The 72089-nt window shown below is 39.7% G+C and overlaps 1 pseudogene; it reads left to right on the top strand.

Annotated features, from left to right (window-relative positions):
* Window positions 1-38317: 38317 nt before the first annotated feature.
* LOC130886870 (protein SET-like) lies at window positions 38318-39195 on the top strand (annotated as a pseudogene).
* Window positions 39196-72089: the final 32894 nt, after the last annotated feature.

Consider the following 72089-nt stretch of genomic DNA (forward strand, 5'->3'; position numbering starts at 1 on the left):
TGTAGGTATTTTTGTATGATAAGATTGGCCAATCATACTTGAGTAGTTTTTGAAGAATCATACTTCAAACCTTGGGTCCATTCATAATGTACTCTCTCTCTAACTGATGTTTCTAGTTTCCAATTTCTTTTGTTAACCAATTATCTTTAAGAGGTGGGACCAAGTTAGGGTGTGGCCTTCTGGGACCTGGGGAAAAAAGGGGAGCATGGCTCAGATGCTCCTTCTCTCTGTGGTTCTCTTGCCTCACAGCTGATCTTGAACTTCTCATTCTGGTTTTTGAGTTTTCCCCTTATAATAAATAAAAATATAATTGTTTATCTTTTTGCTAGCCTGGTTAGTTCCTGAGTCGAGTTAGCCTCTTACAATTCTAGTTTTCAATTTCTTTTGTTGTGATTTCAAAAATGCTGAATAATGTTTAGTGCTCTGAAAGTTTGTTTTTCAAAGGCCGTTCTCACTCAGCCCAGAATGTTGGCACATGCCTGGGAACCCAGAACTTGGGAGAGTGGGTGAGGAATATTGGACAGTTAAGGCCAGCCTCAGCTACAGAATGAGACTCCCTTTGAGAAAAAATAGAGAAAAAAATAATTCTACATCTATTGAATGCAAGTGTTTCTAGAGAGGACCCGGGAGGGAGAGAACAGATGAGAATTAGTGAAGCTGACTTTCTCGCTAGAAGTGAAAAGAGGATGGCAGGACAGGAGGGGAAGGAGGAGCAGAGGAAGAGCCGAAAATCTAGAGGAGAAGGCTGAGGCCTGCAACACAAAGGCAGGAGTGGAGGCTCATACCTACAAAACATAAAGATTAGCCAGGTTCCAAGAGCCAGGCAAGTCACTGCCTCTCTTGCAGATACTTAAGTCGGTTGCTTTGATTGCTCCCTGCCCCATGTTGAGTGAGATATATAACACAGAAAAGGTGGAATTCAACTCATGCTTCTCAATATTAGATGCAGATGTGGTCTTTTCAGGTCTTGTGAAGGCAGCCATATTGCTGTGAGTTCATGGATGCAGGCTCTGTCACGTCCGGGGGATATCAGCTTGCAGCAGGTGTTCTGGTTCTCTTCTAATCTTTCTGCTCCTTCTGTCAAGATGTTTCCTGAACTTAGGTGTAGGGCTGTGTTGTGGGTGACCCATAGGGGTTTGGCACCTACTGTCAGTCATTCTCTGGATTTGACCAGTAGTGGTTCTCTCTGTTAGCCTCTGACCACTGCAACAAGAAGCTTCTTTGATGGGAAGTAAGGGCTGTACCTACCTCGGGAATAATAAGGATGAGCATTTAGAAGGCAGTGTTTGTTTGGATGAATGTTTTGATTATATATGATTTTTGTACCTCCTTATTAATTAAAAAATGAGGGAGAATTCTGTCAATGCAAACCTTCAAATCTCCTTTCACTTAAGAATAAGATTTGTTTCTTCACAGCCCTGTGTATTTTCCCTTAGTGTTTCAAAGTTTCCCTCTAGAACCAGATTTCTCTTGCAAATTTCCCTATCATATCCATGTATTCTACCTTTTTATAGACACTATAAATTAATCAGTTCTTACAGTTTGCTAACTGTTCGCCATTTTTATGCAGAAACTCAAGGATCTATTTATGTCATAACCCAGCACATTACTGAATGGTGCTGCAATTTCTTTTAACTCACTCAATGTTCTGAGGATTTGTGGATGTGAAGCTGTATTGAAAACACCGAGTAACCTTCTCTAGCTTCATGCTTATCTCTTATTTCTTTCTCACCACTGGCTTAATTGATGAGCGTGTCCCAAGTTGTATTTAATATGAATGATGCTAATGTGTATCCTCCTCTTTAAAAAGTGGCTGAAACCGTGGCTAGTGTTCCTAAGGAGTGCGATGGTAAATTAGAGCGAGCATGTGTGGGCCAGTGATGGTCCACATGCCCTTGCTTCTCTCCCACTGTGTTGTTTCAGCATCTTCTCGCTCCTTACACAACGATTGCACCAACTCCAGTCACTCTTACTTCTTTTTGAACTTCTTTGGCTAAATCCAGATGATTATGACCCTTCAGACTACTTAGCATGACTTTCAGGTTTTTTTTATTTTATTTATTTTTATTTTTTTATTTTTTTGTTTTTGGTTTTCTGTTCCTCCTGGCCCTTTTGAGAATTTAACCTTCATAGATTTTTCTCATTCCTGATTCATAAACACACCAGCCAGAACCCAGCATCTTAAATTGTCGCATTCTCTGAATACTTTTCTCAAGATTCTAATGACTGATCCATTTTTATTATCAATTGTCTCTATACTTGGAAAGTGCCCCCAACACCCTTTCATAAGATTAGACTCAGCCACCATGCCTTCCACACCAGCCTAAATGCTGCCTACAGTGTTTCCGGCCTTCCCACTTGAGGGTAACAGTGCCTTCTTGGTTGACTAATAGTGTGCTCACTGGTGTCTTAATGTAGCCCATGTTCTTATTAATAAAACTTAGTAAGGAACAGACTCTTTGTGGGCAGAGATTTGTTTTTTTTTTTTTCTCTGAGTGCTTGGGTTGATCTGGCATGTATTTGGATCTTCTGGAATGTTGGCTAAATGAAGAGGTGGCCTTCTCTTCAGAGTGACATTTATTGAGAATTTTAGGCTGACCGATTAGCGGAATTGAGACAAACTGTAATCTTTGGAGTCATAACATGTCTACTTAGGCCTGGGATCTATAAAAGAGCCAAATGCACCTGCCTGCTTGTCCAAAGTTGTAGTGATATTTTGTTTGTGTTTTAACAAATAAAGCTTGCCTGAAGATCAGAGTGCAGAGATAAGCCACTAGAGGCCAGGTGGTGGTGATGGCTCACACCTTTAATCTCAGTATTTGGGAGTTCCACACCTTTACCTCCAGCACTAGGGAGGTAAACCCAGGAAGGGATATGACTGGGTGGAGAGAGAAATAAAAGGAGGGAGGAGTCAAGAGCTCACAGTAGTCTGAGGTTTGGTGGAAACAGTTGCTGTCTGGAGGTGCAGTCTGAGGACAGGATCATCCCCTTCTGTCTGAGCATTGGTAGAGGTAAAAGAACTTTCTAGAGGCTGGTGCTCAGCTTCTCTGATCTTTAGCATTAATCCCTACACCTGACCCTGGGATTTGATTATTAATATCAATTAGTATTTGTGGTATGCAAAGTGGAGAGACTTGAACCCTTACCAGACCATAGCAAGCTCTTAGACTCCAAACGTACCGGGCCATCCTTGTTTTCCGGCAATCTTGTCTGAGTTTGACCTGAAGGTATCATATCCCCAATCACACCCCCATGTCTCACACCCAGTATATCCAAATTCTCATTTAATTCCTCTTCATTTAAATGTGTTTATTTCCTCAGAGGCTCTGCGACTACTTCTCTATTTCCTTTGTCCCAGATGTGAATCCTCTCTCCTGCTTGAAGAACCACCTGCCTAATGAGTAACTGGATTCTTGGTGGAGCCTAGTCAGACTGTATGGGGCTGGGAATGCACCTGAGTAATACATTTAAGTGATTGTGTTTTACCTTAAACTTTCTTTTTCTATCATAATTACCTAGGGCTGGAAAACCAAAGTAGAGATAATGAACATAGGGCTTCGAAGGGAGTAATTTGTTTATGATATAACATGGACATTTTTTTATGCCAGAGGCTAGATGATGATGTATCATTTGCTCCTGGCTTGGTTCCAGAAGGTTCTGTGATGATGGTGATTAGCTCAGGAACACCAACTACCGTTTGTCCTATTGAGAACTCTTTGGAAGGTGTTCTGGGGATGGAGCTTGGAAATTCACTGAAACCTGTTTTTCTGTGATGAGTCCCATGGGGGATTTAGACTTTGACAACAGTTAATAGTACATGGGAACTGTTAATGAGCATAGTGACCAGAGGCTCAGCATTGACAATCAAAAGCCCAGGATGAAGGACAAGAAGATCCTTTGAGCAGCAAGCACCCTAGGAAAAGAAGGGAGGCAAAACTCACTACTCTCTGAGAGAAGAGTTAAATGATTGTTCAGTTGGTTTTGTTGGGTCTTATTTCATAGGAATAAATGGTTTCTCTCTTTTTCTTTGTTTTTTTAATTTGGCCAGTCAACACATAGGATAATCATTTAGGAGCAAAAGTATCTTCACAATGGTTGAAAAGTTGTCCAATCATGATACCATTTGTATTGACTGCTTTTTTTTTCTTAGAAATATGATTAACCCTCTGCATAGACAAACTGATGCTCAGAGGGAATGAATGATGTGGAGAAGCCACTCAGCAGGCAACAAAACCCAGCACTGGCCCAAGAAACCAAACTGCCTGTGGTTGTATTTCTTGCTATTCTGACCTTACGCTTGGGATCTTGGTTTAGGATTAAGAGCTGAGAGCCTAGGGGAGCAAACATGAGCTCTGTGGATGGACTTGCAAAGGAAGAGGGAATGCAGTCATGAAGAAGTGACAGGTAATTCAAACCCAGGCTTTTAGTTGAGTAGGAGTGGGAACTGGAAGTCCCATGAACAGGAGGTTAATCTAGATTACTGCATTAATAACTCTGGGACTTTCATTACCTCATCCAGTGTCCTGCACCAAAGAAGACAAGATGACCCGTGGATATAAATTATTGTGATAATGGAGAAAAAATGAGAAGTGTAGATCAAACAACTAGCACGAAATGGGGCACTGGATTAGTCTCCAAGGGCAGGCTGCTTACTCTCATGCTATAGAAACAATGCAAGGCTGTTCCTAAATCCAGGGGGACTGAGAATTCTCTGCAGACGAGAGAAGCAGGAGACCTGGCTGTGGGTTTCCATCTATAGGGCTGGCTTAATCACCACAGACAGACCGATCCGCCAGGAAAGGAGATGGAAATGTGGGAGAAGGAATTGAAGAGATTTATACATATTTTGTTATAAAATCTATTTCTTTGGCTTTTGAAGTTAATCTTGTGAAAGTTTGAGAAGTCCCACACTCCCATCTTTATGAGAACTTTTCAATATTATTCACTTCAGGGGCTCTCATTTCCTCTGATGTCAAGATTCTGTGGTTTTACAAGTGGAGATTGGCATTAGATGTATGGGGACTTATCTAGGTCATGTTTCACAATTAATGTATTCTACCCTCAGGATATTAGTAGCTTCTTTTCGCTTATAATCAGATTTTTTTTATTATTCTTAATGACCTTTTAACCTATTTTCACACAAAGTAAAATTTCTCCTCTGAGAATGACAATCCTTCATTAGTCTCAGCCATTAAAGCTTTTAATACAGAGAAATATTTTTTGTGGGGGTTTAGAGACACTATCTTATAAAAGTCCCTTGTATTTGGAGAAATATGTTACTTGGCCCATTTTCAAGTAATGAGAACTCTAAATAGAGTCGCACTTTTTTTCCCCTCCTAATTTGCTGCTTAAAAAATTAGAAAGCTTGCTTAGATATGAAAAATGTAAATGGAAATAAAAATAGGAATGAAAATGAGTCCCAGATTTAGCAAAGATGACATCCCTTTTAAATGTTGCCAACCCAAGCCACCCTTTACCAGCGCTTCTGTGTTATATGTTTTTAATGGAAAGCAGCTGGCTTGGAGGGCCTTGTTTACAATGGATCTATGTCATAGCTCTTCATTGTCACTATAAATAATGTCATCGTACTCTCCCAACCAGAAGCCTAAATGCTAATACCACCCATCTCTACCAGATGAGGTTATATTCTTTTTAGCCCAGTATATTCATTATCACCCTGTGCTGTCCCCATCTTTTAGGGTAATGATGACCCTCTATCACAACATCGATCACAGCTGGTGCTGTTCCCAGCTGAGCCTGTTGACCTGCGAGCACGCCACTTCCTGGCTACTCTGGTCTCAGTTATATCGTGTCAAATCTCTCTTCCTTTTAGTGTCTTTCTTCCAAGCCATTTTCACGGTCTTCAATTTGGAGCTGTGACTGTGGGAGGAAGGCCAGCTCAAGGAATCCTCACGTTAGCACCAAACTCAGTCAACCAGCGGGCTTGGCAGTTTGACTAGGTGAGGATCACGGATAGAAATTTAGTGTGGTTCCTGACTGTGGGAGTGAATTGAAGGTCAAGGAGAAACTGTGAGATGGGATTGGAAATTGTGTTTTCTTGGAAAATCTGGGCTGAACAGAACTAAAGAAATCACCTTGCGTACCTTGCGTTCATTCTCCTTGGAGTCTGGATACTTAGAGACTCCAAAGCCCCTCTGTGCTGGTGTGTTTTTCCGGGCAAGGCAGTTTTCCATTGTTTAAGACCCACATGATGAATCACATATACAAAAGAGGAGGGGGGGGTAGATAAGGGGAGGGAGAGGAGAGGAGGAAGGGAAGGAGGGAGAAAGGAGGAGGGAGGAGAGGGGAGGGAGAGAAAAGGAGGAAGGGGAAGGGAGGAAGAAAGACTGAACTAGAGAAGAGAAACCCAGGGCCAGCAGTGGGGAAGATCTGCAGACTAATGGAAAGAAGGAAGAAAGCTGAGATTAAATTGATAGTTAGGTGTAGCTCTGTGTACGTGTGAAGACAGACTCTGCAGTTCTTAGACTAAGTTTTGAAGTCAGGGAGTAGGAGTGGTTCCTTAAACATGTTGGGAGGACTGGTGTTTTCCCCAGCTCCTAGACAAGCCTCTTCCTATTATCCTTGTCAGTAGAATGAGTAAGGAGCTGGTATTGGGGTTCAGGGGGGTACCTGCTGAGAGCTCTTCTGTGCCCTTGAACAAAGAATGAAGAAAGCAACAGCTGGGAAAGCAGCAGAGTAGCTTGTTGACATAATACATCCCCTGGTGGGGAGGGCAGTGGGGTGTACATTCCCCGGTGGGGAGGGCAGTGGGGTGTACATTCCCCGGTGGGGAGGGTAGTGGGGTGTACATTCCCCGGTGGGGAGGGTAGTGGGGTGTACATTCCCCAGTGGGGAGGTAGTGGGATGTACTAAGGAGTGTAGCACAATTAATAAAAACTTGGAGACAGATATTGGGGTTCAAGACCAAAAAATCAAAACAGTCAACCACTGGCTCTTCCTTCTACCTCAGTCCAAAACGAAAAATCCTACCTCCAGGAATCCTCTGAGATTGTGTGTTAAGAGCTGTCTCTTCCCATCTTATATTCCTCTCTAGGGCTGGGATTAAAGGCGTACACCACTACCGCCAAGTTTCTATGGCAAACTAGCATGGCTACTGGAATTAAAAGTGTGTGTTACCACTGCCTGGTGTGTAATACTGATCAGTGTGGCTGTTTTACTCTCTGACCTTCAGACAAGCTTTATTTATTAAAATGCAAATGAAATATCACTACATTTTCCCTTTTTGTCTAAAATAAAAAAGGCAGCTTTAACTAATATAAGAAAAATTATAAGAACAATGACTATATACAATCTAAACAGGCAATAAATACATCAACAATGTCTAGTCCATTTGCATCTGACAAATTCAGAGGAAATACTCCAAAGGAGAGAGTTCGGCAGCCGCCCACCCTGTCTGGTGTCGAGTAGGGCTTTGTGGACTGTTTCCCTACTGTGTGTAATGACACAAGGTGAGTTTCTCTTCCTCTCCCACATGTAGTTCTGCATACGCCTTCTGGGTCACATGTCTTTTAACACTTTAGGTGTCCACCCAGGGGTACATGCTCTAGGATTACAGTGTCGCAGGTTGCACTGGTGACCTTCAACTCTGCTAAGTTGGTTTACTCGTAAGCTAATTCTTAAGGTCTTACTAGCTGCATGCTCTGTCTCCTTTTCACATCTCACCTTTGCCAGGTGGTTAGTTATCAGTGCACCCATGTCTGTCCCTGTGATTCAAGGTCTACCTGCAGCATTCTAACACAGACGCCAACTCACCACCATTGATGGAAGAAGATCACTGGCTCCACGGAGGACCTAACTTCCGAGGTTACACAACTGTAACATGTAGATTTTAGCTTTCCAGGACACAGGAGCTGGGAGTAGACCATGCTTGTGAGACACCGTAGTCAGTTTCATAAGTAGTTACTCAGAGAGCTTGGTAATAGAAATAAGATTATCCAAATTTAAATTGTGAACTCCCAAACCCCACTCTTAAATACCTAATTCATGCCACAAAATGATAAAAATATTCAGCAGAAGAAGTTTCCAGGCCCAGCACAAGAAGAGATAGTTGTGAAAAAGCATGCTGGGAAAGTGAACATGAAGATCCCTCTCCCTCAAACTTTGACAGTCTACCAAAGAGCTTCCAAAGCAAATCTAAAGGCAAAAAGTACTCCAAGAAATACACCATATCCTCCACAAATCAGACAGAGCTTCAGAGTCTGGTTGACTGGATAGATTGAACCGTAGCTGAGCAAAGGGCATAAAAGACCCCTCTCCCAGACATGACAAACCAAGGAGACCCCCATATCATCAAGTGAAAATAGACACTGTTAAGACAGGGAAAAAAAACCACAGAGGGGAAAGAACTGGACTGACATTGGACTTCCCCAAGGAAGCATTAGCGGAAGACAGGGAGTTTTCAACCTGTACTGCCGTGTTTAGCCAAATTGATTCACTTATGAGAACAAAATGTTTCTCACACATGTAAAAAGATAAAGTCTATTTCTGAAACGTCTGTGAAAAAGATCAAAACATCATGCATTCCAGGAAAGTAAAAGGTACGCCCAAAGAAAACATTACAAGATATTATGAAGAATTTCTTCCCCCAAGATAGGATTTCTTTGTGTAGTTCTGGCTGTCCTAGAACTTGCTCCATAGTCCAGGCTTACCTTGAACTCAGAGACCCTCCTGCCTCTGCCTCCCAAGTGCTGGGACTAAAGGTGTGCACGACCACACTTGGCTATGGCCTATAGTTTGAGTTCTAGGACAGCAAGAGCCACAAAGTGAGACCCCCATCTTTAACCCTCCCACCTCAAATCCAGAACTACTACAGAACACACAAATAAATAATTGTTCATTAGTATGAAAAATTCTGTATTACTTTCATGCAGAGTTGAAAAGAATTAAAGGGAATGTGAAGTGACATTTACTTCTTTTTCAGGAAGACCCGTTGATATTAACTAATGCTAATGTGATTAAGAAAAGTACAGACATTTGTTGTAATAAGAGCGGCGGACTACGTTTCTGGCACCCGGCCGCCCGCATGGCTTAGCTTATGCCCCGAAATAATTACACGGAAACTGTATTCTTTTAATCATTGCCTGGCCCATTAGTTCCGGCCTCTTATTGGCTAGCTCTTACATATTGATCTAACCCATTTTTAATATTCTGTGTAGCACCATGAGCTGGTTTACCAGGGAAGATCTTAACCTGCGTCTGTCTGGAGTGGGAGAATCATGGCGACTCCTGACTCAGCTTCTTTTTCCCAGCATTTTCTCTGTTTACTCCGCCTACCTAATTTTTTGTCCTATTAAAGGGGCCAAGGCAGTTTCTTTATTACTTGAAAGTAATTCCTCCATCATTTCCCCTTTTTCTGTTTAAACAAAAAAGAAAGGCTTTAACTTTAATGTGGTAAAATTACATATAACAAAATGGTTATCAAGCAAGAATTACAGTTATAATATTTATATCTATTTTATCTTTTATCATAAGTAAGGAAAACTATAACTAACCATTCTTTAACTCCATCAAAGACTCCAGAAGGATATAATATTACCTAAGCAAACAAGAAGTAAGATACTTTAAATTCTAGAAATGACAGAGACATCTCGCTGCCTGGACAATCACCTAAAGTTCTTTTGTACCGTTGGGGCATCCATTTTTGGCCTACAGGCCCATAGTATCCAGCAGACATTTTCATGAAGCAGGAAATTTCAAAGACAGTTTAGTCACTTTCTGTTGTGTTCTGTAGAATGTCTCGCAGACTCTTTCATGAATCAGGAACCCCGAAAATCCATCTCACCTTTAGGCAAGTTTAGCAGTCCTCTTTCTGTGGGTTCTCTGTGTCCAGTTTATGCAACAGTCCAGGCAAGAGCAGTTTCTTGTCCAAATGGCTATCAAACTCCTTAAGGAGCCTCTTCGGTGCCCATCTTCCTCTTGAAGTAGATTGGTGCTGCCAGGAGCAGACGTGTCTCATTATCATGAAAAGCCCTATCGGTAGAGCATGGGACTCTTAATCCCAGGGTCGTGGGTTCGGGCCCCACGTTGGGCGCCACTCTGTTGTAATAAGAGCGGCGGACTACGTTTCTGGCACCCGGCCGCCCGCATGGCTTAGCTTATGCCCCGAAATAATTACACGGAAACTGTATTCTTTTAATCATTGCCTGGCCCATTAGTTCCGGCCTCTTATTGGCTAGCTCTTACATATTGATCTAACCCATTTTTAATATTCTGTGTAGCACCATGAGCTGGCTTACCAGGGAAGATCTTAACCTGCGTCTGTCTGGAGTGGGAGAATCATGGCGACTCCTGACTCAGCTTCTTTATCCCAGCATTTTCTCTGTTTACTCCGCCTACCTAATTTTTTGTCCTATTAAAGGGGCCAAGGCAGTTTCTTTATTACTTAAAAGTAATTCCTCCATCATACATTGATCTGCCAGTAGGATGCTTGATCTCAGAGTTTCTGAACAGAGTCCAAACTGGACAAGAGGCAAGGGAGAAAGAAAAAAAACATGGAAAATAGAAGATAAGTATTTGGTAAATGTGAGTACGTTAAACTCCACCATTCGGGATAGAATTTGCAAGGTTGAATTAAAGACACCTAGTTCCAGGTTGTTCAAGAAGCATCAAAAGCCAAATGAAGCTAAAAAACTGGGAAGCAAACTATGAAAAAATAGGTTGGCATTTACCTTTCAACAAAAACAGGCAGAACAAACTCTCAAGTAAAAATAAAATCATGGTGCCAAGCATAAAAGACACACACTGACCAGGCCGCCCATTGAGAAACATAGTGAAGGGCCGTGTTTTTGCTGTGTGACACTTGGGGGTGGGGTGGAAACTTCGAGAGTTGGATGCTGTGGTCCCTATTCTTCCTTGTGAAGTTTACAAGAACAAATAGCAAGAAACAAACACAAGTAGGTTTATCACAAGAGCTATGCAACCTCTGGGTGGACATCAGACTGTTACCTATCAGCCCTTTATGACTTTCCACATGGGAACTTATGAAAACTCGAGAGTTATAGACGTAACAATGAACTTCATGTATGGTCAGCAAGGCCTGTGCCCAACAGAAAGGGACAGTTTATGAGGTAAAGACACTGAGGTTTGATGATCTCACTGACATTCCTCTCACAACCCTTCCTACTTTGAATGAAGCTCTACATAGCAGGATGACTTACACATCTCTCACAGAGGAGACTGTCTCTATTTTATTTTTAAATCCTGAACCAGTGAGACGATGCTTGCTGCCATACCTGACTGCTCGAGTTCAATTCCTTGTGCCCACATGGTGGAAGGAGAAAACTGCTGAGAGTTTGTCCTCAGACCTCCAAACAGACTGGTTGTGGCATGAGGACACATAGACACAGAAAGACATAAAGACAGACACACACACAGAAACACGCATGCACACAGACACAGAAGGACGCAGAGACAGGCACACATACACACACAGACTTACAAACACACAAACAGAAACACACAGAGATACAGAAAGATACAGACACACATACACAGACATACACAGACACACAGATACACAGACTCACAGACATACACACACACATAGACAGACAGACATGCATACACACACGCACAAAGACAGACATGTGCACGTGTGCATACACAAACACATTCACTTGCTTCTACAGATCGAAAAATGAAGGGAGACTAATGAAACATCTTAGTCACAATGACAATTGTGAGGATTAACACGGATTCTTTCACAGTTTTGCCAAAATTTTCTGCTTAGCTCAAGGTTTTTGAGAAAAAGTATAATGGTCCCACCCCATCCCTGCCACCGTGGGCTGCTAAGTCATCATTGAGGACTCCTCGGAGAGAGCATTTTCCTTCCTCAACTGCATTAGATCTGGGAAGGGAAGAAGCGAAGAAGGAGGAAGCTGCAGTCACATGGGAGCGATTTTCTGATATCTTGATTCATGCAAGAAGTGAAAGCAATGTGTTTCTAATTTACCTCCTCATCTATACCACAGAGTGGAGAACATATGAGAATATTTAATGAGTGAATTCATTTTTTGCAGTGCTCCGTTGATGAGAACAACATTGGAACACAACCGAATGGTGGTGTATAAGATGATGCTTTAAGCCTAAGTGATGGGGTGTCAGGTGGAAGCTGCGCTCAGTTTGGCACACATCATTAAACAGCGCCTGATAGGAGCAGATGTTCAATATTTCACAGCGAGGAGGTGGTTCAAGATATTCTATCGTAACATAACATGATGAAATGGTATAATTTGCCATGAAAATAAAATAAGCTATCTGTCTCGGATGTGGCACTTTGTGTCTGTTGTGAACTGTGCAGTTGATAAGTTTAGGTTTCTGTCTGTGGTGGGAAGCAAAGATGATTCTGAAGGCTGTAAATGCTCCCAGTGTATATATTCGTTGTTGTCACGTTATATTTATCCAGTGGCATAGGTAGGCAGTGTCTTTAATTATGTAGCAATGTCTTAAATCATATCCTTTAAGGTTTGTATTTCCTTATATTTACCATGGCACCCTTTAAAACTTCCTCATTTTGTCCATCACCTATGCTGGAATGTCTCATTTTAAAGCTCCTCATCCTGGCCAAGGTGCAGAGGACAAGAGACTGCACAATGCCCAACTGTATGTGAAATGCACAACCCCTCCCTCCCAGAGCTCAGTGGGCGGGGGCCAGAAAGAATATAGAATCCCGAGCTGGTAGATAATTACAAGGAAGCACAGTCTTCTGAATACTGTGCGGCAACTGTACATGTGAGTTTATAGCAGTGGCAACAGCATGCACAAGACCTGTGCGGGTCCAAGCCAGGCCAAATGCCAGTCTGGAGAGGCAGGCGGGCAGGTTGTACCCCTACCTGAGCACTATTGGCAGTTCTCAGCCTCTGGGAAAGCAAGGATCAGTTTTCTCTAAGTTTCTGTAAGTCCCTTGTAAGTTGATCATGGTCCTGTAGAAGACCACACATCCAAGAATATCTGGCCAGCACAAATTGGCCTTAATGAAGAAATAAAATAAAATAAGAAGCCTTGGGGGGATGAAGGGTAAATATGATCAAAACACGCTGCATGAAATCCTCAAAGAATTAATTGCAGGATGGCCTGCTTGTTCGTCCTGGCTGCCTGGCTAGCTTAGCCCTGAAATAACCACACAGAAACTGTGATAATTAAATCACTGCTTGGCCCATTAGCTCTTACTTCTTATTGGCTAATTCTTACATCTTAGCTTAACCCATTTCTAGTAATTTGTGTATCTCCACGTGGCAATAGCTTATTGGCTAAGTTTCTTATTTTATCTGTCTCAGGCGGAAGATCCACGTCGTCTCGTCTCTCCAACTCTGCTTTCTTCCTCCCAGAATTCAGTTCCCTCTTCTCGGCCTACCTAAGTTCTGCCCTATCAACAGTCCAGGGCAGTTTCTTTATTCATTTACCAATGAAACTGCACATGGACAGAAGGACCTCCCACACCAACTAATAAAAATATAAAAACAAAATAAATTTATCCTTAGCATGCATTTTTCCAACGGTGTTCTTGTCAGGTATTTTTAACAACAGCATTCATTATTTTGTCAGTTTCTCATTTTTTTTGTGGTCTGTACTCACTAAAATTACCTAGTGTAAATTTGTCTTCTCTAAGTTGATAAAAAATAAGAACAAAATTGCATAAAACTCATTTCCTCAGTATAGCAGAGAATTCAAGAATTGTTCAAATTCTAGATTACCAGCAAGTAGAAAAACATGAACACTAAATACCTCATGATGTCTTCCAGGCTCCTAGCTATAAGACTTTCTTTATAGACAATAGATTCTGGTATGTTTTGTTTTCATTTTAATTTGATTATTCAATTTTAAAACTTCTCCTATGACTTTTTAAAAGACCCATTGATCATTCAAAAGTGATCAATTTTTTATGGGCTTGTATAATTTTTAGGGGGAGGCATTATCTTGCTATTGATCAGTTTTTTCCTATTATAAATGGCAGAATATGAGGCATTATATCAATTATTTTATATTTCCCAAAACTTGTCCTAAACTATCTATTTTTGAGAAAATTCCATGGGTTGAAATTCTATCTACATTCAGTAGATGTTAGTTAGAATATCCTATATTTTAAGATTCATTGGACTGTCGCATCACTTAATTCTCACATTTACTGATTTTCATGGGAGATTTGACTGACTGCTCTATTCATGAAAATGGTGTATGAAGTTACTCACTGCTGTTGGATAGCTTTAGATCCTGTGTCCAATAGTGTTTGTCATACGAAGCTGGATACGACAACACTTAGTTGGCTGTGAGCATGTTTACAATTGTTAAATCCTTACAGAAACTCTCCCTTTATCAGCACCAAGTCACTGAGGCAATTCTCAGATTGCCACAAGGAATGAAATAACAAAGATCAGAACTAAATGACATGGATATTAAAAAGCTAACTCTAGAGTAGAGTTGATTCTTTGAGAGGATAAATATGCCTGACAGGCTTTTACCCAAACCAACCAAAAAGAAGGAAGAGAAGACTCAAATTAATGAATTAAGTCTGGAAAGCAGGCATTATAATGAATGTCAGTGGAATCCAGAGGAGCATTTAGACATGTTTTGAGGATTTATATTCCAACCAAATACAAAACTTAGAAGAAATAGATACATTTCTAAACATACGATCTGATCAAATTGAACAAAAATGTTATTAAAAAGTCTTAAACAGTTAGGTAATAATAAATGAGATTGAAGCAACAATCAGAGTTTCCTAAAAAAAGAAAATCTCAGTTCTGGGTGGTGGAAGTCACTATAGAATGCTATTAGACCTTTGAGAAGTAAGTAACACCAATTATTCTCAAGCTATTCCACAAACTAGGAAGGGAAGGGTCACTTACTCCATGAATCCTCATTAGCCCCAAACTAAAGTCAGGTGGACACAGTATCAATACAAAGGAAATCCATAAGCTAATATCCTTGATTAACATAAATGTCAAAATGCTTACTAAAATCCTTGAAAAAATTCAACATATTAAGATGACCATATGCCATAATTAAGTTGATTTTGTGTCAGGAAAGCAAGTATGGTTGACTGGATATAAGTCATAAAATCTAATACAGCATATAAATAGAATCAAGGACAAAAATTCACAAAATCATCTCAGTAGATGTAGATCCTTTGACCAAACTAGATATCATCTCATGATAAAAACCATAATGAAATGAGGAACAGAAGGGGCATACATCTAACTAATAAAGGCAACATACAATAGAACTACAGCCACCATTGTACTGAAAAGGGAAAAACAAAGTATGTCCTCTGCAATCAAGAATAAAACAAGGGTTTCCTCTGTCACCTCTCTTATTTTAAAGAGTGCTTGGAATCCTATCCAGAATGTTAAAGTGAGAGAAAAATAAAATATCTAGATGCAGAAGAAGAAGAAACCAAATCATTTCTACTTGTAAATCATACAATCTCGTGCTTAAGAAATTCCCAAACTCTACCAGAAGACATAGATTTGATAATACTTTCAGCAAAAAACAGGGCGCCAAAGTTATGAGAAGAGGTGGTGAGAGGGCTCATCAGTTAAGAACACTGGCTGCTATTTTACAGGACCTAGGTTCACTTTCAAACAACTACAGAGTGGCTCACAACCACCTGTAACTTCAATTCCATCAGCTCAAACACTCTCTTCTGGCCTCTGTGGGCACAAGCACAAGCAAGAGCAGGAAAAAATGTACACATCAAGTAAAATAAATTTTTAAAAATAATTTAAAAAATCTAACAGATTTTTAGGATGAGGAGAAGGCTCAGTTGGAAGTATCTGCCACACAACTATGAACATTTAAGGTTCAGTGAGAGACTAAATTGTCTTAAAGAATATAGTGAAGAATTATTGAGCAGACACCTGGCCTTGACCTCTGGTCTGTGCGTGCACACACACAAACACACAGTTATTGGTGTGAACTTTTCTCTTTCAATACCATGTCCATAAAAAAATCACCAAATTAGATGAGAAACAAGAGAATCTATTTTATGGCATCTTTCCTTCTTCAAAAAGCCCTAGGATTAAATCTAAAAGAGAGGGGGGTCAGGGAATAAACTTGAAATTGGGTGGATAGGGAGTAGAGAAGGGTGTGAGGGGCACAAGAGGAGTTGGGGGAGGGGAAAGAATATACTTAAAACATATTGTATAAAATTAAATAAAAATTCAAAAACTAAAAAACAAAAACAAACAACAAAACAAAACAAAAGTGGGCAGCCTCCAAACTAGAGATTACAAGCCACGGAAGAAATAACCTGAAGGTGTTAGAATTTGGAAATAACTTTTTTTTTTTATAGATTTGGTACATTTTCATTGAAAAAATAGCCATATTGCTTCACCTGTCCTACAGATTCAATGAGACATGAATATTCCATGCCTTAGTGTCTTACAGCATTGAGGGTGCATTGTACACTGTCACAAGCTTTTAGCGTACTTGCTTGTAAAAATTGCGGTGTCCCTGGAAGACGCTGGTGTGTGAAAATGGAGTATCTCTCTCGAAGAAAGGAGGGAGAATAGAGAGAGAGCGGAGGTGAGAGTAAATATCAAGAAGTTGGTATTTGAGCAGTTGTGAAAGTGTCCAACCCTTCCTGAGAAGTGTCAAGACAGTGAGTAGGATGAGCAGTCACACTTGCAAACCCAGACTCCCAGTGTCAGTGGAATGAAAGCGGCAGTTGAGGCTGTGTAGGTGGCTTGCCTGGATGTGAGAACGATGGAGACAGACAGTAATTGAGATAGGTAAACAGCACTGGGTAACACTATTTGCTGCGAGAAAATGGGGGGGGGGGCGAAGCTTCACCTAATCAGTTGGAGCCACTTTTCCCAGTCTTGGAACATAATGGTCTCATTGACTAACGCATCTGCTGGGCCCCCTGAAGTAGACTCTTATGACATTTAATCTGATACCAAACACACTGCCTTGAAGACAGTTGTTCAGCCTTCTTTCTGGGTGACAGAAGAGATGTAGAAACTTACTCTTATTTTGCTTAAATCTTTTAAAAATGTATTTCTTAAATTTATAAGAATAAAGACAAATTCAGGATTAATTATATAGTAATAAACTTTTGAAGAGCACATGCATTTATGGATGAATTCAGGATTAATTATATAGTAATAAACTTTTGAAGAGCATATGCATTTATTCATAGGAATATAACTGACTGAGAGAAAATTTAAGAGTTTACCGTAGTATTAAATTACTAGACGTTTTACTTTTGTTTTTGTATTGGTGCTGGTATTCTTTGAGCTGTTTTGTGCCTAGTCCTTGACAAACTACACAGTTGTAAAAAAAAAGTCATTATTATTCCTGTATTGAAAATAAAACATTCTGAAGAATTCATCTGCACTTTAGACCAAAGGCCATTAGCTGGCCAAACTCTCACTTAGACCAGTGTGGAAGCTGGGATTCACAGGGTCATGAGAACAAGGGAGTTAAGCATGGGAGTATTTGCACTGTGCTCCCGGTAGTGATTTCAGTCAGGACAACCGGAAGAGTTCTAAAACCCAAATGTCTTTCACTCTGTGTAGTCATATAATAATCTCAGCTTGTTACAGTTATTTATTTATGTACTTAGGGTAACTGGGCGTGTAGTTGTGCAAGTATGAAGGTTGAAGTTCAACTGGCAGAGTTGGTTATCTTTCCATCACGTGGGCCCCGGTATCAAACTCAGGTGGTTAGGCTTTGTGGCAGGTGCCTTTCCCAAATGAGCCAGCTCATCAGTCCAATATAAGTTGTTTGGAGAGAGTGTAAACACACCAGCGACAGTAACTACACCACCAAAGAACTTTGCTATTCAAACGCAAGGAGAGAAGCTACTGACAGAGATTAGGAGTTTGGAAACTCTGAAGCAAAGCCCCATCTACACATGTTAAGATTGATAGGCTAGTCAATCTGACAGGAAAGCAAAGCTTTAGTTAAAATTAATTACTGTCATAGTGTTTCAAATTCTTAAGCCTGACTTCCTGTTTGTACCTGCCCGAGAAGTAGTAACCATGTGAGTCAAACATGTCACTGTCCTCACTGGAGCAGTTTTATATGGTCTCTTTTTGTTCTGCTGGTTACAGTTTGCCTTTCTGAGGAAATCCATGGCAGTTCCTCAGTTCTCTATAAATAGGGCTCTGGGGGAAAATTCTACAATAAAGTCAATATCCTTGAAAAGTAAGGAGTGAAGTTTAGCTCAGGGTTGTGTTCGTCATTGCCAGTCATCGTCTGCCTGACACGGGAGACACGAGATGTTTCCATCTGTAAAGTTGGGGAAGCAATATTTCCCTCATTGGGAAACTAAACAAAAGCCTGTATTTGAAGCGCCCTTTTCTGAATCCTGTGTCCCTTACAGGTCAGATAGCAGTGCTCACTGTATCTGTATCTGTGTGAGACTCTTTGTTACTTTAGCTAAGTTTGTTCACCGTTTACCATTTAGCGTTATTTTAAGAGTTTATACTGTACCCATGGCTTCTAGAAAGCAAGTGGGATTGAATTTTATTTTTAAATTGATTATGATACTTCTGTCTTAGTGTTAGTTTCAAGTTCTATATTTGTTGTCAAAATCAATAATATTGGGCCTACTATATGGTCCTTTACAATTTTGGTTAGCTCAATATTCTGTCAGCTTTCTAGTGACTTGGAAGTGATGGCTCTTTCTAAATATCTATATATTTTTGTTTTAAAATGCAATCAAATCAAATGTTTCACTCTTATAATAGTAAGAATAGGATATTAGCAATTAAAAGTGTGAAACAGAGTTAATAACCTCCCACTTTTCTTATAATCTATATTTTAGGATGGGGTTATTCTTTCTGAATTAATTTACCCTAGAGTCAATTGAAAAGTTACTTTGTGTATATTATTTACTATTGCAACTACAGAATTGTAAGTTGTTCTGTTTAGTGCTCTTTGTAAAGTAGTAGTATAATTTTATAACGTGTGTTTTAAGTTTTCCAATCTAATGTAATATGGCTACATTAATTAGAGTAATTTGTGCATTTGTGTGTTCAGAGAATATGTATTCTGTACAGTTTTGAGTACTTGATTAATTTTTCATCGTTTATCTACCCTGAAAATCTGCTTACCTTGAAATATCTCTTTGGTCCTGTCAGCCATTCTGTATCAGATCTGAGACATTCTCCATTGCCCCATTTTTCTTGTCTCTGATTTTCTTGATATTTGACATGTTGATGGTACATGTGGCTAACAGTAACAAATAATACCACATGGGGCTAGAAAACCATTCCAAATTATTGAACAATTGGGGGGGGAATCTCATTTTTTAAAAATTGTTTTCAGGTATAAATTTCTTTACAGCTTCTTTCTGTTCTTTTTGTTCTCCATCTTGTCTTATACTGAAAATACTAAAGGAAAGAAAACACTTTCCAGACTTTGCCAGGGCTTGCTTACTTATTCATTCATTCGCTTATTTATTTTTACCTCTTAATAAGATTCACTTATGTTATGTGTCTGAGTGATTTGTCAGAATGTATGCATGTTCACAAGTGTGCCTGGTGCCCGCAGAAGTCTAAAGAGGGCATCAGATCCCCTGAAACTGAAACTCCAGATGGTTGTGAGCCACCATGTGGATGCTGGAACCCTGGAAGCCACCCCCGCATCTTCTGTAAGAACAACAAGTGTTCTTAACCACAGAGCCATATTTTTTGTTTGTTTGTTTTTTTGAGAGACAGGGTTTCTTTGTCTGACTCTCAAAAATCTGGTTGTCTTAGAAATTGCTTTGTAGACCAGCTGACCTCGAACTCACAGAGATCTGCTTGCCTCTGCCTCCTGAGTGCTGGGATTAAAGGCCTGCGCCACCTCTGCCCACCTAATGTTTTCTTTTATAAATCTTCTGGTTTACAGCTAGCACATTGGAGATGTTAGTATCATTACTCCAGCAGAGGGTATCATTAAATAATCAGCCAATCAGAAGCACAGCTTTGGGAGAGACTGAGAACCCCCCTCTCTCTCCCGGGACAGCCCTGCTGTTTGCATTCTGGATGGTGCCTGGGGAGTTTCCCAGAGGAGAGCTCAGGATGAGCATTAATTAGCTGCTTTTCTGCTGCTGCAGAGGAAGGGGATGCTTTCCTGTTAGCATGCAAATGCTTTGCCTGCTGGTAGTTGGGACTTGTGGCTCAGAGGGTGCAGTTTGGATCCCATCAGCCCAGGTGGGAAAAGGAGACTGAGCATGCCTTCGAGGAAGGAGGTCAAAGCAGATAACTGGAAGTTGGAAAATGCATGCCCAGTGATTGCTCTGCACACATTCAGGAAGCACAGTTACACCCAGTGAACTCCTCACTCTCTCTTCATGTAGAACTTGGCTTTTTCAGTTGTCATTTTGTCAGCATTCTGAAAATGTCTTTCATATGAGATCCTATCTCTTTCAGTAAAGTTTGTTTCTTAATGCCTTCATTGTCTTCCAATGCTGCATTCTGTTTATTTCTAATCCTCTGCAGCTTGCCTCTCCTTTGGCTTTCTCTCTCTGAGCTGGAGTTAGCTTTGTTATGATGTGACACTCCTGAAATGTTCACCATCTTCCAGCGGAGTGCTGGTCTTCCTGTTGGGGAATGTCTGCATGGTTCACACTGGTTCTTCCTCAAGAAGCAGGGGCCGGTGCCTGGAAGCAGCGTTGATGATCAGCGTTCTGGGTGAAAGACCCCGGTAGGGACCTTCCCTCAGGTGGAGACCCCCGGACCCAAAAAACCAGGACGAAACCATGGGTCGGATGCAAACTGCAAGAGGTTTATTAGGTAGACACAGGTACCTGCGGGCGGCAAAGTCTTTCAGAGGACTTGCGCGCCTGCAGACTGGGAGGAGGACTTTTTATAGGAAAGAGGGCAGCAAAAGCAATTTACAGAAGCAGAAGCGTGGTTATTGGAATGAGGCGGGGGGGGGCATGAATGGTTTTTCCTCTCCCAGCATGGATGTTTGGCAGCAGACATCCTGTTCTTATCTTATAGATATCCTACTTTGCAGTCATCCTGCTTTGTAGATGTCCTATCTTATAGATATCCTGTTTTCCTCTCACGAGAGCAGGCTAGCTGCTGATCCTGAGAATCTTTCAAGCAAACAGGACATTCTCCCTGGGAGCCTGCTAGCTGCGGGTTCTGAGGAGGGGGTCTGTAGGGTCTTTCATGGGAAGACTCGCTTTGTCCCTCTGACCTTGTCATTTGTGAATTAATGCAGGACAGAGATGCTTCCCGCCTCATGCCAAATTCCTGCTAACTTCCTAGTGCGATTCTCTTATAATGGGAACAACTGTGTTGCTTCTGCTTCCTGGTTCCTGTGGATATTCAAGTGAGAGCTGTCTGTCAGTGTGAGCACACACCATTGTCCCCAGACAGATGAGTGGACAACACTCCCTCTTTCTGAACTATTTAATTCTCAGCACTTCTTCAGGATTCCGTGTTTCCTCTTTGCTTTTCATGTCTAAAATCAGATGTGCACCTTTTAGAGGAAATAAAGTATGCACCTAAATGTCACGGACTGGACAGTAGTCAAGGCGAAAGGGACCTCTGGCTCTATGAAAAAGCCATCTGACACAGGGGTATGGCTACTTCATAATTTATGGCAGTGAAGTCCTCTGCTGTGTTCCTAGTCGGGATCGGCAATGGTGTTGGGCAAAAGTCTCCTCCGTCTCCTTTTCTGGCTCTCCTCTTACAGAACCATTTCCCTTTTCTTAGTCAAAATTCCTCCGGGTGACTTGCGAGCAGCTGTTTAACATCGCCCGTGCTGTTCTACTTTGCATTTCCCTGGCTTTTATGAATATTTTAATAAATGGATGAAGGGATGAAAAGCAGGTTTGGGGTTTCTTTTTATTTACTTTTTCCATCTCTGCTTTTTAAGTCAAGGAGTCTGACACATTGGAAAGTTCCTGGCTCCGCAGCACATGGTTATTTATTTTTGACTTTGGCATCACAACACAAGTCTGCATCATGTGCCAGATTCATGCAAAGCGCTGGGAAATGCTTATAGACATCAGACAGTCTCTTCAGGGTCTTGCACCGTGGCATGCTGTCACACAGGTCGCCTGTGGAGGATCTCACACAAATCAGTGACTCTTTCTCACAAGCAAAGGCTCAGTGATACTGAGTTTACATTGCAAACTTGGTGAAGAAATAGCCATTGGGCAGAAGACTTGATTTTTAGCTCTGAAGAGCAATGACTGCACAAATTGCCTTCAGAAGTCAGAAAAATGGGCTGTGGTGGTGCATAGTGTATGAGACGGGGTCCTGTGAGTCTGACGTTCACACGGCTCCATGTTCTCAGCAGTGTTCTATTCAGCACAGAATCAGGAGATGACTTCCGCATATTAGTTAGACCTTTATTTATTTCTTTTAAACTTCCAGTTCCCTGTGTCATAAATTCATTTAGTTTGTTTTGATCATAGAAAGTTTGTATCTCCTTCCATTTTGATAGATAGTTTTGCTAGGTTAGCCTGGGTTGACAGTTGCAATATTTGTAGCTCTGGCTTTCAGATACTTTGTGTTGATCTTTGATTGGAGAGATTGGGTTGATTGCATTTCAGTGAACAACTTCAAAGTATGTAAATATGGTCCTGGTATCACCTGAACATAGAGAGGGGAACTAAGGGCTCTGGGGAGGACTTCCTGGTGAGTATGTGAGTGTAAATCCTGGCTGGGCCTGAGACTGGAGGGATGGCACGGGAGAGAGTCAGGTTGATTCACTTGGCTGCTACATACATGGTTGAGACTTCACCTGTGTCTAGGTGTGTACTTGTAGTATAGACAGGGTTTTTGAAACTATGCCTGGTTTTGTCACACTTGGGTGATATCTTCAGTTTTGTAATTGTTTATAGTTTTATTTTGGCATCATAGGAGTGGTGATATCAAAGAAATATCTGTACCCTGCTTCAATATTGTCAGACAATGTGACAATGTGTAGAGCTGACATTTTGTCATCCTTAAATTCCTGATAGAATTTTCCAGTGATTACGGTGTTCCTTTGGAGGGCCCTCTTTATCACATTCTGAGTGCTCGAGTCAATGTAGCTTTATTCCTGGCCTTTCTTCTTTTTCCCACTCTCTGTTGATTCAGTGCATTAATTTTTTGGCCATTTGTAATATCTCCTAGTAACTAAGCTATATAGATATTAAACTTTGTAAGATCACTCCATCCGATTAGAGTACAGCATTTCATATGTCTAAATAACTAAGTAAGTTTATGATGGAGAATCACCCAGTGTGATGGTGGGACAGCTATGCCAGGTGACAACAAACAAGCCTGGAAACAGATAGAAGAGGAGTTAGGGAAATAGAATATTTTCACTATTATGTGATCTCCCAGGAGATGTTTTATTCTAAGGTGAAGAGGGTGTCTTTAGGTAAATTTATTATCTTCAGATATATGTAATACCCTACAAATGGGGACTCAGATGAGTTAAGCCCTGCAATTGCTTTGGCTTTCTGTCATTCTAAGAACTTGCCAACATACAGTGATACTGTATTGTTTTCTCTGACCTGCAGACCATTGTTAATCTGAATAGCCTGTTGGGCAGTGAAACAAAGAAAGAAAATTTAGGTCTTGTAGTCAGAACAAAAATGAGGTCAGAGACAAAGAGAGAAGGAAGAAGATGCTGATGAGAATGACATGTTGATCGCACGGCATATTGTTGTTGCACAGGAAGGGAGGGGCAGTTCTGAGGCCTGGATGAGAATGGCCAGTGGAACAGGACAAGAGCCACAGACCCCAGACCCAGAGACAATGATGCTAGGGAAAGTATAAGATATGAACAAATATATTTAGAGAAATAATCACTGGGTTTGGCAAAAAGGGAGAACATGGTAATTCTGTGTAGTTTCTGGGCCATTATGTAGAAGCATAATTGGAAGGAGTTAAGGAGAGAGGCACTGAGATGTTCTTTAAGAGCACAACTTGAGGTAGCTTTGGAGGTACCTTTACCATGAATAGAGCAGGGAAGAGCTAGCTATCATAGCCACAGCTGGTTAGAATGCTATAATGGTGACAGTGACTATAGCCTTGGAAATTAGATAACTGTCTCTTCCTTCCCATTGGATGGAATAAAGGAGGGGTGGAGAGAAAGGGGTAAGATGTTTTCATACCTGGAAATAATAGGAATTATTAAGGTAGACAAGAGGCCCTGTCTGGGAAGCTCTGTTATTTCTAATAGTTTGAATCCAAGTAAACACGCCAGTTTCTTAATCTAACGCTTACCTTTAGTAAATAATTGATTTGTTTGTACTTTCTGGATAATTATTTTTCTGAAGAGAAACATGATATTCTCTGGAACAAACATTGCCACACATTAGGCTTGTGGATAATTTGTCATCTTTATTATCTCACAGTTGGTGCCAAACTAAAACCTCATCTCCTGAGAGATGAGAACATTTTAGCGCCAAATGATAGCGGTGTTTTCATTTTCTTCAAATGTCTTCCTTCAACACATTTTTTTCTTTATTTTTTATATTTGTTTTTAGTGAATTTTAGCGTCAGGGAATGAAGTATTTGAATTTCTATTGTATACTTACCCTTTTTTTTCTCCAAAGAAGAAAGAATTTAAAGAAGAATTTTCTTTTTTCTTTTTTTGAGTCTTTCATGTGTGTGCGTGTAACTGACGGCAGGTGGTGATCACAGAAATGCAGTAGTGGCAACACCCAGAGAGTAGGCAGGTGGTCCCAAAGTCATGGCAGGTAACCTGACATCTTTTCTTTGAAGAAGAGCGGCATGACATCTTAATTGTGAATCTCCATGCTGTGACATGGAGATATTACAATAATATTAAAGGCACAGATGCCTCCTACAGGCTAAACAAACAAGCAAACATCATTTCCCCCCATTTGGCCCCACAACATTTCTGATACCATTTATTTTAAGTTCTTTTGTAATCTTGACTTCTCGTATTGCCAGTCTCTTAGGTATCTTCTGTCTTACTTTGTTTTTCAGCGTTCTACGTGTAAATATTGCTCTTCATAGATTGTAATTTCTATTAAACTCTGTGCTTGAAGGATTTTTATGACATTGCAAACAAATATTTAACTCCACATTAAGTGATTTGAAGAAATGGAAACTGAAAGTGTGGATTGGGGGATGACTCCACTTGTAAGGCACTGAGTCACACGTTTGGTGACCTGAGCTTGAACCTCGGATCCCAGGCTAGATGGAGGGATTTGATTCCCCCAAACGATCCTGTGATCTCTACATTCACTGTGGCCCACACCTACACACCCATTAACATGCACACAGGCACAGATGTAACATTTTTAAAATTAGTTAATCAAGAACTGGAGGTGGTGTCTTACACCTTTAATCTCAGCACTCAGGAGACAGAGGAGGCCTATCTCTGAGTTCGTAGCCAGCCTGGTCTATCAAACAAGTCATAGGACAGCCAAGGCTACACAGAGAAACCCTGTCTCAATAAACCAAGAAAAATATAAATCAGCCAATATATTTTACTTTAAATTTTTGTTAAAATTAAGTTTATTGGGGCTGGAGAAATGGCTTGGGGATTAAAAGCACTGACTGCTTTTCCAGAGGACCTGGGTTTTATTCCAACTACCCACATGGCAGCTCACAATTATCTGTATTGTAGTTTCAGGGTATCCAATGCCCTCTTTTTGCCTGTGTGGGTGCTAGGCACACAAGTGGTGCACATACATACATGTAGGCAAAATGCATAACCATATAAAATACATTAAAATTCAATTTATTTAACCAATAGCATACAAACTGTACATTAATGGAATGTACATCCTGTGGTACTGCAACACGTGTGTATCATATCATGTGTATCATATCATGTATATCATACCATGCATGTCGTATCATGTATGTCGTATCATGTATGTCGTATCATGTATATCGTATCATGTATACCATATCATGTATGTCATATCATGTATATCATATCATGTAAAGTCTCCATCAGGTTAACCTAGCTGTGTCCTCAAACTTTCATCACTGTTTTTGTGGTGAAAACTGTTTAAGTGCTTGAATAGCATATGTTGGGTTCTTATGGAATGAAAAAATATTTCTTGCCACTTAAGTATCCAAAATTTTGAGTTTGGATATTCACTACCTCCAAAATAAATGAAAGATTTGAAGCTGGGAAAAATAAAGGTGCTTTATACTCTCTGTGCTAACGCATGTGTCCTTTTGCCTGCATTGGGCTCTTCCTCATCAAATAATATTAGCCTCTCTTGGTCTCCTTTCTAAATGGTAGACCCACACTTACAGCTGTTTATACACACATGCACGCACGTGTGCATGCACACACACACAGACTAAGATATGAGGGAGAACATGAATTTATGCTTTTCTTTCTTTCTGAGTTGAATTTTGGTCCATTCATTTCCATGAAAATTTCATGATTTTATCTTTTCTTTATAGCTGAATAATATCTGATTTTATACATATATCATATTTTTATCATCCACTCATCTGTTGATGGAAATCTAGATTGGTTTTCTTTCCTTGCTATTGCAAACAGAACAGGATAGATGTGCAAATATCACTGTGGTAGTATATGGAGTCTTCAAGGTATATGGCCATAAGTGGAATAGTTCAGTCATATAATAGTCCTCCAAGCTAATTTCCATAATGGCTATATTGATTTGTACCCCCATCAGTGTGAAAAGGTGTTGGACATTCCCCATATCCCCTCCATTTTTGTTGTCAGATTTCATGATGATCACATTTCTGATTGGGGTTAGTTGGTGTCTCGTAGTAGTGTCCGTGAGGAGTAGGGATGTTGAAGAGTTCACTAACAAGGTATTGTTTTTCTTCTCTTGAAAACTGTTCATCTCGTTAGCCCATGTGCTTATTGCTTTTTATTGTTGCCATGGTTTTAGTCTTGGCAGCTTTCATTTTGTAAATTCTAGATGTTAGCCCCCTGTCTAAAGTATAGCAGGCAAAGATGTTTTTTTTTTCTCATTCTATGGACTCTGTGATCTAAAGATGGTTTATTTGGCTGTAGAAACTTTTAATTTAATGTAGTTCTATTGGTTGATTTTTGAGGCTGCTCTCTGAGCTACTAGAATTCTGTTCAGAAAGTTCTTGTTTATCAAATGTCTTGAGAATTATTTCCTAATTTTCCTTTAGAAGTTTTATCCTTTCTGGTTTTAAGTTAAGGTCTTTGGCTTACTTTGAGCTTATTTTATTTTTTGAAAAATATGGACCTAATTTTATTCTTCTGCTGATGTTTGTTCAGTTTTGACAGTACCATTTATTGAATAGGCTACCCTTTTTTCCACTGCATTTTTTTGCCATGTTTGTTAAAACTTGGGTAGCCCTGGTTTTGTAAATTTATATCCAGGTGCTCTACTTTGTTATAGTCACCTCTAGGCTATCTGTGTCACTATAGCTGCACAGTATAATTTGAAGTTGGGTATTGTGTTCTTAATCTTAGGATTGCTTTGTTTATTCATTGTCTTTGGTAGTTCCATATACAAATTAAAAAACTTTTTAAAAGACTAGATATGAAGTTAGAACTGTTAGTTCACAGTTTCTAGATGAGAAAAACACAATTTCCATTTATAATTCTTTAATTGCATGCCTATACCCAAATTATTTGTTTCCTGACTAAAAATTTAAGAACTTATACTTATCAGTCAGTGAATTACCTTGTGGTGCTCTACTCTTAAACACATTTTGCTGCTCAGTGAAGTGTTTTTGGAAGCTAGTGCCTCTTATTTTGTCTATTGACTATCAAGCTGCTTACTTGCAACATGCGATTTTTTTCTGAAGTGATTCTCTCAGCAGTATGTAAAGGTCCCTGTTCCTTGTGAAAAAAGATGAAGATAAATGTGAAGAATTTTAAATGTTCATAAAATAAAACAGTATAGCAAATCTCCATTGGCATTTTGCTCAGTTTTAGCAGTTGTCAACTTTTTACCCATTTGCTGTACAAATCTAAACATTACACATGATGTCATTTCACTTCTGAGTGCATCAGTATCCATTTCTAACAAAGTGAATCACCACACAACTATAATCTTGTTATAGGTCCTAATTACTTAGTACCACATGATTCCTACCTCCTAGCAAGATTTATCCAGTTATCACTATGGGTAATTTTATTGTTGGTTTAATCAGAACAAATAAGTTCATAGGAATTTGGCTAGTACTGTTTTGTATTTCAGTGCTGAGAAGTCCTTTCTTCTATCTCTCTTCTCCTGCTTGGCCTTCTGTAGGTTACTAGCAGCACAAACCAAGTTAGTTCTACAGATCTTGCCCTCTGGATTTGTGGGCTTCTGATTTAACTTGCTTTTCTACTATGATCTTTTAGTAAGTGGAAGATTTCTACAAGCTTGATGGAATTCTGACGCCTATCTTGACAATAATATCTCAGGACCCTATGCTTCATGTTATATAGTAGCATATATCATAGCATGTCTGCTTGGTTTTTGCTTTGCTTTTCATTTTTAAGGATGCTAAGTTTAGTGACGTTTCAGATAGTTACAACTATGGAGTTCCCAAGCCATCAGAAACAGTCCAGTACTTTCCGAAGAAATTTCTGAAGCTATACCTCAGAGTATATTGGCAAAAAGAAACCTTGCAGAGTTTTGAAATTTTTCAGCACCAGTTAGGTTCCAGTGTCCCAATGAGGTGAAGTTTTCATGTGTGTATCTTTCTTCACTGCACTGCTCTTTGTTGAGTTACTATGCGTACACATCAGAAGCCCACTTTATGCTGGAAGTAGTATAAGCCCAAACCACATTTTATATATCTAACCTACCAAACATTAGCCCTCAATTTAATGTACCTCAAATGTTCTTAAAACACAGTAGCCTATAGTGAAAAAGCCTTTTTCAGAATAAACTATTGAGCGTATCATATAAGTCACTGCCTACAATACTAAGAGTAAAAAGCAGAAGAATTATAGAAGTATCCATCATTGACTTCTGCAGGTGAGACACTCTGGGCCCAGCCAATGCTTTTCACACCACACTCAGCAACTTCACAGTGTTGTACCCCTCTTGCTGGGTTCAGAAAAGATTAAAATGTAAGGTGTTGGTTGGTTGGATACTGCTTTCGCTTAGCTGTAAAATCAAACTATCATAAGTTAGGAACCATCTGTCTACCCCAGCTTGAAAACATCCACTTATATGATTGCTGTTGTTTCCCACTAGATTGTGATGTTGGGAGAAAACAGTTTTCTGGTTTCAAGACAGTTAAATCTAAATTCACTGCAGATAGAACTTCTTTGAAGGCCACTGAAGGTATCTCCCAGGACTTAAAGGAAAAGTTGAAGAAATTTTGGTTGTTCTAAGGATTGCAAGGTTTTCAAGTGAACTTGAAGATAGTCAACAATCTCTATCTTTTCATGCTGCAACTGATTGACATCTTGTTTCTCTCAGATAATTTCCATGGTGGTAGTCATGGCAATGACAGCTCAGGTATGTATCATTTAGCAACAAAACTCTGATTGTCCTGACCAAAAGCATGTGCTCATTTCAAGGGAAGCTATTGTCTTCAAGGGTATTCCTTGGCCTCTTAAAGGCCAAGTTTTGTTCCTGTGTTTGGGGAGGTGGTGATGGGGTCCTACCTTTCTAGAGGATTAGGATATTAATGAGGCTCTTCCCTTTTAAAAGAGGGAATGCTATTCTCTGAAGAAGGGAAACTGCTTCCTGCCTCTATAAAATACTGTGCCAGTTCAACATTTATGTTGCCAGTATCCAAGACAACATTTGTAGAAAGCAGATGCCTAACAAAATACTGAGACCACATCAGTGCAATGAATTGCTTGCTTTCCCATGATTCATTTGGTTTTTAGTAGGAATTTATTTTGACAAGAACCTACTCCATAAAGTCATGCTGACTTTTACTGGCTGTGTGGGTTATTCAGACCTTGCAAAGTTCTCTTTATAATTGCTGTATTATACTTAAAAACCAAACAAAAAAACCTGGCCATTATAAAATTTCTAAATAATAGTTAAACCTTCAGACTAGCATAAGGATTTCTCCAGTACTAAAAACGGTGAAATGTTAGGACCTCCCAATGACAACCCATCTCCATGTGTGTCCAGGTGCTGGGTCCTGCCCTCCTGGCTATCTTGTCCATCTTCTGTGTTTACATAGAAAGTACAGTATGCATGAAGACCAAGCAAAGCAAATCTTTCAACTTCTCAAAGTGATGCCTTCCGATATATAAATATTTATTACCCTGGATTAATAAGTTACCATTATGTTTTTTCGAACTAGCATATAACTGATCACAGACCAGTATTCTATCTCCCCAACAATGGCGTCAGGCTGGTGCTCAGTTCCCCAAGTAAGGACAGTTAATACATCTACAGACTTACCCTACTCACTGTGGGAATAATTCTTCCTCTGTCATTTTGGACTCACAGCATGACAATCTGGAACTATGAGTTTTATTCTGTTGGAAGGTAGCAACTGTGCTTGTTAATATACCCTGAACTTGTTTGTTGCTATGGGTTTATTAAGATAACTTAAAACTGTGGGACTCTCTGGGCACAACTAGAGCTTCTTCTCAATGGTAGAAACATGTCATTTTTCATTTCCTAAGTTCATCTATCTTAAACAAGGTGTGACATTTTGTTATTTCTAAATATATGGATGATTTTTACAAAAGGATTTGTCCCGTCTGTATTGAACCATTGTTATTTAGTTTTTAAAGATCTATTTTTTATCCTTGTAATCTTCAGGAAAAACATATATGGAATTATCTTTTAAAACCTTAGTAAATACTTGAATATCTTTGCCATTTTCTTCTCTTAATCAGTTTTGATACATGTCATCAAAGAGAATTTCACATTTAAAGGGTAATGAGGCATTGGATTTATTGTCCCCTTCTCCCTCACCATGGCAAACGCTCATCAAGTCGGTAATGAAATCCGCAGCAGCATCATGGTGTTTGATGACTTTGGAGGCAGGAGAATTTGGAAGCCTACACTCAGTTCATTTAACTTGTGCCCGAGCCATCTGCTTATCTGCGTTACTCAGCCAGCCAGCCTGTTTCTTTCTCCTAGAGTCTACAGAGATGATTAACCTGGTTGAAGATTCCTGGCAGCCTCAATTCACTTCCTGAAACTTCCATATCCTCCAGAATTCTCTGGAGCTTAGCAGGGTGTTTGGAAAGGCAAAGAGAGTCTTTTGGCTTAGAGGAGAGTAGACACAAATCTCTACTGCTGCACACCATTGAGAAGCATGGGCTGGGGGTTCTAAGCTCATAAAGCATAAAGTCAAGTCACCATGGAAACTACAGAGGACACAGAAAGGGCATTCTGGTCTTGCCCCTCAAATTTCTTAAGCAATAATCAGCTTTCCCATGTATATAATCTGCTTACAGGCTTCATGTTATCCAAACCACTTTGAGAATAGGCAGATGCTTCCCTTCATTCTGACTCTCATCAGTGGGAACCGGAGTGATCGATTAGACTCTGTAAGACGATGGAGTCAGGGTTTGGGGATGTGCCCTGGGATAGCATTCTCTTTAGATGTACATTATTGCCAGGACGGGAGTGGCAATTCAACCTGAGGAACACTGAATCTTCTCTGAATGGTCGCCGCGTTTCTGGTGCTGTATTTGCACTGGGAATATGATCTCTCTTCTCCATCACAGGTGTCCTTTTAACCACCCTTTGAACTTTGGACTATGCCACCGCCAATGCCACTCTGGGTTCCCCGGTCAGAAGGGAGTATCAGAGTAAAAACTAATAGTAGGGAGGGGGCCTGTGAATCAGAGAACAATCTGCTTTCTTACTGTCAAGAGCACACATACAAGAGTCTCTCCTACGTGCGTTTGTGATGTTGACACTGAGTGCTCTACCATAGCACACTCACAGTAATTTCTGGAAACATTCTAAACCCCATGGCAATAACCTGTGGCCTTGTGTACAGACTGACAACATTTCTGATGTGAGGCATTAGGGTGACTTCTTTATTGGCAACTGTGCAGAAAAGGTTTGTCCCCCTCCCTCCCTGGGAAAGTTCTAATGTAAATAAAGAAGAATGAGAAAGAGGGTGTCTTCTTTCTTTTTCTTTCTTGTTTTATTTTTAAGTTTAGAAGACAAGTCAGAAATTACGGTGTTCAGTAACCACAACACAGAAGGTGGATTTAGGATAAAAACCAAGACATGTATCTAGAATGAAGGCACAGTTCGGCTCATGCGTACCAACTGGTTGATTAAATGCTGTTTTTCACACCATTTTCTCAGTTGGCCTTTATGAAAATTGGGAAGCTAGTCATGCTTGCTATGACACCCCCACTTGCCCTTTTGCTACTCTGTCTCTTTCTCTTCCGGGCTGTTCTCCCAGGGGCACAGACTCCTACTCCCTTAGCCTGCTCTGTTCACAAAGGTCTTAACCTCTCACTCAGCTCAATCCTGTGGCCTGTTCTAAACTCATCACTTCATTTCATCACTGCCTAGTAGCTAATGAGCAGCTAAACAGCTTGCATGGCTAGTTCCCCTCGTTGAATGATCCAGGATTTACTAGGCTTGAGACACTGAATGAGGACACGAATGGTCAAATATTGTCATTCTCTTCCCTTCTTGATCTACAACATTTGGTCCCAAGTTTGGAAATCAGTCAAGGTCCTTTTACTCTTTCGTTTTGCTTTCCAAAGCATGGTCTTCTCCATTAGCGTCATCACCACCTCAGAACTTATTAGAAAGAAAGGGTCTGAGGCCTATCACAGACTTCCTGAATTAAAACCTGTCTTTTACTAAAACCCCCAAGTTATTATTAGTCATACTAAAGCTCAAGAGATAGCAATCCATTCTATGCCAAGTTCCGCCAAAAGTAGATGCTTTTTATTGTCTCAGGTATAGAGCAAACATGCAGGAAAAGAGACCTTGACCCAGGTAAGGATGTGGGAAATATATGGAACACTGCTTCGCAGAATTTTGTGCACATAAAAATCCTCTGGAGGGGGTCACTAAACTGTGGGCGGTGGGGCTGTACCTTCAGAATTTCTGAGCTAGTAGGTCAGAGTGGAGTTTAAGGATGTTCATTCCAGAAAAGCTCCCGAGTGATGCTGGTCCTGCTGCTGGGACTCTGGCACACACTTTGGTGACCACAGGCGCTGAGGAAGAGGGAAGAGTGTAAAGGAAGTTGATGCAAGTTCACTGATGCCCTTTATTGCTGGGAACTCTGCGAGACCCTTACACATTGAGCGAGAGCATTCTTCTTGTTAGCAACACTGCTCATCATACAATGACTTTGTACTGGTCACATGGCTTTTCCAGAATGCCTTCTGCACCTGTCAAAATACAGGGTGGGTTTGGTGCTGTCTGTCATTGGTTTCTGTGATTCTGTGCTTCTGCCTTTTTAGTGACTCATGGAGATCCAAGTCAGATAATTCCTATTAGTGGATCTCAGAGTCAGAGGATGGGAAGGTGCATGTACCATGATGAAAGTTGGGAAATATTTGGAAATGAATTATTGATTATTTTCTCTTGAAGTTGGCCACTGCTGTGTCTCTGAAGTGGAGCTTCTAAAATTCTTCCTCTGCCTGTGGATTGCAGACCTTCGCAGTCTGGCTTTTCTTCAGTGTGGCATGTCCCAGAAGTGAAGCAGAGAAGACTTTATATGTTCAGAATCCAACCCCATGGTTTCTGTCTTTTGAATTTCTACAAAATGGAACAGGCATGCATATCCCAATGCCCACACAGCACAGGAGGACTGTATTTTCTTAGACTGTCTACTCAGGAGCTTGGTCTTTCTTTTGCTTATGTTTGGCAGCATGACATGAAAAACTGAACCTGTGTTCTAATGATATTCACTTGTACCATATGAGCAAATGGATCAGGTATCAGAATGTATGAGACCTGGTCGATTTTGATCACTGGTGTCAAGGCTCATACATGTTTAAATGCATTCACCATGTCATCCTGAAATGTTACCAGCTCTGTTGTTAAGGAGATACCCCTTCAAAGAAAGGAGACCTGTAGGGTCGGGTTAAGCCTTCTAGAGTCTGTAGCCCAAGTAGGTGGAGTGATGTCAGAATATACTGACAGGAGGGGACGGCTCTGGGTGTCTTGATCCAAATAAGACTAAGATGGCAAACAAGGTCAGTGATGGGAATAGTGGGCAGGGAACAAATGAGAGTTGGGCCATTTCCTTGTTTGCAGGAATGTAATGTAGTTTAGGTTTCTCAGAGCTGCCCTCCTGGTAGGAGTGTCCTGTTTGGATCTCATCTTTTTTTCTTTCCCTTTTGATAAAATATTCAGTTCTGAAAGAGTTTCTTTGGAAGGCTTTGAAAAATTGAATCAAGATGTCCCTCCCCAAGGATCCTGGAAAATCATTTGAAAACATTTCAAAGCAGTGAGGTGATGATCTTCCTCAATATCTAGACTGGGCCGGCAGTTGCTACCTTCTGAGACACAGCAGGAAACAGAAGCTGGGAATGAAATAAGATAAGTAGTCCGGGTGTTCCCCTGAGCTCCCAGAACTAACGCGTTCCTTGCTTTCTACCCGTGCTTCACTTCTTAATTAAAAATAATGATCAGCCACCTTATCTTTTTGGTATCAATATCTCTTAATCTAGAAGGACTTTTATCCTTTCATGGCATTGTCTACAAGATTTAATATCCTACTATCGTGTATTTAAGAGAATTCTGGTGGAAGTTGCTTTGCCCAACACTTGGCAGCTTTATGGAACTGATCATTCTCAATGTCCATCCTGAATAGGATTTAGGCTGATTAAATTAATTTGGCAAGAGGAAAAGATTTAGACTCTAGTACCTCTGGTGGTGTCTGAAGGGCAAAGGCTATCCTAGCGGATCATAAAATTTCATAACTCAAGTTAGCATCATTGTGTTGTTCTTTACTGTTGAGGAGTCAGCGTTAGTCATCAGTGCTCAAATGCTATGTGTCTCTCACAGGCTCGTGTGCTGAATTCTTGGTCTGCAGTGCCTGGTCTTTTTTTTTCAGAATTTGGAAACTTTAGGCCACAGGACTTAGCTAGAGGAAGTGGCTCACTGTCGCTGTATCTTCTAAGGTTGATCTTGGTCTCTGAACCCTTCCTTCTGCTCTCTGCTTGCTCTCAGAGGTCAAGTACTTTCTATGTCGTGTGTTCCCTCAACCATGATGCTCATGATGTTCTACTCGGTCCCACTGGAGCCAAGCTGCAGACTGCACACTCAGAAACAATGATTCACAGTAACTTGTTCTGCTTTTAAGTTGTTTTTCCCTGTGGTGTTTTATTTTGTTATTTTATCTGAGACGAGTCTAGTTTACTCTTTGATTGTGAACTTGCTAGGTGTGCTTTCACTTACCTAGTGCTGGCATTTCAGCTGTGCAGCACCACCCCCAGACTACATGGTCATGGGAGTTAAACCCAGGGCTTTGCACCTGCTAGGACAGAGCGCTACCAACTGTGCTATATCCTAACGTTTCAGTATTTCGGTCACAACTGTGTAAGTTAATGCAAAAGCTAATTAATACACTGGGGATTTAAGGTGAATTTGTAGTATGGCATGCATTGTATCATCTGACTTTTGATCAACTAGATAAGTATGTTGAATATACGAAGTAGGAATACAAATGATATCCATATATATTTTTGAAAGCTTGAAATAAATGAAGTTAAATATCATTCTTACATATAAAAGAGAAGAAAGAGAGTCATCATTTTATAGTTTCCACAATTTGTTTTCTTTTTGGTTTGAAAAGAGGTTTTCATTCTGCAGCTGGAGCTGCCCTGGAACTTGGGGTAGACTCAGGCTCTACAGTACCCCTGTGCCATCCTCCCAACTGCTGGAATTACGAGCATGAGCCACCACATCTGGCTCAATATTTTCTGATATTTTTGTTGGCCACATTGTAACATCTGTATTACATTTTTCAAGGCTTGTGGCAAGAACTGATCTAGTAGTTTTGTGGCTAGAGATGCTCTAATTGTTAGAGGTGGACACTCACCCAAAGCCCCAGTCTCCAGTAGGTAACACTATTGCCTTGAAAATGTGTTACAAAGTTTTGTATCTTTGTTGGTGTCGCTTCATGAAACAACTTCATACCACCCTGACAGTGGAATGATAGGGTAGGAATGTAGCCATGGCAGTAAAATTGCTCTTGTTGATATTCCCATGAACCAGACATGACCACAGTTTTATTGTAAGGAAGGGAAAAGAGGTGGCAGGTGTTGGAGCAGCGGTCTGAATGCTTTGTTTTATAGACAAGTTGGCTGTGCTCATGAGGGAGCAGAGTTGAGCTTTCAAAACTTGTAACTTTAAGCACAGACACTGGCAATATATACCTTGTTTTTGAAGGTTCATATTCAATCCTTTTGAAAGTATCCTAGACTTCTTTGTTCTTCTGCATCCCATTTTTTTTTTAACCTTTTCTATTGCTTCTGCTTTGCCCTTGTTGATGGGTGAACAAGTTTTGGACCTTGTGTTTTCTCCGTTCTTCACATGGATGTTGCCAATGTGTTCTCCTGGCTTCAGTCATGAGCCAGAATCTCTCTGCAGAGGGTCGCAAGGTTATTCATCCAACCAGGATCCACACAGATGATGCAGGGTGAATGGGAAATATTCCCGAGAGAATCTTTGGACACTTGGTCTCCAGCTGGTGGTCCAGCATCTTTGGAAAGCTGTGAAGCCTTCAGGAGCTGGAGAGTTGCTGGCAGAAGCGGATGATTTGCAAGGGATCTTGAGGTTTTGTAGCCCAGCTCCACTAGCTGTCATCCTCTGTTTCCTGATGAAAGCCACAAGAGCAGTTGGCTTCCCGGTCCTGATGGCATCTCTTCCCCACCATGATGAATTGTATCTCCCTGGAACTGTAAGCCAAATTAACTGTTCCTTCTTTACTGTCAGGTGTTTGGTTATGACAATGAAAAAAAAAATAGGCAGGCATCTTAGTATAAGATTTTGCCCTAACACGAGGTTCTGTTCCAAGCATGGGGGGAATGACAGTGTCCTTGTTGTCTAGATATGGAGCATATCTCAAGGAACTGATTGAAAGTAGACTAGAGAACAATTAAGTCATAATAATAAAGTGATCAGAGGATTCTTTTTTTTTTTTTTTTTACTTATTTATTTATTTTTATTCTTTTTTAATTAAAATTTCCACCTGCTCCCCATTTCCCATTTCCCTCCCCTCCTCCCAAATATTGCCCTCCCCCCACTTCCCTCCCCCTATCCCCACTCCTCTTCTCCTCCCCCCACTCCATTCCCCCTCCCTCTCGTTACTGAAGAGCAGTCCAAATTCCCTGCCCTGCGGGAAGACCAAGGTCCTTCTATCTACGTCCAGAAAGGTGAGCGTCCAAACAGGCTAAGCTCCCACAAAGCCAGTTCATGTATTAGGATCGAAACCTAGTGCCATTGTCCTTGGCTTCTCATCAGTCTTCATTGACCGCCATGCTCAGAGAGTCCGGAATCAACCCATGCTTATTCAGTCCCAGACCCAGCTGGCCTTGGTGGGCTCCCAATAAATCAGTTCCACTGTCACAGTGGGTGGGTGCATCCCTCGTGGTCCTGATTTTTTGCTCATGTTCTCCCTCCTTCTGCTCCTCATTTGGACCTTAAGAGCTCAGACCGTTCTGAGGACAAGAGATAACGAGCACTATTTTTATAGGTCAGTCATTGAAATCTCTGAAGAAGCAATATTTGAGCTGAACGTATCTCGTCTTCAAGCAGTAATAATTTTCCACATCATGATCCATTCTATTTTTGAGACATTCCTGAGGTTCTTACTTGACGTATTGCATTTTCCTGGTGCCTCAGGAGAAAATTATACTCACCAGGCAAACATAAATATGCAAACAGTATAGAGACTCAGGCAGAAACCACAGCGTGGGTGGTAAATCACCAACAACGGGGCTCTGCTTCAACTTCTAACTGTTCTCCAGCTGTTTTAGGGGTGTTATTCTACTTCTTCAGACAACACTGTGAATTTCATTCTCCAAGGAGACATAATTTGAGGAAAATTTTACAGAGAATTAACAAAGGTAATCTAGAGAGTCTCTAAACATTAACCTAACATCATTCATTATTACTTTACAAAACCATAATCCATTTGTGAAAATGTGGAGATCTACATGAGTATACTATTATACAACCTCAGCATGTGCTAGGACATTAGTAGTATTCCCACCAGGGTTATTTTTCCTAGCCCAAGATTCAATACCCTGGTGCCTACATTGTGACTGGTCATCTTCTCAGGCCTTGCTCCTCATAGCCTGTTCCATTTTGAGAAATCCTGGTCATATGTTTCATAGGCTGCCTCTCCATCTGAGATCTCCTGATTCCTTTCTTTCCTGCTTAGAGTGGAATGACAGCTTCTGTTAAGAATGATGTGCAGAGGACCGCTTCAGTTCCGGCGAGTTTCTTCCTGCTCTCTGCATCTGGCCTCTGGCCTCTAGCCACTTCCCTCATGTCATGGCCCCGAAACAGCAATCTGCACTTCTGCCTCAGTCCAAGAAACCCAAATCGGCTCCTTCCCCGAAACTGGAGGACAAGTCTGCCTCTCCCGGCCTGCCGAAGGGAGAAAAAGAACAGCAAGAAGCTTTGAACACACTGACGAAGTACAAAATAAAATTGACAGACTTAATGAACAAGCAAGTGAGGAAATACTAAAAGTAGAACAAAAATATAACAAACTCCGCCAACCATTTTTTTTCAGAAGAGGTCAGAATTGATCGCTAAAATCCCAAATTTTTGGGTAACCACATTTGACAACCATCCACAAGTGTCTGCACTGCTTGGGGAGGAAGACAAAGAGGCTCTGCATTATTTAACCAGAGTTGAAGTAACAGAATTTGAAGACATTAAATTAGGTTAAAGAATAGATTTTTATTTTGATGAAAATCCCTACTTCAAAAATAAAGTTCTCTCCAAAGAATTTCATCTGAATGAGAGTGGTGACCCATCCTCAAAGTCCACTGAAATCAAATGGAAATCTGGAAAGGATTTGACAAAACGCTCAAGTCAAACACAAAATAAGGCCAGCAGGAAGAGACAACATGAAAAGCCAGAGAGCTGCTTTACCTGGTTTACTGACCACTCTGATGCAGGTGCAGATGACTTAGGAGAGGTCATCAAAGACGACATTTGGCCAAACCCCTTGCAGCACTATTTGGTTCCTGATATGGACGATGAAGAGGAAGAGGCAGAAGATGATGATGATGATGAAGAAGAAGAAGAAGGAGGAGGAGGAGGAGGAGGAGGAGGAGGAGGAGGAGGAAGAAGAAGAAGAAGAAGAAGAAGAAGAAGAAGAAGAAGAAGAAGAAGAAGAAGAAGAAGAAGAAGAAGAAGAAGATGATGACGGGGAAGAAGGAAAGGAGGATGAGGCGAGGGGGACTAGCATAGAAGACAGATGGATTCCGACTCTCTTTTTTTTATTTTCCTTTTATTTTTTAAATTTCTCCAGTCCCTGGGAGCAAGTTGCAGTCATTTCCCTCCCGTCCCCAATCCCTCTTCTGCTCAGTTGCCCTGTTTCTGAGGTCTTGCTTCTCAATACCATGGTTCTCAACTTATTTTTGGGGAAATGTCTTGAGCAAAATACAATGGGAAAAGAATCTCAAAAAAAGAAAAAAAAAAGAATGATGTGAAGAGCTTTTCTCGTATGATGTTGGGGATGTACAATGAACTCATAATTAACCTCTTCTTTATCTGTACACTGTATTTACAAAAGTGAAGTCAGAATAATGTCTCGACAATGTGTGCCAATGGGATCATGTTCTACTCTGGCAGCCTAGCTCTAAGATTTTCCAAGCATGTTTTCACTTAGGAGAAAATGTAAAATCTTAGATATACAGCCACAGAGTGCGTGGGACTTCATTGTCATCAGTGGTTCTTCCTTCTGTTTCCCTCACTCAGCATGCTGTGCAAACACTGGCCTTCTTGTTCGATACCCTGTTCTGGGTCATGCTTCAGAATTCATGTGACTTTTTCCACTGCCTGGATGTGTGGGGAGTATGGGAGAAAGAGTTTGATTGACTCACTCTTTTGCCCAGGCTTGCCCCAAGCTCAAAGACAATCCTTCGACTCCAATTCCTTTGCATCCCTTTGCCGCAAATGCCTGGTGTAGAGGCGTGAACTACATGCTCAGCACCATTCTGGTGTCTTAGTTCTTGATTGAAGTATCAACTCCTTGAGTTCTCATGTAAGTTAAATTCATTTGAAATCGTCTCAGAGTTTCCTGTGCATTATTTTAAAGATACTTCTTAAATTTTCTAAGGCAAATTATGTAATTATTTCTGTGTTGTCCACCTCTCCCAAAGATTTAAACTGGATGATAACAGGAGCAGTGATCAACTGGGTTCAATTCCTGGTGAGTGGTACTTAGGAGAAACTGTCATTATTTATTGAAAGAATATGCAAGTGGTTATCTTGAATTCACTGAGGAAAACTTAATTACTGGAGAAAAATCAGTATTTTGTTTTGTTTTGTTTTCCTTTGTGGAATTTTTTTATTGTTTTTAATGAGCTATATATTTTTCTCCACTCCCCTCCCTTCTTCCCCTCTCCCTTTTACCCTCTCCTATGATCCCCATGCTCCCAATTTGCTCAGGAAACCTTGTTTTTTACTGCTTCCCATGTAGATTAGATCCATGTATGTCTCTCTTAGGGTACTCATTGTTGTCTCTGGGGTTGTGAACTGCAGGCTAGTTTTTCTCTGCTTTATGTCTAAAAGTCACTTATGAGTGAGTATATATTGTATTTGTCTTTCTGGGTCTGGGTTACTTCACTCAATATGAAGAGAAAAACCAATTTTAAGGTACAATAATGCCCTAGTACTTTATGTTTAAAATATTGTAGATGGATAAATTTGAGCTATGAAATGTTCTATCCATACTTCAATGAGAAAATGTTTTTTGGGGAAGAAATCATGTCACAGATAAAGGTTGGGGCATATTTAATGCTTCTCACTTACATTGCCAATTCACTCTTTAGAAAGATGCTAATTTACACTTGGCAGTCTATGAGCATATTCATTTTGCCTCAGTGGCAGATTGTGTCTTGTGAGGGTGGCTAAAACAGTATTTTCCACTCCGTGTTGGCTCCATCAATGTAACCATAGCATTCCTGTCTTTAAAGTGGGTGGGGTGTATTGGAACCTGGATTGGTTTGTGAGTTAGTTCAGCTGACTTGATGACTCCTGAGCCCCATGTGTTACACTTCCCACCTGCCTCTTTGGGACCTTCATCTTTGGAAGACAGGATCTCTATATAGCAAGAGAGTTCCTGGCCTTTCACACCAGGTAATATCCACAGCAAGTATATACCACTGGTTGTGAAGGTGAGGCCATCTCTGGGTCTTCCTGTCCCAGCTAGGCATATTTAACTTCTGAGTCGGAGGCTCCAGAAACTTCTGGGAAACAGGAACATGTTTAAATCTTTTTCAGAATTTTGTATCTTTTTCAGAATTCTACTTCTTTAGGACCTGTGATCAGTTTTGGGGGGTAATTTGTGATGAAGAGTGGGAATTGGAAAAAATATAAGTAATATTTCACTGCTTTTCTCTGAAGAAAATGTTTCTTTGGTTTGTATTTTTTGAATTTTTTTAATGTGTGCATTAGTTTGCCACATATATCTTTCTTTTTTTTTTACCACATCTTTAACCAAGCTTTCTAGAAGAACTCTTTATAGCTTACCTTTCATATGAATTCCTTATGTACCAAGGATACTTGTTTTTCACGAGTTTCAAATATTTTCTTGTAATTTTTTTCACCATTTATGATGCTATTTGCCTGTATTTACAGAGAAATTGAATGTTTTAGTTTTGTTCTAAGTTCTCACGATAGTTACTGTTAGTTGCCAACTTGACAGAATCCAGATTAACCAGGGAAATTGGTTTCTGGGTATAGCAGGTCATTGTATTGACTGAATTAACTGAGGTAGGAAGATGCACCCACTGTGGGTGGTGCATTCCCTGCCTGGGATCTGAGGCTGTACGAGGGGGGAAAGGATCCAAGAAAGATCATGCATTCATCAGTCTGCCTTCTGAGTGTGGATGCAGTGACCAGTTGCTTCAAGCTCGGGCTGCCTAGGACCCCATATTGGTCTTACCCTTGAACTTGGAGCCAGAATGAACCCTTCCACCTTCTGTAGGGGTACTACAGCAACACTAATAGAAACCAAGATATACCTCATGATCTCTCCACAGGAACTAGAGATCATAGACATCTGCAAGGAAATAAAAGCAGTGCCATTGCTCACATGAGTGCACAGCATCTGTGATGCCATGTTCAAGATCCATGGAGGATCAAATGAGCCCAAATCTCAGCACGTAAGTGTGTGTGTGGTCGGTCTGATAAAGTCCAATCGCTTGCTGAGGAATTATTAGCAATTGATGGTTCCTGGCACAGGAAGAGTCAGATGTTCTCAAGAATGTGTTCCTGGAAAGGCTGTGCATTCTCCAGTAGAGGATCCTGCACACAATCCCAGGCAGCAGCATTAAGTGGGCTCAGTGGGTTGAAAAACAAGGCCCATGAAGTTGGGAAGGAAAAGTGGTGGAGGAATAGGCAGAAAGGATTGGGGTAGAGTTGATTAAAATGCATTATATGCATGCATGAAATTATTTTTTCTTTTTTTCTTTTTATTATTTATTTATTAATTTAATTAGTAAAGATTTCTGCCTCCTCCCCACCACCGCCTCCCATTTCCCTCCCCCTCCCCCAACCAAGTCCCCCTCCCTCATCAGCGCGAAGAGCAGTCAGGGTTCCCTGCCCTGTGGGAAGTCCAAGGACCTCCCACCTCCTTCCAGGTCTAGTAAGGTGAGCATCCAAACTGCCTAGGCTCCCACAAAGCCAGTACGTGCAGTAGGATCAAAACCCAGTGCCATTGTTCTTGACTTCTCAGTAGTCCTCATTGTCCGTTATGTTCAGCGAGTCCGGTTTTATCCCATGCTTTTTCAGACCCAGTCCAGCTGGCCTTGGTGGGTTCCCGAAAGATCATCCCCATTGTCTCAGTATGTGGGTGCACCCCTCGCGGTCCTGAGTTCCTTGCTCATGTACTCTCTCCTTCTGCTCCTGATTTGGACCTTGGGATTTCAGTCCGGTGCTCCAATGTGGGTCACTGTCTCTGTTTCCTTTCATCGCCTGATGAAGGATGTCTATATGTTTTTCTTTGGGTTCACCTTCTTATTTAGCTTCTCTAGGATCACGAATTATAGGCTCAATGTCCTTTATTTATGGTTAGAAACCAATTATGAGTGAGTACATCCCATGTTCCTCTTTTTGGGTCTGGCTTACCTCACTCAGGATAGCGTTTTCTATTTCCGTCCATTTGCATGCAAAATTCAAGAAGTCATTGTTTTTTACTGCTGAGTAGTACTCTAATATGTATATATTCCATACTTTCTTCATCCATTTTTCCATTGAAGGGCATCTAGGTTGTTTCCAGGTTCTGGCTATTACAAACAATGCTGCTATGAACATAGTTGAGCATATACTTTTGTTGTATGATAGGGCATCTCTTGGGTATATTCCCAAGAGTGGTATTGCTGGGTCCAGGGGTAGGTTGATCCCGAATTTCCTGAGAAACCGCCACACTGCTTTCTAAAGTGGTTGCACAAGTTTGCATTCCCACCAGCAATGGATGAGGGTACCCCTTTCTCCACAACCTCTCCAGCAAAGGTTATCATTGGTGTTTTTGATTTTAGCCATTCTGACTGGTGTAAGATGGTATCTTAAAGTTGTCTTGATTTGCATTTCCCTGATCGCTAAGGAAGTTGAGCACGATCTTAAGTGTCTTTTGGCCATTTGAACTTCTTCTGTTGAAAAGTCTCTGTTCAGCTCAGTGCCCCATTTTATAATTGGGTTGATTAGTTTTTTACAGTCTAGTTTCTTGAGTTCTTTATATATTTTGGAGATCAGACCTTTGTCTGTTGCGGGGTTGGTGAAGATCTTCTCCCAGCCAGTGGGTTGCCTTTTTGTCTTAGTGACAGTGTCCTTTGCTTTACAGAAGCTTCTCAGTCTCAGGAGGTCCCATTTATTCAATGTTTCCCTTAATGTCTGTGCTGCTGGGGTTATATGTAGGAAGTGTTCTCCTGTGCCCATGTGTTGTAGAGTACTTCCCACTTTCTCTTCTATCAGGTTCAGTGTGTTTGGACTGATATTGAGGTCTTTAATCCATTTGGACTTGAGTTTTGTGCATAGTGATAGATATGGATCTATTTTCATTCTTCTACAGATTGACATCCAGTTATGCCAGCACAATTTGTTGAAGATGCTCTCTTTTTTTCCATTGTATACTTTTACCTCCTTTATCGAAAATGAGGTGTTCATAGGTTTGTGGGTTAAAGTCCGGGTCTTCTATTCGATTCCATTGGTCGACTTCTCTGTTTTTATGCCAATACCAAGCTGTTTTCAATACTGTAGCTCTGTAATAGAGTTTGAAGTCAGGGATGGTAATGCCTCTAGACAATCCTTTATTGTATAAGATTGTCTTGGCTATCCTGGGTTTTTTGTTTTCCTATATAAAGTTGATTATTGTCTTCTCCAGATCTGTGAAGAATTTTGATGGGATTTTGATGGGGATTGCATTGAATCTATAGATTGCTTTTGGTAGAATTGCCATTTTTACTATGTTGATCCTCCCAATCCAAGAGCAAGGGAGATCCTTCCATTTTCTAGTGTCCTCTTCAATTTCTTTCTTCAAAGACTTAAAGTTCTTGTCAAATAGACCTTTCACTTCCATGGTCAGAGTTACTCCAAGATATTTTATGCTATTTGTGGCTATCGTGAAAGGTGATGCTTTTCTGATTTCCCCTTCTGCTTCCTTATCCTTAGTGTATATGAAGGCAACTGATTTTTTGGAGTTGATCTTGTATCCTGCCACGTTACTAAAGGTGTTTATGAGCTGTAGGAGTTCTTTGGTAGAGTTTTTGGGGTCGCTTATGTATACTATCATATCATCTGCAAATAACGAAAACTTAACTTCTTATTAAAAAAAAACCAAATATAAAACAACCACTTCACAATTTAGTAAAAAATAGGAGTAAGCTATAAAGATATGATAAGTAAAATAACAATAGTTATGAAACCATGTGATAGCATACATGAATGTATGTGAGGCATGACTGATGATTTACTTCTCAATGATGTGAGAAAAAATTTAGATTAAGAATGATAAAATAAATATAGCAAGAATTTTAAAAACAGACAATTTTAAATATAAATTAATAAATAAAATTTTAAGAGAGACACTGAAAATGGCATTTTAGAAACCTGTAAAAGAACATGCTGCAGGTCTGTCTGGGTTGTCATAGATAAAGCCATGGTAGGACATTGAGAGACTATAATAAAAATCTAGGAAAGACTGCGATGAAAAGCATGGCTTTGAGTACGTGGGAAGACAGAGATATGTACTTTGACTTCAAAACGTGTGAGTGTAATTGACATTGCACTGTGGTGGCTGACATGTAATGTCATCCTAAGAGCCCTGTGAGTTTGCATCCTTTACATCAGGTTCAAATCAAGCTTTTTAAGACTGGTGTTTTCTGAGTTTTAGCTGACTACCTACTTTCAGTTTATACTAACTTAAGCCAATCATAGATACTGTGGGACAATGATTCTGTACCCTGTAAAAATTTGTCACTTGTATTGGTTTAATAAAATGCTGACTGACCAGTAGCCAGGCAGGAAGTATAGGCGGGACAACCAGAAAAGGAGAATTCTGGGAAGAGCAAAGGCTCAGTCTGTGTTCATCACTCAGATGCAGAGGAAGCAGGATGGGAATGCCTCACTGATAAAAGGTACCAAGCCACGTGCCTAACACAGACAAGAATTGTGGGTTAATTTAAGATGCAAGAGTTAGTTAATAAGAAGCCTGGACTAATAGGCCAATAGGTTTATAATTAATGTAGTCCTCTGTGTCTTTCTTTGAGACTGAATGACTGTGAGATCAGGTGGGACAGAAACCTCTGTCAACTCATGAAGGAACAAAGCTGCTATTTGACAGCAAGTAGCACACTGAGAAAAACAGTTGCAACTGTATGCACTTCTACTCAGGAGGAAAAAAAAATCCACCTGGTGTGATTGTTTGGCATATTATATGTTACACTATAAGCAATAAACATTTGCGTGAATTTGAAATATTTTTATAATACAATGTAATACTTGATTTACTGATATTTTGGAAACTCTAAGTAATTTTTTTTTTTGTTTAAAGACATTAAATATCTAGTACTTTAAGGAACAGACACCAAAATCCCCAATGCTTTAAATTTAACACAGGAATTACACCTACCCATTACAACTTCTTTTAAATGAACTTTTCTCGGCATCACTGCTTGCCAGCTATGGATGTGAAGTGGCCTTCCTTACATGTTGATTTGTAGTTGTCTATGGCTACTGATGTGAGCATTTTCTTTGGTCATTTCTGTAATTTCTTTAGAGGAAAAAATGTCTATCAAGAATTTGGCCTGTTTAAAACTTTTAGATTTCTTGCTTTTATATTGAATTGTGAGGGTTGACTAGAGGCTGAAACAAAAATATATATAAATGTTAAAAATATAATATATGAAATATTTAACAAAGATGGGCAGGAATATGAAATTAAAGACATCTAGATTGAGCAATAAGCAGAGCATATTGATTTTCAGATAGTATAAATTCCATAATAAATTTTTAAGGGATGACTAAAAATATTAGAACTAAAAAAAATCTCAAAGTTGAGAAGGTATAAGATAAATATTTGAACATCAAATTGGAAAGTGCAAAGTGAAATTGGCACAATAGTTCAATTTATAATACCATCAAAAAGGATAAAATTAACAGAGGTTTAACAAAAGTGAAACCTACATTGTAACAACTGCAAAATATGGAAATAAATTAATGAATATCAAAAGAAATGAAAAGACATCTTGTCATCGTTTGGAAGTTTTAATGTTATTAAGATCAGGGCCAAGTACCCGTGGTCAGCCAGGTCATAGGCCCCAGGGGAGAACATGCTACTTTTGCTCTGCTAATGGACATAGCATTAAGCCAAATCCTAATGCCTTATCTTTATATCCATAGATCAGTGCTTCTGTCAACTCTAACCAGAGAAACATCTTTTCAGGAGATAGCGGTTAACACAGATCCATCATTGGTGGACATGCAGAGAAAAGGAGGCTGTGGGATGCTTAGTCATAAATGGGACATCTGTACCACATTCTCTCCTCTCAAGGCTCACAGATCATTTTGTAAGAGCCAGAGGTGGTAGATAACTACAAGGAAAGTGTTTTCCAGACCCAGCAGGGCACCTGTGCATAAGAACTCAGTGGCAGTATGCTCCAAGACCTGCTCAGACTCAAGCCAGATACCATCTCATGATGCAAGAGAATAATGTTGGACCTCTGTCTCTGAAAACATGCACAAAAGTTAGCAAGGAGTTGGTTGTGCATATAAATATGTAAGGTAAAAGCGTAAACCCTTATGAGGAGATTGAGTATAAATCTTAATGACTGGCTTTTGAGCATGAGACGTATATACAGGAACAATATATTATTATTGTCAGATAATGATAGTCTCTCCCAAACTTGACATGGGCAAGTTATCCACAACTTGACTACAAGGTTATAGGAAAGCAAATATCGCATATTGCTACACATAGAAACATTTGATCATTTACAGGTAAGCAGGCAAAATATTTCATATAGTATCTTATACATATTTGTTAACATCTCATTTATCTGTCCCACTATGTATTTGATCAGCACCATAAACACAGCCGTCACTAAAGAGTACTCTACAGACAGTGGTCAACTGCTTTGGAAATATTAAGGAAACACATGTTTGAACCACATTAGTTGGACACTAAATGACTTTAGGATCAAACTTTAGAATTCCAATGATATAAGGGTTTCAATTCATTAGATTTTTATAATCTTGCAAGGAAAATTTCTTTAAAATATTTATCCCCCTCAGAAGTCTTAGTGTCTCCTCTTTCTACAACAGAGATGAGATTTTTAAGATTGATTATGCTAATTAGGCAAACCTCTGATGTGGATCAAGCAATGGCTAGAAAGCTGCACACTTACAGTAATGACTGTGGACTAAGGCCTTCCGGATTCAACGCATCTGTCTTTGATGTGGAATATAGGTTTGATTAAGGCCACTATGCATCATTAGATTCTTCTTATAGTTGAGGTTTTGTTGGGTGTTGGTCAAGTGGAGACAAATGATAGCCATGTTTTCAATTACATCATTGACTACAGAAGAGACAGATATGGAAACATTTACAGTACTGTAATTGCCAAGCAAGAATAAGCTATGTCTAGGTAGTCAGAGGAACCAAACACACTACAGTGGAGATTGTACCAGGAAGCCTTCTAAGAAGAAGAGACCCATTTTAGAGTCTGGCCAGGAGGAAAATGTTGTCCAGGTAAAGTGTCAGCCCAGAGAAGGCAGGGAGACATGAGACAGAATGTGTTGGAGAACAAACCCATTTAGTATAACTGCTGGTCATGGGCACTTCAGTGTTTGCAGGAGACATCGCAGGAGGTAATGGTTAGGTTGGAAATGGTGTTATGACTTCACTAAAGAGATGTTCATTTAGACAGTTACTTATTCATGAAAATGCCAAGGATATCCTTAGATTTGTTGGCATTATATAGTTTTATTTCAAAAGCCAGGATACAAAATAACGACCAAATTTTATTGAAGAAAATTCAAAGTTGCTGGCTGTGTCTATTCAATGGGAAAATATAGGTGTAGGTGGGACATGGAAGCAGCTGGCTCCAGAGGACTCTCAGAACTCTGCTCTAGCCTCCCCTGTCTGGGTGGGCAGAGTTTGTTAGTTTTCTATTTCTATAGATGCTCATCTTCCTGCTCCTTTGACTTTCCTTCTCACTAGTTTCCATTACCTGCATGTCAGGCCCAGTGGTCTACTTTGCCACATTGACTATGTGTCTCCATTGCGATTCTATTGCTATGAAGAGATACTGTGACCAAGACAACTCATAAAACAGAGCATTTAATTGGGGGCTTGCTTATAACTTCAGAGGGTGAGTCCATGACTATAATTGAACACACATGTATATGTAGAGGAGTGTGGTGGCAGGCAGACAGGTTCAGTAGCTGAGAGCTTACAGTTGGTTCACAAGTAGGAGGCAGAGAGAGCGAGACATATGGTATGGTCATATGAAATCTCAAAGGCCACTACCAATGACACAATTTCATAAACAGTTCCACCAATTGGGAATCAAATATTCAAATATATGAGACTACAGAGGCCGATTTCATTCAAACCACTACAACATGAGATAGGTAAAGTCAGAAAGACAGGTTCTTTGGGTATTAACAGAAATCTTTGGGAAAATACTGTGTTCCTTGGAGCTATATCAAAGCTGTTCTAAATGTAGTTTTAAGGAGAAGAAGGACAAGAGAAGTTTTAGTTAACATCTGTGTTGATTTTAATATATAATTCCTAGAAAGAATATATCAAACAAAAGACTAATTGTGACATTGAGAAATTGTGGATCTTGTCTAAGGAGATGAACTGGGTCAATGGACAATGAGGACTACTGAGAACTCAAGAACAATGGCAATGGGTTTTTGATCCTACTGCACGTACTGGCTTTGTGGGAGCCTAGGCAGTTTGGATGCTCACCTTACTAGACCTGGATGGAGGTGGGTGGTCCTTGGACTTCCCACAGGGCAGGGAACCCGGATTACTCTTGGGGATGATGAGGGAGGGGGACTTGATGGGGGAGGGGGAGGGAAATGGGAGGTGGTGGCGGGGAGAAGGCAGAAATCTTTAATAAATAAATAAACAATAAAAAAAAAACTCAGCTCAAACTGGGCTCACAATACCAGTGCAGGTGTTTTCACATACCAAGGCCAATCCCCAGCAATCACGTACAGTGGACCTTCAGGCTAACTCTGTCTGTTGGTCACATTATCTGTGTTCTATACAAGACACCTGTAGAATCACCCTCTCTTCTTCCTGGGTTGCCTCAAGTAGAACTTCTGGCTTAGATACATCACAAGTCAGAAGAAAGTGTTCTTATCAGGCATCTCCTCTCTCTCTGGCTGCAGGGAAAGTGATCAATCAGCCACATGTACAAGCCACAGGGACTGGAGCCTGCAACCCTGAAGAAGACTATATGAAGAAGACAGAAAATTCTCTCAGCCCTGTCCATGTAGGGATGAATGGAGAGACAGGTATGGAAGCCGAGAGGTGGTCATTTTTAGATTGCTTTCTGTTCCCAGACATTTTCATATGATGAATTTAAAAACTAGCCAGGAAAAGAAGAAAAAGAACGGAAACTCTCAGGTTCTGAGACAGAAAAAGAAAGAAAGGATGTTCTTCTGTTCTTGCCGTCTGGCTGGGGAATCCTGCGGGCTGACTTGTAATTTGCAGAAGGGATTTCTGCTAGGTTTTTCAGAGGGAATTTCCCAGGCTTTCTTGTACATATGTGTGGTATGGCAACTTCTACTATAGCAAGTACATTGGCTCAAATGCGGCTTCTGTGGGAGTGTAGGAATATAAGGACCGCTGTGGGCAGTCTGATAGGTGTTAAGAGCAAATTCTACAACTGACAGATTTTTTTGAACTGCCATGAAGTGAAAGATAATTGAGTTAATATTGTGTCTAAAGCATTTCTTGTGAGGATTTGTTTATTTGTTTCTAAATCATAGGATTTGACCCACACAATAACAGAAACCTGGATAATCAATTGCCAGAATTTATAAACAACTCATCAAGTGTCCTCTATTATGTTGTTACTTTTTAGATGTGTTTAAGTACAAGTTGTTAGGTTTTATTCCTTATAGTTATGGGAGTATGGAAAGGGGGAACAGATGATGCACTAGCTGACTGGAAAAAGTCTCCATTACAGAAGCAGTCAAGACTGGGATTATCATGGTAAGAAAGAACTGAAGTGACACAAAAGATGTGAAATGAAACTTTGTAGCCTTTCTCTAAAAGGTAGAGACAGAGACGACACTCTGGAGAGTCCATAGCCTAAGGGTAGCCAGTCACCCTCAAGCAGAAGTGAGGTCTTTTTCTAGCAGCAGAGAGTGATGACCTGGATAGTAGGGAAACGCCAGGGTCAGAAAGACCATCAAGGTCAGATTTAACTGTGGAAAGACATTGGTATCCTTGAAGGTTGTGTACAGAAACCCAGTGGAGCACGTCTGTGGTAATACCCTTTTCTTTCTACATGCCAGTGGACTGTTTCTGATTTCCAGGTGATGGATTATCACACACATGGATAATCCAGTGTCTGCTGCTCCTTCACGCGTCGCCATCCTGGCCTGGTTTGTGTGTCTCACCCGAAGCTCTCTATTCCTGTGTACCTTATCATTTTCTCTCCTCGGGCAAGGATGCTTCTAAGTGGAATTGTTAGATAATAAGTTATGTTTTAGTTTGGTAGGACACAGCTTACAAAGTGGTTAGTGGGCCAAGTTCAGGATTCTTGATACATATATTTCGTTTAGACCCAGGACTAAAAAATTCTCACTTTTGAAAGAAAATGAAATGAACTAAAACAGAATGTTTAGATTAGAAATATCAGTATTAGTTACTCAAACTACCAGGATCATTTACGAAGATAATGTATAGCCTGGAAGGTGACCATGTCCTAAGTCTGAAAGGCTCTGGAATTCACTGGTTTTAAACCAGGACCACAGATTTCCCCAGTGTCATTTCTTGTCTTTATATCTCCTAACTCAGTTGTATGACTCTGGGTAAGGTAGTTTTGTTGAGTGGCAAGGCTTTAGAGTTGGCTTTATCCTAGCTCTTTCAATGTACACACCCTTTGCCTTTTTCTGATGGAAGTGAGGACAGCTAATATGGATTTGGACTTAATTCATCCCAGTACTGAAATTTTCATCAGTTGCAAACAGCTAGTTCTGTAACAGTCACTAACTTGTCAGCCTCTCTCTTGAGCTCCTGTGTTCACAGCGAGGAATGGGCAGGGTGACGACATTCTTCCAGTGGACTCCTCCATCAACTATGAATCAAAGAGATCTGATTCCTCTATTTGAGCTTGAGACGATAATCCCCTTCTTAATGCCATAGATCTTTAATTAGTGTCATGTGGGCATGAATATTGTGTCAAACTGGATGCAGGGTAAATGGTTTCCTCAGTGACAGCATCCTCTGTAGGTATTGTGGCCAGAGACTTATTTTTAGTTCACTGAGATAACTCATTAAAATTATTTAGTTGGCGCCTCCCACCTCCATGATCCAAGGAGGAGCTAATAAGCCATAGTTTTCATCTTTGAATGAAATAGTGTGTTTTTGTCGAAGAAAAGATTCATACCACCAAGCTTAATAGGGATTCATTTGACCTTTGAGTCCTTCAGGAGTAATTTACTCAATTAACAGCTCTGGTAGTTAATTGCTTATTTGTTGGAATCCGAGAAAGAAAATTTGAATGTGTTAGTAATTTAACTTCTTAGAAGAATAAAGAAATTATATACATTTTACTTTAGTGATATTATTATTGCTATGTTATGAAAGTTAGTTCAAGGAGTTGAAAGAACCATGTGGAATACTGAATAATAGCTGTGCATGCCATTTCTTTAGGTATAAGTATTGCTTCAACAAAATAACTAGTAATAATTGCATGAAGTTGTAATGATAAATATACTAAAATTAAATGACTATGTTATGTTGAGTAGATTATTTCCATTAAATTTAATGAAACTTAATTAAGTCAGTGGGTATCCTTTAAAATTTATCAGGGTGCATTTGTTATGAGAAGACTATTTATTGCTTGCAGTGTATGTGTGCGTGTAAATGAAGAATTGTTACAAAATAAACATATTAAAAAATTGACATAATAAAATTAACTCATGATATCCATCTTTCCCTTTTAATTGCATTCTAAATATTTTACAAGATTTTCATGTTAGTAAACTAAATAGTTATTAAAAAGTTTCTAACTTGATTTCAGGAGTTGTGGGATTTTGCCTGGACCATTCTCTTCTTTAAAGTTTGTTTTTGTCATTCTCAAATTCAGTCATTCTGCCAATAATCTGGGAGTGTAACAGTGAAGAAGTTATGGTCTGCATTCTCAAAGAGACAATATTGCTGGAGGGTTAGACACACCATCCCTTAATCACCAAGATTGTAGATGAGTAATGAAAGCTCCAGATGACATGGGGTATCAGATGGCCATGCGGTAACCAATAAGGACCACTTCCACTTTGGGTCACTAGGGAAGGACTCAATGGTATAGGGATATTTGAACAGAGATGAAAATGACAGAAAGGAACAAGTTCATGAGGAGCAGTGGAAAAAGCATTGGCATGGGGGCAAAATTTTCTTGTTCAGCATACAGAAAGTGGTCCATGTGTTGGTGGACATGGTGGAAGGGACCAGATATGGCAGAAGATTTGAAGTCACAGAAGGGACAGTATCTGACCCTATGGAAGCTGCAGGCAATGCTTAAGAGTTTAGGCTTGATTCTATGCCTAGTGAGTAGCCATCAGGTTTGGAATAGGTGAGCACCAGCTGATTCCTGTTTTATGAAGAACCGTTTCTCTGATCTGGTAGCTGCTAAGAAGGCTTGTGTGCCTTAATACCAATAACAGAGTTGAAATCTGATTGATAAGTTTTTTATTTTCAGATACCCAGATCCTCTTCCAAATGTGTGCTGCTCAAACTACCATGGATAGCAGTATAAATTTTTGGAAGATCTTAATACATCTTAAAGTCTTCTAGAGGATGACCCCCCACCAGCTATGAGTCCCCTCTGTAAATTCCTTCCTCTGAAACAATGTATTAAATGTCTTCTGAAAGAAAGGTAACAACATTTGTTGTGTATCCAGATCGCAGTGATTATTTATTTATTATGAAATGAAACACAAGAAAAAACAAGTTTGTTAAAAAAAATACCTGATGTGTAGATTGATTTCTTCTGTTAATGTATTAGCCACTACTAATTTTTTATGTGTGATAATATAGAAATATTGTTTTAAGGCTTAAAGCATTGCACTGATGATTTCATCATTTCTGTTATCCAATCATTTTACAAGCCATTTTAATAACATCCCATATTTTGTTAACATAAAAAAGTCAGACAAGGGAAGGCTTCAAGATTTTATGATGAAATAAAAGCATTTTTGTGGTATCCCTCATCCTTTAAACATATTAGCTGAAATGTGTCTCAAAAGAAATCAAAATACAAAACAGACAGAAAAAAAACCACCTTGAGGGGATAGGAGGAGAGATACCTATAACCCCTATAAATGATATGCTAAATGGTGAGATGTAAAATATGATTAGTTCAATGCCACAAAGTAATAATAAAACCAGGGGACAGTGAACAGCACCCTCATACTCTGCTTGGGGATGCTGAATCCAACATAGGTTAGAATAGGGAAGTTATGGTCAATTGCATCTAAAGAGGACAGCCACAAAGCAGATCCAACCAGTTTCATCATACAGAAAATTACCACCACAAATTGTCAGATGAACAGACATTTTATAAAAGGAAGCTAGAGAGATTTTTAAATGAAGTGTTCTTGTCTTTCAGAAATTGTGTTAGCCCAGTAAGATTGTATCTGCCAGGTGGCTTCCATCTGTGAGCTGCCAGTCTATGATCCCAGCTCAAATGCAGGTGTCATGATTTTTAAAGGTCTATCTAGTGATTCTTTCACTTGATATGCAGGAGGGGAAGTGAAGGGTCCCTACAGATGTATAATTCCATAGTATGACAAGGGGGCTTTGGTATGCATATATACAGTATGACAAGTAGAGTTGCTCATGATGAGTCTTGTGGACAGGGGATTGCATGAAGTGAGCAGGGTGAGTAACAAGTAAGCATCATTAGTTGAGTTTTGGGAACTTCAAGGACTCCAGCGGGAGTCTCCAAGGAACTCCAAAATCAGCATTGCAGGCTGGGATCCAGGTGCTACAAATATAGTTTATGGTACATTTAATTTAGTCGAGTGTTGGAGGGAGACACACTCAACTTGAAACAGGGCCTACTTTGGTTCATTTCCTCCCCATTCTCGTTGTTGAGCAAAGCTGGTCCATGCAAGCTGCTGCAGACCTGATGAGCTGAAGAGAAGTAGCACATCATCCCTGTCCAGGCATAACGAACAGATCAAATAAATCAGCAAAGGCGTGGTGTAGCTCCCAGAAGTAGGAGAAAAGAAGCAAATGAGAGGGTGTGCATGTCTTACAGTGAGAAAATACCAAAGTTAAAGGTGTCACCATTGTCTCAAAGATGAATACTCTTCAAAACAAATCTAAAAGAATAAATGGAAAACACAAGAAAAAATAACAAGATTGTGATTGGGGTTGTGTAGTTTCTTCAAAAATTGATGTCCGCAGTGTCTTGGTGGTTATGTCCTCATGGTTACTCTTCCTCTTAGCTCAGTATGCCATCCTTTTCCAGAGACACCACTCTTCACAGTCATCTCAGTCACCTGACACATCCACCTTGTACACTTCCAACTTTCTACTTTCTGTTCCCAAGACGGCAGCTTAGAATCTACAGGCTATTTCAACAATACCATCTCTTGGGAGTTAAGCTAAATTAACTTCCTGTCTTATGCCAAAATCATCTACTTTCTTGGAAAAGCAAAGCAAATGATTATGTTCTCTCTCCTTTCTATAGTTAACAGCAAATTTAACTTTAAATATTCACCATTTATGAAAACAAAACTTAATGGCTACAACCCCAAAACACTTGTGTCACATCTGTCTCTGGATCCCCAGCTCCTGCTTCTTCTCTTTCTCACTGTTACTATCTTCTTTTCTTCAAGTTCTTCATTCCTTAATATTTTCCAGATTATTCTCACTTCCTATCATATTGCTTTTCCCAGAGCTAATGACATTCTCTGTATCATTATATCCTGATTTTTTGAGACAGGATTCCATGTAACTCAGACTAGCTTTAGATTCTCTATGTAGACTGAGGATGGTCTTGAACATCTGGTCTACCTGCATTCACCTACCAAACGCTTGGATTTTACAAGTGTACTTTCTATAATCTGGTTTCTGCAGTATTGGCAATCAAACCCAGGCTTTCTGCATTCAGGCAAGTACTCTGTCAGCTGAGCTACATCCTATCCTATCTAGATAACATTTTCCAGTCAACTTGCTCTTGCAGTTGCATTCAATATTCTACTGGTGAAACTCTTCAGCATACTGGCCTCTCCTCTGCTTCCATCCCTCATTTTCCCCTAGCAAATACTAACACCTCAGTCATTGTGAGTGAGCTGAGGCTGCCCTCAGATCCCTTATACACACATCATGTAATTTCATTTTTGTCTTGCCTTGGGTGATTCTGTTTATTTGTTCCCAGCATGTGCTCTTTTAAACTATTCTTCTTCTGACTAAGACATATCTCCTCAGACCACCTGTGAAGAAAGACCAGTTGTTTGTTAAATTTCTGATCAACCACAGACTAATACTTTTATTGGTATAATAAAAATGAAATACTAGAAAAATAAAAGAAATAGAAGAGACATAAAATACAGCCTTGCCTTATGTAAAATTCAAGATCTATAAAATTTATCTGTCAAATTGCTCTATAAAGTTTTGCTTTGTAATGCTCACACTGTCATTGTCCTTAGACTGCTGCAATATAGCAATTAGAAACAGAGATATTTCTAAAATTATAAAAATAGGAAGACCCATGTTTACTATGATTACTGTCCCCTTTATGTTATTTTCCATCAGATTACAACAAATCCTTCCATTATCCCCTTAGTTCACCAGATCTATTATTTACCCTCATTGCCCATGTGTCTCTCAACTGTAGTAAGTTTATTATTTAGAGCAGGGCTTGAATTGAGGGTCTTGCAATTCTAGCAAGCATTCTATCTCCAAACGCCATCCGCAGACCTTTACTCCCTTAAATGATATTTACATTACTGACATTTCCATCCTCCAGCTAGAGACTTTAAAGTGCAAACTGGTTTCTTATTTTACCATGTGCTATAGTATTTCAGTGTCTGGTAAAATGATGGAAAATATCAGATGGTTAAGATGACTTACTCATTGTCTGCAGAGGATAGTCATATACAGTGTGTTAGATGAACACAGATAACTTGGTCCAATGATTTGGGGCACGCCTTTAATCCCAGCACTCGGGAGGCAGAGGTAGGCGGATCTCTGTGAGTTCGAGACCAGCCTGGTCTGCAAAAGCTAGTTCTAGGACAGGCTCCAAAACCACAGAGAAACCCTGTCTCGAAAAACAAACAAACAAACAAACAAACAAACAAACAAAAAAGCCACAGATAGTGGAAAGCTATGTTTTTGGTGAGGGTGCTGGGGTTTTTACAGAAGTACAGGATTTATTTGAGGGTGGGAGGTACTTTGGAGTACCCAGAGCATGAAATGATGGCGTAGGAAATATAACTGACTGGCATAAAGCTGAGAAGGTGGACTGTGTGAGGTGGCAAAGCTCTCAGCTGTCAGAATAAGGAGTTTAGATTTTCATCTCTGAGTTTGAAATTATTCCTTCCTATCAAGTGATATCAAGTCATTAAATAAGTTTTAGTAATAAAATGATATAATTAGACTTGACTTTTCCAAGATAACTAGTGGAAAGTTGGAGGCAACATTTAAAGCATCAGTGTGGGAGGTTTTTGCAACCTTCTATTTCATGAGTACATGAATGGCCATGAATGTGGAGAGAGGGAGCTCCATGGGGATGTATCATGGAGAGAACCATTTCTAGGTGAGGATACTCTGTCTGGGATGTCTGAACATGGAAAGGCATTGATTATACATTTCTGTGGCTTGACAGCTTCTTGAGCTTTGTGGTTCCAGCTCTCTGACAATAGACAAGAGTTCTTGGAGTCAACCATTCTTATGTGACCCCAGGACATCATGATGAATGGATGAAACTAGTATAGCTCATGTTCTACCATCTGACTCTTAGTGTGTTAGAAACACACTTCATGCACAGAAGAAACATTTATCAAGGACCACTTCCTTCAGATAACAATAGGCATTGACAGACTCTCTTTTTGCCTGGTTATATTTAATCTTCTCATTAGACTGAAATATTTCTTTGTAGAGCCGACTTTGTGGACATAAATTCCTTAACTATATTTTTATGATTAAAAGATTCTATTTTCCTTTGGTTACAAATGATAGTTTTGCTGGGTATAGTAGTTTGTGCTGGCATCTGTGATATGGTTTTTTAGAACTCGTAGAAGTTCAGGTCCTTCTGGCTATCAAAGTTTCCATTGAAAAATTGGGTGTTATCCTGATGGGCTGGCTTACCTTTGTATGTCATTTGATCTTTTTGTTCAGCTTTCAATATATTTTTTTTGTATTGAACATTTAGTGTTTTGATTATTATGTGATGCAGGGAGTTTCTTTTGTGACCTATCTTTATACCTCTTGTATTTTAATAGCCATCTTCAGCCTTAGATTTTAAGTTTTCTTCTATGATTTTGTTAAAAATATAGGTTTTTGGGGGGTCTTTAACCTGGGTTTCTTTTCTCTCCTCTGTATCTATTATTTGTAGATTTGTTCTAGATCTCATGTATGCTTTGTCCCTGGATTGTTTTTTAGTTAACATTTTCCTTTAACTAGGTGTTTATTTCTTCATCCTTATCTTCGAGATTTGCTAGTCTATTCTTCCTTCCACTGATCCAATCTGTTTGAGACACTTCTTTTTGAGTTTTTTGTTTGAATTTTTGAGATTTTTAATTTTAAGTTTATTTCTTTTATGCTTTTCTTCAAATATTATATCTCTTTATTAAATCTGATTCCATTTTTATTTTTTGAATTGTTTTTATTATTTCATTCAAGTCTGTAGTTTAAGAGCCCTCATTCAGGTATTTGTTCAATATCTTCTTTGAGTTCTTTGAATGTATTTTTAAAGATATATTTATTTCTATTTTATGCATATGAGTGTTTTGTCTGGATGTATGTATTTCCACTGCATGTATGCTTGGTCCCCTTGAAGGCCAGAAGAGGGTGCTGGGTTTCCTGAAACTGCAGTTACAGATGCTTGTTAGCTGCCATGTTGCTGCTAGGAACAGGACCTGGGTTCTTTGCAAGAGCAGTGCATGCTCTCAAGCACCAAGTCATCTCTCCATCACCATCTTCAAACACACTTACAATTGTTTTTGAAATCTTTGTTCTGTGTATTAGCTGAGTTGCTTTTGTTACAGAACATTACAGGGCTCTCTGTGTTAATTTCTTCAGGAAACATATTGTCCTGGGTATTTATGTTGTTTGCATTTTTGTGCTGGGATCTAAGCATCTGGAGTTAGTTACTGGTAGTGTTCCGTGGTGTAGACATTTGGTCTCACCTTTTTGGAATGGGTGTTTGGATCCTTGTTTGACCCAACTAGTCATGTTGTAAGAGAGTTTACTGGTGCTTGGTGTTCCGTCTTACTCCCTCTCTCCTTCTTGCCCTCCCATGTGTTGGTGTGGGAATGAGGTATCAGAGTGGTCTCAGGTCTGCTAAGGATAGGTGTAACAACTGAGCTCAGGAGTAAACCTTCTCTAGGCTTAGAAGATCCTCTGATCTTCAGATGTTTGTAGAAGCCATGGTTCTACATGCGGTTCTTCGGTAGCAGCAGCTGGTGTCACAGTGGGAATAGGTAATGTTTTGTGTGGGTGGCAGGTAGGGTGCACATTGCCCTCAGCTGAAGGTGGGTGGTGTGGGAGCTAGAAGGGGTTTCTTGTCTTGGGTCAGAGGACATCATGATGAATGGAGTAGTAGACTGGTTCTGGACAGTCCTACCAGGAGTTCAAGGTTAGACACTCCAGGGTGTCTGAGGTTGTAGTGGGGCAGGTGGGTGATAGGCAGGCAGGCAGGCAGGCAGACAGACAGACAGACAGAATGGGCCTGGGCTTCTAGCTTGCATTTGAGGTAGACAGCTCCTGGTTGTGATGCTGGAAGAGAATGAAGAACTTTGTTGAGATTCTTATGGCATGTACTTGGTCACTATAATTTAAGTGTGCAATCATGACTTTCAGTGTAAGTAACAGGAAATCCTTTGGTATAATCTATTCTTCAAAAAAACCAGTATACTGTAACTCTCTTAATAACCCCTCTCCTAAGAGCTGGAAAAATGTGAAGAAACAAAGAATGTGTCATCCCTAGCTTCAGAGGAGGTCATCCTGCTCATTGGACAGAAACAGTCAAGACAGGATGTGTTAGTTTAGTTAGGCTATGAGGAATTTCCTCAGCGTTGTCTAAATGATTTTGACAGCTACCTGATGTAGCTCTCTCGGGGTAGAACCTGAGTTTCTAAACAATGTAGTCAGATACCAAGACCAGGAGCTAAAACTTTGGAGAAGTGAGGAGCCGAGCCCAGGAGTCCTTAGGAAAAAGTGGTTTCCTTTCTCATTCCTTAGTTTTGCCATCTGGATTTCTGTTTGTTTGGGAAGAAGCTTACATATCAGTATTTTTCATGTTTCTACCTTGGTGAACCTTTTAGCACACCATATTTCCTTTACAGTTGGATGAGGTCTTGCTTTGACTTCCTGAGGCTTCCGACTAGAGACTGGTTCTGAACAAATAAACAAAGCAGGTTCCTCTAGCTTTGAGAGGCAGCATAGCTTTGGCTTCTCAAAGCAGGAGATACAGCCCGTTGAGTACTGTGTGCTTGGCTGTGGATGCTAGATTGTGTCTAGGAAAACTCAAGGGTGGGCTGTGTTCTTACCCTTCTCTCCATCTCCCTGAAACATTTATGCTGAGCAATGGATGAGTTTGTTTCAGCTGTGTGGGATTTTGGGAGGGGAGGCAATGTACACAAGGCACAATGAGAAGGTCACAGTGACCCATGTCTATATGCAGAGAATTTTCCTGACTCACCCAACTAATCAGACTTAAATTTTCTTGCTATTAATGTTTTACTCCATGCTCAGGTTTAGACAAGAAATATCATCGACAATATAGACTCAGCAAAAGAGTCAGCCTTCTGATCTTTGAATAGTCTGTTCAAAACATAAAAAAATTAAATATTCCTAGCAGGGAAGACTGAAAGTCAATTTTTCATCCTTAATCATTTTCCTTCAGTGCCTGAAACTTAGTTCTGCATGTAACGCAAAGTAAGCAGCCTCTCTTATGGTCTCGTGGCACTTGGGTGTTGCTATTCGGATGCCCTGATCATGTACAGGCTGTACTTTCACTTCCAGTCTTGGTCCTTTGAGGGCAGAGGCTGCTTCCTATTCATTGTTATATCCTTGTTTTTTTTTTTTTTTTTTTTTTTTACAAGAGCCAGAATTTGCATTTTGTGTGGAATTAGTTTAATGAACCAGGCACTTCTTGAAAGCTTAGTAAAGGATCTCACAACAGAGATTGTACTGCAGTAACTCTGTGGCCTCCTTGTGAGAGGAGTCATTCCCATATAATCTGGAAGTATACCCCGGCATTCTGATAGTTCATCCTAAGCTGAAATGAGTTATTTCTAAATGCCGTGTTTATTCTGAAACATCTGCGAGCTACTCTACTCATTAAGAGCTCTCTGGTGGTCTCTGTCTAGCCGGCGCACTCCCGAGTTCTTGGCATCTTGTTTGAAGAATTGAGGAAGTGCTTGTATAGCAAAGTCGCCAAGGATTTTATTCAGAAGCAAAGCAGAAACACAGACTAGACACCCTGCACGGGACCAGTGGGTCCTGAATGAGGATTGTTTAAGAGCCCCTGAGCACTGCCTGGAAGTGTCCTTTTGTGGGTCCATGAAGAAAAGGACTTGGTTGTGAGAGGTAGAGTGTGGGTAGTTTTCTGGCTTGATTGACAGGCTTGGGCTATGTAAGCCTTTGCTGGCTGTGAATGTTCTTTCCCATGATGCATCTGACTTTACTCAAGTGCATACCCAATTATGCAGAAGCATAAGACAGAAGTAGGATATTTTTCTTTTCTGTCTGTTTTTATTGTCTTGAGTATTTTTCTTATTCACTCAGTGGATAGTTTTCCTTTCTGAGCATGTACCCCAAAACCAGTCCAGACTAGATCTGTCCACTGTGCTTTATTCCCAGATATGTTTCAAAATGAGTTTGTTCACAAAAGGAAATTACTAAGGGTTTACAGGTAACCATAGATGGGAATAGTCTATTTGCTTTGTTTAAAGAGGACAATGCAAGCAGGGTGGTATTGGTGGGGGTCCCAGATTGCCAAGTGCCTAGTTGGAAAAGAAGCATACGTGTAGCTCAAGCCAAGCAGGGCCCTTGGTGTCTAAGCTATCCCTACGCTTGCTGCCTCAGAACATATATTGATATCAACAGTAATGGGGATTTTTTATGCCTTGAAAAGAATGAGTCTATAGAAATTTTATGGCTGGCCTGATAAATTCGCTAATAATGGGATCCAGAACTATATGAAACAAGTAATATCTGCCCGGTGCTCTCTGCGCCAGCATGGGATGTGACTGATGGTCATGCACAATCGTGTTAATCTTCATTCCTCGGAGTATTTGTTAGCACTATTTTGTTAGTGATAGCTTTGCTCAATAGAGCATATACCCAAGGGAACAGAAATGATGTTAGCTACTTGCTCATACAAACCCTGCAGGATGTGGTCATCCAGTAGCTGCAGGAGAAGAAAAGAGAAGAAGGAAGGGGATATGTGAGAATGTATTGGTGCAAATCTTGGTTTATATTCATTCGCTGCTCCTGTTTCAAATCCAACCACTTGACATCCACCTCAATTGCAGAATCCTGTAAGTCTTATTCATGCTTAGAAAGAGGTTTTTTCCCCCTCCTCTCATTGTTTATCCACCAGGTACATATGTCACATGAGCATAGAATCCTCTGTCCCCTATAATTTTCCATAGTTTCACTTTTAGATCATGGTCAACAATAGTCTAAAAATATGAAATGGAAAATTCCAGAAGAGAATAGCTTGTAAGTTTTTTTTTTTAAATTTAAAAATCACTTGGTATGTTTAATTTGTGAAGCGAAGTTCATCATAGGTATGTATGTATAGGAAAAAGAACAGTGTATACCTGGTTGAGTGCTATCTTCAGCCTCAGGAATGTATTGGGGAACTTGGAACAGATGTCCAGTGGGTAAGAGAGACAGATGTTACTCTCCAGTGAGTTGATCTTGGCTCTTGCCAGATTTTTGACCCTCTATTATCAGCTAATGCCCGATTCTGCCTTGTGATAAGTCTGGGCTCTGATCCAAACTAGTAGCAATCTCATTATGCTCCAATTGCTCAGGATGGTGCATTGTAGGCTTCTAGTGAAGTCTCATGATTTAGCCCCATGGTGCGTGGAAGGGGAATGTCTCCTCGTGATTCCTGAAAGAGGCAAGATATTCTTTTCAAGGACAGCTTAATTTGATGAAATCCCCCACCTGGACCTTGGCTTACTACAAGGTAGAGTTGGCCTGCAGCACAGGGGATTTCTTCTTTATTGAAGATTTATAGGATGTAGCTTGAAGGTTATGATCCTAAATTTGAGCTGTTATAATGTTAACTTTGTTATGGATTCAAGGATGAAGAGTCCCATCCCATAGCCTCCTTGCTTTTAGTGGTATCTTTGATAAATATGTGCATGTTCTCTAGAAAAATGGACAGCCAGCACTGAGTCACTCCAATACAAGAATGTCTCCTAAAACTACATTGGAGACAAGGTTTGGGTTAGTGCTCAATCACATCACTATTTCTTCCTCTGAGGTTTGAATTGCTAGTGTGAAATTAGTCACACATCTACCATTGGTCAGAACTGTGATTCAGAATCTTAGAGAAGAGAAGAATGAAAACAAATGGCCAAAGAAGTGCCATAGCCCTAGGACATTGTGATGTTCTGAAAAACTGTATCAGTGACTTATCTTCCCTTGGTAAGAATAAAATAAAAAAAAAAAAGAATGGAGGAAGAGCTCAAACTAAAAGCCAGTAGAAATATGAGGCAAGGAGAATAAGCTACTCTTTTTGCAACATGATTTATTTATTTATTATCCTCAATGTTATTGTGTGTATATGTACATGACATGGACCAGGACATGTGTCATAGTGTGTGGCAATCAGAACAACTTGGTAGAGTCACTTTTATATGAGTTCCAGGGATCAAACTCAGCTTGTCAGGCTTACACAGTAAGTGCCTTTACCAACTGAATAGCCAAATACACACACACACACACACACAACACACACACACACACACGTATTTAATGTAGCTCTAGCGGTTCCAAGCAGAAGGAACATCTGCCTGCCAGTGGCTGATGCTGTGTGTTACTGGAAAGGGGTATTGAAACAATCTTCAACTGTTTTACTGTGGTGGAACTCTAAGGCATGTGTTCTGAGCAGAGCAGTGGGTCTCTTAGGGAGGGGAAAGAGATCCTTGCTCATGGTCCATAATCAGTTAAATCTGAAATTGCATCCTTTTTTGATCACATCTGGATGATCCCCATCCCTACTGCAACTCAGAAAAATTGAGTTTTCTTGTCTCTTATTATAGGAGATCTAGTGGTCGACTTTCAAACAGCACAATATTCATTCCAACTGAAGGAGCCTTCCATTCATTGGGGACACAGGTGAAGAGGATAATCTCCAGTGAGCAAATCTCTAACGCACGGCAGGAAACCACTTCTGAAATGGAAGTGAGCAGAATACTCGAGCACAGTGAAACACGCCAGCATTTCTGGGAGTTTCTCATAAAGAAAAACAGATATGGGGGGCTGGAGAGATGGCTCAGTGGTTGGGAGCATTGCCTGCTCTTCCAAGGGTTCTGAGTTCAATTCCCGGCAGCCACATGGTGGCTCACAACCATCTGTGGTGAGGTCTGGTGCCCTCTTCTGGCCTGCAGATATACACACAGACAGGATATTGTATACATAGTAAATATAAATAAATTTTTTAAAAAAGAAAAACAGATATGGAAAAAGAGTGCAAATAAACTCTCCCAAGTTTGTATCTCCACTAGACAGCCTGTCACATAGAAATTCCCTCAAGGGTAGCATTAATCTTATTTATCCCCTGTGATTTGAGACCACTGAGAGGTGAATGGAACCACTTATAATTGGGTTTTCAGGGGGCATCAGTTTTTGATGGGCATACAGAGAGTCAGGGCATTCTTTCTGAATCTTCAGTTTCAAAATTTGTGATATTAAAGGATGACTAAAACCAAACTCTCTCATTTGGCATGATTTTCTTCAGTGAGATTGAAGGGACTAGCAACTTGCTTCTCTTTGCCTTGTCAGGGGAAAGGATGAGCGTCTGTTCTGCAAGGCAGTGATTTATGAATTTCTCAGAAAGTCCTGGTAATTACATAGGTCCTCACATTAGATTCCCATGAACTCTTAACCATCCATGTGCACGCTCTAAAACGGCAAAGCGTTCAGAACAGAAACGGCACAGAGAAAGACAAGGAACTGTGACGGAGCATGGTTCCCACTCCTACCACATTCTCTGTATTATTTCACTTTTATTTAAAGTAAATGAAGCATGACAGATACAGAAGCCCCCAGCTCCTCTTAGCTATATGCAATCCACTTTCCTTTTCTTTAGCAGATCAATTTAGAATTTAATTTCCCAGCGATTAATTTTTAATAAAGATATTAGATGAATTACACTTAGAGAATTGGGTCATACGGATTCATCTCTAATCTATCTACTTATTGTGTATCTATCATATCCTATATTTCAAATATCTAACCTATCATCTATCTACCTGTCTGTCTATTTTTCTCTCTCTATCATCTATCTGTCTATCTATCTATCTATCTATCTATCTATCTATCTATCTATCTATCTATCATCGTCTGTCTATCTATCTATCTATCTATCTATCTATCTATCTATCTATCTATCTACTATCTATCTATCTATCTATCTGTTTGTCTATTATCTATCTATCTATCTATCTATCTATCTATCTATCTATCTATCTATCTATCTATTATCCACCTATCATGTGTGTAAAAGTAGATTCTTAAGAAGTGTTTGTACCCCTGTAGCTGCCATTCTGGTCAAGGTAAAGATTTCTAGTCATTTAGAAGCCCACTGGGATCATGTTCACTATTACTACCATTTCTGAAAAACTCCCCTCATCTCTCTTGTAGTTGATTATTTTTTTGCCTGGTTTTGAGTTTTATAAAGGAATCATGAAGTCTTTTGTTGTAGATTTCCAATACACAACATTATGCTTGTGAAATTAATGCAACATGTTTATTGGTAGTGAATTCTTTTCATTGTTGTACAGTGGTTGTTGGACTGCTTCTCTAGTTAAAGGCTTTTAGGATGTCTGGTCTCTTAAGAACACTGCTTCCTACCACAAAGTTTGAACTAGAGTGAGTGCAGGGAGATGGGTGAGGTGTGAAACTTAAGGTGGTCTTGACTGTCAGAAGGGTATAAAAACATTCCTTACTGAAAGGCACCTACCTAAGTATCCACTCCAGTGCTTCTTCATGTGAGTAGTAGTGCTGGCAGAGAACACCCTTGCTTGTCGGTGTCTTCAATTCTCAGCTTGGAGTTGAGTTGGCAGATCATGGAGTCTGTGAATTTAGGTGCTTAAGTCACAGTTGTCCAAAGTGATTAGACTCATCGCACATTCCTCAATGTTTGAGAATTCCAAATAGGTTGCACCTTTATTATGTTTGGTTTTGTAAGGAGTTTATCGTAGTTTAATGGTCATTTGGATAACATCGTCCTTGAAATATCTAAGTCTTTCAGGTCCCAGTATTATTAGTTGGATTATCTGTTTTGCTTTGTTTCTTCTCTCTTGTTGACCTAATAGGAATGCTCACATGTTAATGTTTTCTTCCTATGTGGGTAGCCTTTTAATTTTCTAATAGCTTGTTTTTCCACCCTTTAAAATTTATTAACATAGATTATTTATGAAAACAATGAGTTTGTTATGACATTTTATGTATACATAAAACATATGTTGATGGTTTTCATTCCTCCCAGGCTCTCTTATCCCCCTTCTTCCTTTCCCCTTTTTATATTTCTAGTACTTCTGCTTTGTTTTCATGTCCACCATCCAACTCAGTATGAGAAAAAATATGATTCTTGCCTTTATTGGTCAGGCATATTCACTAAAACTAATGACTTCTAAGTCTACGCATTTTCCTCCAAGCAAAATAATTTTGTCATTCTGTATCACTAAATAAAACCTTGTTTAGTAACTGTAACATATTTTATTTAACCATTCACCTACTGATTGGCATGTAGGTTAATTTTTTTATAAGTTAGCTATGAGGAACCATTCCATAATACACCTTGGTAGATGTGTATTTCCATTATATAAAATAATTTTAGTTCTTTGGAATATATACCCAGGAGTATGTATAGCTCAACAAAAATATAAAAAGATAAGAATGTCTCACACATATAAGTGGGAGGTCAGTTTTGGAAATGACCAAGAATTTTAGGCTAGACCCATAACTCAGTTATCACACATGCAGGTAAGTATATGTCAACCTCCTGTGTCCAAAACCCAGCATAATTTACCTAAAAGATATTGTGATTTACCTTTGAAGTGGATAATTCTCAGTATGCAAATATTCTACAGTGCTATAATATTCTACCCAATATAAATTAGTTAAATATATTTTGTTGTTTCTGTTTGAATATACTCTGGAAAAAAGAGATATTAATTATTCCCACAGAAAACGTTTATATAAATTGAAATTTTTTATGTTGAATTTTTGTTGTGCTGATATTCCTTAATGATATTCCTTAATACTCTTTATTTGGCTGATCTTTGATTCCTAAAGATGTTTTGATAGTTAATCAACCTGCTTCCTGATGGATCTTATGTAGAAGCATTAAAAAGTTCTGCTTGGACACTATGCCCTACATCCTTGGACTAGCAAGATGGCTTAGTTGGTAAAGGCCCTTGCTGCCAAGCCTGGTGGAACTTAAATTCAATTCCTAGAATCCACATGGTAGAAAAAGAGAACTGACTCCCACCAATTGTCCACTAGTCTCCACATATATGCTCTGCCAAACTAATAAACATAACATAATAAATATTAAAATAAAAGGGAAGTTATTGGAAATAATGATTCCTGTGTTTGACGAGAAAAAGTATACTTTTATATCAGTCTTCAGTAAAGAATTGTATATGAATCAGATTAGTAAATTGGAAGGCCATTCAAAATACTTGGAATTAAAGAAATATTTCATTAATTCTTTAAGAGTTTTATACAATGTATTTTAATCATATTCAGCCATGTAACAAAGCCCACCAAGACCCACCTCAGCTTCTCTGCTCAACCAAATTTATGTGCTCTAATTACAAAGAAGACTCAAGAGCATCTGCACATACAAACTCACAGCAGTCCAACCAACAAGTAAAAGACACAAACAAACTCAAGACAAACAAAAATCTTAACAAGGAAGGAAGGGGGGGCATGGATCCTACCCCCAGCTGAGGAGTCAATGGTAATTAATAGTTCCTGGGAGAGGGGAAGTCAGTTTTCTTCACGGTAGGTCAACCATGCTCCAGGGCAAGGTCACACACTCAAGAATATTTGGGCAACACACTAGAATATTTTTAAACTTCATAATCTTCAAGTAACTTAGTGAAGAAACTGGATTGGAAACATTTTTGAGATAGAAGAGAACTCCATCTCATGAAACTAGAAAGAAACAAGAACAAATGAACAAAGAAAGGTATGGTTTCCAGTGACAGCTTCATGGTATACTCTCGAAATTCAGAGAGAAGACCCTGGCTAAGTCCTGCTTCCACACTAACGCAGACAAATTCTCATATGCTTAGATGCACTCTTTCTCTTGTATCTCTTGAGGAATGTGTTTCTCAGTCAAGAAATGAACAGAGTAACTTTTGAGAGTTAACCATCTATTCATTTCAAAATGACTCTAGCTCTTCAGGGCATTTAAATTTGTTGTCTAGTTTTTTTTTTTTTTTTTTGAATCAAGTCCCCTTAACTCCAAAAATTTGTCTTCCTTTTGAGGCAATAAAACTAAATTCTGGCATCTTGTTGTTCATAAGCTGTTGGAAACAAAACCCCAAATCACGAAGTTGCTGTACATTCCAAAACCAATTTATTTCTGTGTATTTTTGGGGCAGGAATATTCTTGGAGCAAAGCGGAGTACATACTTTGGAGTTGGATATGAATTATTTGCTATAAATTATCACACACAATGGACAGAAGGAACCAGATGTTCAGTGCGCTTGTTATTTTGGGCATCCTAAAAATGGTCTTTTGGAAAAAGCTATTGTGAGTGGCATAAAAACATGCATCTTAGCTATTGAACTCACTGTTTGATTTTGTTATAATTTTGGATTGTAAAGTATTCTATATAAGTCATGTCTATTTTTCTGTTTAATTACCACTTATTTCAATAATTATTTAATGTTTCTGGATAATTTCTTCAAGGGCATTCAATATTAATTTAGGTCAAGCGGTAGCTAAAAGCTCTTTATAGTCTTATGACTATATTGTGACTTTCACATAAAAGAAAGCAAGATTCTTCACACATGTAAAAGTAATTGATAGTTGCTTTCTCTCTATACCATGTTGTTCTTTGCCCGTTGGGAATGGGAAGAGCAGTACATTCTACAAAGTATGTGTGTCTTTCTCAGTATATGTTTACTGCTTCAGAACAGTCAGTAAATCCAAGATTAAAACTTTTAAGACTCAAGGATGGAGATGTGAAGTCAGCATAGGGAGGTGTCTACCACAGAGAGAATTTCAACACGGAATCTGGGGTTCCTGCCTCTGGTTGTATATTCATTTTATGATGCTCGTTCATTGCATGAGTGAACAATTAGGATCATAATAAACTTTATTGTGGAGAGCACATTGTACTACAGAACTGGAAAAGTAGAAATAGTTGGATCCCTGGGGCTCTCTGGCCATCCATCCAGCCTATCCTACTTGATGTGAAATCCAGGCTAATAAGAAGACCATGTCTCATAAACAAGGTAGACAGCTAAGGAAGAGTGCCTAGGCTGTCCTCTGGCCTCCAAATGTGCACGCACTACCCATGCACATGAGCACCCCCGACACACACACACATACGTGAGGTAATATAGACATTATCTTCTGTGGGTACACTTACCTATTGGTAGTGGGGATAGTGTTAGGTTATGCAGCTCAGAGAAGCCCAAAATTAGGGAGAAAATGTGCTCTGAAATGCAGCTGGAAACACCCTTATTAAGCAACTCAGTCTATCTCTATCATACATTACATACAGTGGAGTGTATGGAAGTACAGCTTACAACGGAAGATTCCCTCATTCTCCTCATTCAGTGCTCCTAACGAAAGGAACCTTTCAAGAGTGTAACTAGCACACAGTGTATACCCAAGGGAAGCATGATATATTGATGCTAATCTGGCTCCTTAAAAATTAAAGACCCATTTTCGGATGCTCATGTATTTTTCGCCTCTCAGCTTTCATTATTCTACCTCATTTTAAAAAACCAAGTGAGAATATGACTTACATTTCCAACATGTTATTATATTGTAAAATTTTCTTCTACTCTGAGATTTACATAATACTGTTGGATTCATCCTGCATTTGGTGGATCACATATAAGTAGGAATATAAGTAGGGTTTGGCAGACTCAAGCTTCCAATCTTAGCCTGGTTGCACTGCTGTTTATTCAAGGAATGCATTGTATGATATAGTTCCTTAGGGATCTCTATAAAATTGTGCAAGTTTTTTTTAAATTTTTTAATTTCTTAAAGTTACTGTTGTGACAGTAATTTCCTTCTAAATTAAAGGTTTTGCATCCATTGGGTGATCCTCAGCATGGAATACCCACACTGAAAAGGCCCTTATATGTCATTATTAGAGTCAAAACAGTTATTCTGTAAACTTTTTTCTAACATTATTCCTTTGGATGATTCAAATACCTTACCTATCCTGTCTGATTTTTTTTCTATCATGTAAAATACAAAATGAGGCTCAAATTTTCAGACATATTGAAAGCTTATCAAAAGTTTGATATACTATTCTTTTGAGAATTAATGGTCTAAGATAAAATGTTTGCTTTAACTAGAAAGACAGTATGCCTTTTTTATAGTCATGGATTTGGGCAGTATTTACAGTACTAAGAGTGAATTTTCTCCTGTCCAACATGCCTCAAATCCAATAAAGAAAGTGATTGGTTACTTTCCCCAAAACAATCACACAACTATTGCACCAGTAAGAAAATTTGCCTGGCAAGTTGGTATTAAGGAATACAGGGTGCAGATTAGGTATGGCTATGGTCTTATCTCTCCCAGAAGCCTGCACAGCACCTGCCAGCTTCCATAGTAGAAGAGATTTTTCAGTTCATGACTGATTTCTTAATGGCTTATAACTAAAGGGTCTTCAGAAATAAGGTCTTATTTTGGTGAGCAACCAAGAACACTAGCAATAGATTAGATTGTTTTGGGTGTTTCTGGGGTCTCCCTGACCAATAACTCATTGAGATCCATTACTGGCATTGAGGTTTTCATTTAATAATCCATTTCTTCTAACAGCAGCATTATTCACACATATGGAATAACTCTACTCAATTAAATTAATGGGATTTCAGAAGGCTTCTTCACACAGCCGTTTTGGCTAACCCACTGCTTACACTTGCTTTCTCTTCCCACCCCCACTTAGACATTTAGTTCCTTGCCCCGCCCCTTCTTTCCCACTACTCATGTCCTCCTCGCTCTTTTTTATCGTATACTGTTTTACTTTGGTTTCAAGATCAAGTAATTTCACTTTCTTATTTTATTTTGGCAAGTTGCTGTCGATCTAAAGATTTTTCTTTTTTGATAAATGAGCATGTTGTCAAACTCCATTCTAAATATGTAAGCTCAAATCCATACCCTGATGGCACAAGGCTCAGGGAACATGGAAGAGCAGGTGGAAACGGTGGAAGAACTGGAGGGCGGGGTTAGTGTTGTGAAATGCTGTCCTCCGACGTGATGTGGCTACTGCACATATAAACCTAAAGTGATTGTAGCTATTTACACAAGACCTGCACACGAGAAGGAGGAGGGGCTCCTGATAGCTCACCTCTAGCTGAGGAGCTATAGGCAGCTGATGGATACTGAGTAAGGCAGAGTTATTTTTCGTGGAGAAAGAACCATTTGGCAGGTTTCCCATGCCCCAGTGGATCAGCCCACACTCGTCACACATGGGCAGCAAAGGTTGGATTTATTGTTTTATTTTTTTTTAGGAGGACAATAAATTAGGAGGAGGATGTATCGGGGTTGGGGGGAAAATGAGAAGGAGTAGGGGAAGATATGACCAAGATTCACTATATACATGTATGAAATTTTCAAAGAATGAAAAATTATATAGTATGCATCAAGCTGCTGATATCCAGTTAGCAAAATGGTTAGCACAATGCAAGGTCAAGGGTCATTTAAAGGCAGTGCATGAATCTACA

Source organism: Chionomys nivalis, chromosome 14 (assembly GCF_950005125.1).
Source record: "Chionomys nivalis chromosome 14, mChiNiv1.1, whole genome shotgun sequence".
Classification (NCBI taxonomy): Eukaryota; Metazoa; Chordata; class Mammalia; order Rodentia; family Cricetidae; genus Chionomys; species Chionomys nivalis.